We start from the raw sequence: 72,089 nt of genomic DNA on the forward strand, positions 1-72,089 counted from the left end.
TCGTACTGATTCAACAGAACTCCAAATACAGGTGTCTTTGTACTACAATCACTTGAGACACCATTTCATCAGCTGTTTGACTTCCATCACCAGTTAGCTGCACCTGTGTTGAAATAGGTTAGTCACTTTAAAGGGGGTGAATACCTTTGCAATTATTTCTTTTACATATTAGAATTTGGCTTATTTGACATAACTTCATAGAAATCTGTTTTCACTTTGACACGAAAGAGTCTTGTATTATAAATCACTGTCAAAAAAATTACAAATTTATTGATCAGGATTCAATACTGGGGAGGGGGCTGCAAGGTGGAGGAGTAGTTAGCACCGTCGCCTCGCAGCAAGAAGGTCGCTGGTTCGCGTCCCGGTGAGGACACCCGGGATCTTTGTGTAGAGTTTGCATGTTCTCCCCGTGCGGTGTGGGTTCTCTCTGGGTTCTCCGGCTTCCTCCCACAAGGTCCAAAAACATGTTGGTGAGCTGGGATAGGCTCCAGCGCCCCTACGACCCTTGTGAGGATTAAGCAGTGTATAGATAATGGATGGATTCAATACTGAATACTGAAAAAAAAGAGAGAGAGACAACTTCCAAAGGTGATGAATACCTTTCATAGACACTGTATGCAGTTCCATTGATAAGGGACTTTTTATGTAGGATTTTTACTTGTAGTAAAGTATTTTCATATTGTTGGTACTTTTACTGAAATAATAGACCTGAATATTTCATATGAAGAGTTCATTTGCAAAAACAGATACCTCAACTTTTGTAGATTTTCAGAAAACTTTTTTTTTCGTTGTTTGCTTGAGATAATATCAAACTGAAACTGAGTGGATTCGACTCAGTAGAAATGACATGACAAAAATAGAGATAGCTTAACTTTGATTGATATCTCATATATTCATCTCAGGTAGATGGAAAAATGTGTTTTCTGACGGTTTGTGAACATGGAGTTATCTGTTTTTGCAAGTGAACTCCTCGTATATTTAGTATTTTATTCTATTTTTTTCACTTGCCATTCAGTTTCGGTGAGGTTACGCCTCCTCCGGGCCTCCAGAGGCCGCTGCTAACAGTCGTCCTCGGCCGATCACTGATAGCGGCTCAGCTGGTACGGAACCGGAGGCAGCGTGCTGTTGCTCGGCTCAGCGAGAGATCAGTCAGCCCGTAAAAATGTTGAGAATTACGATCCGGGCAGACGTAGGATCCGTTTGGTTTTTATTCTGTATCATATATTCCCAGTTCCTGGCCGTGTCCTCTGATGACATAGTGGTGGCATGCGGTGGATTTGTGAAATCCGACGTTGAAATCAACTACTCCCTGATCGAGGTGAGAGTGCAAACGTCCCGGCTAGCTAGTTAGCAGCTAGCTAGCAGCTAGCTGGTTTATCTGAGTAAGCGAAAGGTTAGGTGGAGGTAGTTGGTTCAGTGACAGTTTGAATGAAACGACCACGACTACTGTCTGTTTTAGCTCACCATTGCCCCTCGGTTGCTAATAAACACGAATTAGTACATTATGCCTAGATTGACGGTAAATTAGCCATCTGCTAGTTTGGATATTTTCTTTACTCGGTGAACTGAAAGCTGTTGTATTATTGTACATTAATGCATCACACATGGCATTCACTCCTAATCCTAAAACCTGTCACCGTTGATGAGGAAGACGCTAAGTGCTCTCCACCAGTCCTAATCCCTTCTCATTCACAGACTCCATGGGATTAGCCAGTTGGTTCATTAAGCTAGTGAAATTAAGTAAATCCCAGGTAGACTGGTCTGTTTACTGATGACAGTTAAGACCAGTTGCTCATCTAGTTTACCATTTAATTTAATCAGGTCAAGTCATTGTTATTTTTTTTTTACAGGACATGTAAACATCAGCCACTGACCCAAAGTGGTTGCCAGTAAAGAAATATGATTCACATTGTGAATATAACAAGGTCAGATAATAAAGTTAAGACCCTACAGTGTGATCCATTATCTCATTTTACCTGAGTAATTTATAAAATGCGACTTTACCTGACTAATTAAAAAATTTACCTAGGATCCTTCAAAATTCTACATGGAAAAATGAACAAAATCCAAAGATTACGTATGAGCAACTGTATTAGTGACAGTGGAGAGAAAAAACTCCCTTTTAATAGCAGGAGACCTCCAGCATAACCAGGCTCAAAGAGGGCGGCCATCTGCCTCGACCAGTAGGGGTGAGGATAAAAGAAGAGAGAGAAACAAACAAGAGAACAGAAGCACTGGACAGATTGGTGGAACCAGTAGAAGCAGATCAGACAAATGCAGCTCCAGAGACAGAAACACCTGCAGAGACGACAAAGCACAGACTGGTGTTGTCAGAGAAGACAAAGTTAAAAACATGGAATATTGCAAATCAGTTCATGGAGGAAGTGTTAATTATATACACAAGAAAATGGCCATATGACAGAGATAGCTAAGTCATACTGGCTTAAAAAGAGCTGGAAACATGAATACAAAAGAGAAAACTGAGTGAAATCAGACAAACAACAGAAACCTCTGCTGGCCATACAACAAATATTCTAAAATAAAATATGAATATCAAGTTTAGTCATTACAACATAATGATCAGTGTATGTCCACTTCCATTCACAGATTAAACTATACACCAAGCAAGGTTCCTTGAAGTACCAGACGGATTGTGCACCCATCAATGGATACTTCATGATCCCTCTCTATGACAAGGTAAGACCGGAGTGTCCAATCCTGGTCCTGGAGAACCACAATCCTGCATGTTTTAGATGTTTACCTCTTCCAACACACCTGATTCATCATCAAGCTCTGCAGAAGCCTGATAATGATCCTGATAATTTGAATCAGATGTGTTGGAAGAGGGAAGCATCTAAAACATGCAGGATTGGGGCCCTCGAGGACCAGGATTGGACACCCCTGAGGTAAGAGAACTACTTATTTGAGAATTTCTAACTAAATATTTTCCTGATGGTGATTTTAATCTATAGACTTGTCTCTTTTACACAGGGAGACTTTGTTTTGAAGATCGAGCCTCCTCTTGGGTGGAGCTTTGGTAAGACCATCACAGATGCTTCTTCATAACTCACAAAGATTTGCTGTTAAAGTCCAAAGGTTTATTTCTAAATGTTATGTCTTTTGGACTTTAACTGTCACCAGAGCCTACTAGTGTTGACCTGCACATCGATGGAGTCAGTGACATCTGTACCAAAGAGGAAGACATCAATTTTGTTTTTACAGGTTTCTCGGTCTCAGGAACGGTGAGAATTGTTTAAAGTGTTTTTTTGGTTAGATTTTAAAAGCATGAGATATGAGTAATCTGAAAGTTGAACATGGCTAAGGTATGCAAAACATTTTGCATTTTGTCTCAGTAAGATTTAAGTCCAAGCCACAGTTAATGCCACAAACTATCACTCTGTACACAAAGCAGCGCCTGGCTGTTTTTTACTCCTGTCACAGTTTCATTCACTGTGGGCTTCTTTTTCACTGCAGCATACAGTGCTGCACCAAGATAGAAATGGCATAATTGTTGCTAAAGATAGAGAGAGATCATTGGTGCAGTACAACAACGTTAAAATGCCATCATTCATAAAATAAATGTTTTATTTTACAAAAATTTAAAAAACCTGGAATCGGCATGTAGAACATTTTCCCATGCATCCACAGATGTTAACAATACTGAAAAAATGGATTCTACATACTACAGCTGTTGTACTATTTACATTTTTAATTTGTTTCCACAAACTTAATGGTTTATCTTTGGCAAATTTAAAGAATAGATAAAAATGTTGGAAACACCAATTCTGATTAAATATCACATATTAAAGATGAGATTATGGTAATTTTTCTGATGGTACGGAAAGTCACAGGAAAGTAGTCTTGGGGAATGTTAAAGGTTGAAAATCCAACGACCCTTTGTGTTTTTTCAGTTTTTGGCTCTGATAAATGCTGTAAATATAAATGTACTGTGTATTGTTCAGGTCCTGAGTAAGGGCCATCTCCTGGGCCCAGCAGGAGTAGAAGTCAAACTGAGCCGAGCAGGAACAGAGGAGAAACTCCAGAGTGTCGTGACACAGCCTGGAGGAAAGTAAGTTTCTCACACTGTTGTATTCAGCAGAGTGTCACACAATTGTTTCGACAATATGTGTCTCAAATAGTTGGTGTTTCAACACTTCCTTTCCTTTTCTTTTTTGTTTCTGCTAACACAGGTATACCTTCTTCAAAGTACTGCCTGGAAATTATGACATCACAGCTTTTCATCCTTCTTGGACTCTGGAGCAGGTTGGTTTACGCTGTCATTAGGTAATAGTTATCGACTGCACAGATTGGATATTGTTGGAAGACAAAGTGGAAATCAAATTACAAACTACAGATGGAGGAAAATTAAAGGGAAAATCTGAACCCTTGACCGCTACAATTAATAGCTCTGGTGACTCTGTTGTGCTGTCAGGGCCATTTTGCTGCCATGGTTTAGATCCTCTCATCCTCTCAAAGGGAAGCATAACCGCAAATCAGTACAAAGCGGTTCTGAGTGATCAACTTCATCATTCAATTCAGTTCAATTCAATTTTATTTGTATAGCGCAGTTTATAACACATTATCACACAGCACTTAACAAAGTAAGGTATAGACCTTACAAATTTATACAGAGAAACCAACAATCCAAAGTTGCCTCGGGACTTCCTTTGAGCAAGCAGTTGTCAACGGTGGGAAGCAACAAAACCCCCGCCCGCCCCCGAAATCTGAATCTGAATCACTTTATGTTGGTTTTTGCTTTAATTTTTCACCTGACTGTGTATATAAGCTAAACCACACACAAACAGTGTTAAAGTGGTTAAAAAAAAAAATCATGTAAAAAAAACAACAAAAAAAACAACAACAACTGTAAAATACAGTGCAAAGTAGTAGATACCCATTTAGGTCAGAGTATAGATTGAGTGGATGATTTTAAGAGCCGGATTGAAACTCTGTACAACAATACGTTGCTAAATGGAGGTGGGGCAGATCAGCAGATTTATAATTAATGGTTTCAAGCATCAATCAGATTACAGCTGTGTGACATCATTTTCACCCCCTGACCAAGTATTAAGATGCTGAGTACCATGTTGTCACAGTTCCCCATTGAGGTAATGTTGTTAATACCACGGAGTGTGTCTGATCTCACAGGTCTTTTTAAGTCTGTGTCACTTGAGGGGAGAAAGCTTCATTATTCACCGACTTGCTCAGCTAAAAAGGTTCCCTGTCAAGTTAGCGGGCTTCTAACAAATGATCTCCAGCGGTAATCAGACAGCTCCTGACTGGGCCATTTTGCCGTCGCTTACTTGCAACTTACACAGCGACCTTTGTCGTCTTCCCGTAGAGTACCACTTCGGTGCACGTCTCCAATGCCAATGCCCCGGCCGCCAACCATCTGGTGGTTGGAGGCTACGACGTCTCAGGGGAGGTCCGCAGTGATGGAGAGCCCATGAAGGAGGTCACCTTCTTACTGTACTCCGCTGCAGTCAAGAGAGAGGTAAATCAACATTATTTTACATTTTTAGAAGCAGTAAGGAGATGAACTAGATCAAGTGTTCTTGGTCCGTGTCTCACTTATCCTACATTACTTGAAAGGGGTCAGTGTATTGCTTTAACCACAGATTTCTAACTTGGGATTTCTGGAATATTGTGGAATTTTGTGTGTTTTAAGACAGTCAAAGTCAGGATTTTTTTCATTTAGGGAATGTCTGAATGTATTATTTTTAATGGCTTCAATTTTGGTATAGCTTTGCAGTAGTTTTTTAATTGAACAGGCCCTTTATTTTACTTTGTAGTTACTAGAAGTGATAAATATGGTAATAGTGCACATGTGTAAAATAAAATAAATAAATAAAAAATCAGGTCCCGAATGAGAAAATTCACTTTAATTCCCTGTCAAGTTGTGAATTCAGCAATTTTGGTTGCTGAGTTTCTGATGTCATATGAACAGAAACATTCTGGACTAAATTTAAAAGAAACTGTCGACTAATGGAGCAAAATCACATATTTCATGTCAATTTGTAGTGTGGTATTAGATTGTAACTGTTATTTGCCATCCACATACCTGAATTAGATTTAAAAAGCTATTTAGTAGCAGTTATACCCTGATCCATTTCCTTTTCACTTTGTTGTTACACAAATATTTGAAACAGTTTTCAGTGACCTGTATAAGCAGCACTAAGCAATAAAATACAACATGGCCTTATTGTACCATCCATTTTGTTTACACACACCATCTTAAAAGCACAGGGGTTGGAGGAACTACTTCCCAAAAGTTGGACTGTCAGAGCTGCACATGAATGCACTATTTTACTACTTATTGTGATCAAAAAACTAAGTTCCATTATTTGATCGCTCTTGTTTGTGTTCGTTGTGATTTCCAGGATATCAGTGGCTGTAACACATCCCCAGTCGAGGGTGCAGATTCTGGGGACAGCTCTCTGGTCTACCTGTGCAGTGCTCTGTCCAGGGAGGACGGCACCTTCATCTTTCCCTCACTGGCCAGCGGCGAGTACACTGTGGTAAGCAAAACACAAAAAGGTGGTCATTTTGCTCTGGAGGTGCTGACATCTGCAGCTTTGCATTTAACAATTCGCTGCAGCTCTTTCTTATTCTGTTAGTCCTTTAAAAATGAACCACAGTAGAAAAAAGAAAAGAAAAGAAAGAGAAGCCAGAAATCTTGTTTTGTAGACTCATTTTAATGAACAGTAGTGGATGGCACAAATGTTTGTGGCTTTCACAGTAAAAGCCAACCCATATCTTGTCAGCTGGACCTGTTTATTCTTGGCCAGGCCACCTCCAATACTGTTATGTTACTGAATGAAAACACTGATTGGCTATTGCAAAAAAGAATCAGATCAAAATGATTATTAAGAAAGAGGTTTTATATATAATATTATAATATTGCAGCTTTAATCTGCACACTGCATTAAAAGTCTTTTATGTAAATATTATATGTGCATCTAATTGTGCTTCTGTGAACTCCTTCGTTTCAGGTGCCTTTCTACAGAGGAGAAAGGATCACTTTTGATGTTGCTCCTTCTAGGATGAATTTCGAAGTGGAACACAACAGCTTGAAACTAGAGGTGAAGACTTCTATTCTCTCTCCAGTTTACAGTGTGTTTTGTGAAATGTGTTATTATCTCTCACATATGAATATATTCTTCATTTGTAGCCCATCTTCCGTGTGATGGGCTTCTCTGTGACTGGCCGAGTTCTCAACAGTGCCGGTGGGGAGGGAGTACATGATGCTACGGTCGCCCTCAACAACCAGATCAAAGGTAACCGACCAGAAGACTCCCATGTTTTCTGTGGAAATTCTAATTTGTGAATTCAGCGATTCTCTGGAAAGTAAGTACAATTTCACACTTTGTCTTGCTCTGCCAATCTTTCCTTGCAGTTGTCAGCAAGGAGGATGGTTCTTTCCGGCTGGAGAACATGACAGCTGGTACCTACACCATCCGTGTTAACAAGGACCTCATGTTCTTTGAGCCAATCACAGTGAAGATTGCGCCCAACACGCCTCAACTTCCTGACATCATCACAGCAGGGTACAGTGAATCATTTGGGATTAATTACAGAACTTTTGCTTCAGTGCTGTAAGTTTGGTCTTGCATGGGTCACATTGCTGACAGATCCTATCAATGTCTTATGTTGGTTCAACACAGGTTCAGTGTCTGCGGCCAAATCTCCATCAGTCGCCTGCCTGAGGGCATGAAGCAGCAGGGACGCTACAAGGTCACGCTGACACAGCAGGGCCAGGACAAGGCTTTGAGTCGGACCATCGACTCTGACCCTCAGGGGGCCTTCTGCTTTCAGGCCAAACCTGGAGACTATAGCGTCCATGTAAGACCCCAGCAGCATTTAGTTTAGTGGGACATAAAGGAATTTTTTACAGTTTTAATTTATGAATTTGAGCCAGACTTTCTGTTAGATGAATAGTTGATGGGATGTCTACTCCACTGACAGTGGTCTTTTGTTCAATTGCAGCTGGAAGTTCTAAAATTCTATAATTTAAATTGAAAATATGTCAAAACCAACATTTTGTTAGCCCACAGATTCAGTGTGTAATTGGATAGACAAAAATCTTACTTGCAACTCTTGATTTTTGGTATTTGTCTGTAAACTACAATGAATAGCACAAAAGAAAACTCTTTGAGTTTTCAGAAATGGTCCAGAATACTTCAGTATTATTAAAAGTTGGGTAGGCAATATTTTTCTTCCATACTAACCTTTCAGCATATTGCAATTCAAATGGTCTGAGAAGAAACTAGACCTCTGCACCTCCTCTTGATTGCGTTTTCAGGTTGTAGTAAATGTAGTCCTTGATGCGACACCAATTGCAGGTCTTTCCAGAAAGAATTCATTTTTGCTATTGGCTGTTCTACAAACTCGGATGCACGTGAACATCTTTGCAGATGACAGAAATCCTGATTCAGCTGCAGAAAATTTGCCATTCCAGCCTTTTTATCAACTTACACTGCAAAACAACCCAAAAAAGAAGACAAGGAAAGAGAGTCCCACAATAAATAAATTTTAAGTACTGTCATAATCCGACACTAAATGTAAAACCTTCTTTTATGTCAGATAGCAAGGCTGGCGGATTATCAAGATGGAGGTCAAGATACAAGGAGGGCTTGATGTTTGAGGAGTAATTTGTTGTTAATTATTGTTCATAGTTGTTATAATAGCTAGTAGGTATGGTCCGAATAGCACTTTCTGGTCTCTGGATATTTAGGCCCAATTAATGATGAATATCCAAGTATTCTACGCGGTCGGGGGGACTGCCTCCGCATTCCGGCCACTTCCACCTCGTCGGAGCGCTCCCCCAGGGTGGAAGTGGCCAGAATGCGGAGGCAGTACTTGGCTGCTGATGCTAGTTTAGGATAGCGGTCCCAGTTCTGTTTCCACCTTCGGCAGTGGTGGCGCCACCCCCATCTGTGTTTACTTCCGCGAACACTGAGCACGCTCGCGGCATATGATGTCGTTGTGTCCTCTTCTGCACATGTGAGACACTTTTGGGTCCTATGAAGTTCACACAGGAGATCACATACAAGTCGCATTTACTTGGAAATGTGAACCAACTTGTGAACCAAAAATCGTATTTCACAAAAAATCCGAATTGAGCATTAAGTTCTGCAGTCTGAACATAGCCAATCTGTCGGATTGTTAAGTCAGATAATACATCGTTATCCATATTTGTGACACAAAATGTCATATCGGAGTTGGAATCCAAGGCTGTTGGTATGTTAAGGCTATTTTTCATGGGTTTCGTTTGTTTTTCCTAAAAACATGTTGGATACCAAGGTTTTCGGATTGTTAAGGATCAGATCATCGAGTCACGACAGTCATACATATCGGTATTAGCGATGCGTGTGTTGTAGTGCTTGGTTAGATTGTGTAGGTTCAGGTTTACCATGCAAGATGGCGATGAATGGCAATAAATGCTGCTTGTAGTTCAGCCTTCTGCTACAAGCAGCCAGTGGCTCGCGGCTGCAGCTGTGGCTTTTTCCATTTTAGTGCTGATAACGAGATCAAGATTCTGTTGCATGTGAAGCTTGTACATAAGCCCATGTTCGCCTGGTGGGAGGGACTTTGGACAGACAAGGGAGAGCTGCAGGAGAAGGGCTGGATTTTCAAATGTTAGTGTTTTCTTTTTTGTTTTTGTCTTTTTCCAGATTCCTGTCTTCCCCTAGGCAGAAAAAGTGTGAGACAAACTTTCCTTTCTACAAGATAACTTTGGTTTTACCTCCATATGTTTAGGTATCTCTCCCTGAAGCAGAGGTGAAAGCTGGTCTGGCTCTGCAGCCTCAGGCCCTGGAGGTCTCCCTCGTTGACCGGCCCCTGACAAACCTACTTTTTACCCAATTCATGGCCTCTGTTTCTGGAAAAGTCTACTGTCTAGGTGAAGACTTAGTGATTTAGACAATAGAACCTTTTTCGATTACATGCTTCTTGTCTGAAATACAGCCTCAGCCCATAAATCTATTATTTATTCGTGTAGTTCTTTTCTTTTTTTTTTTCTTTCACTTAAGCTAACATTATGTTCTCTGGCTGACCTCTAGCTTCCTGCGATGACCTCTCCGTAACCCTGCAACCAGTGAGCCGGCAGGGAGAGAGGAGGGCAGTGGCTCTGTCTGGCACCAGCGACATCCTCAGCTTCTCTTTTGACAACGTTTTACCGGGGAAATACAAAGGTTATTTATTATTTAACATACGTTTACTTTTTAATCTGTTGTGACAGTATCATTAGTTGTGTAAATCAACATCTCAGAGGAGCATAAATGTACAGTCAGCATTCAAGTTTTACCTGAAAGAACTCAGCAAAGAACTGTCTAAACTAATTCCTTCAGTCTGTTTACTCTTCTGTTCAAAGTTACACTAATTATTCTCTAATGATTGTAGGGAAATCAATGAGTAATTACCAGCTTTCGATCATAACTGGCATATAGTACCAGCTTTCAGGAGGCACACCATTATTCAGTCATTGTTCCTGCACCCTCTGGTCCTGCATCCATCTCACTCCCTGTTCAATACACGCAATCTGTTAGCGTGCCTGCAAGCTATCTGCACACACAGCATCTTTGAGGCGTGTTTACTCAGCTTATAGTGTTGCCAGACCAAAGTAGTGCAAGAAGTTTACTTTCTTAAGTATATGTTTAAAGATTAGATGATTGAAACATCCCTCTTTGGAGAGCCTCGACCCTTTCTGGTCACAGCTTTTGAGGGCTTTCCACTTCGACTAGTGTGACAAATTGAATCTTTTTCAGCAAACATTCACCTGTATGTTTTTCTGTTGCTTTTATTTTAAATCCGTTTATTAATTATATGTTACGTTCTTTTGTCCTTGCCCCTGACAGTGAGTATTTCTCATGAGGAGTGGTGCTGGAAACACAAGTCCATGGAAGTTGAGGTTCTGGACTCAGATGTTTTGGGGGTGGAGTTCAGACAGATTGGCTACATCCTGCGCTGCTCCCTTTCCCATGCCATCACTTTGGTTAGTAATCTGTAGCTCACACCCCTAGCAGTGCGTGTCACTGTGGTTATTAGGCACATGCGATGACAGATTTCTCATTGAATGTGTGATGCTATGCAGGAATTCTTCCAAGATGGCAGCAAACCTGAGAACGTCGGCGTGTACAACCTCTCCAAGGGAGTCAACCGCTTCTGCCTCTCCAAGCCTGGTGAGCTTCCTTCTCCTGACCTCTCATTTGCTAAACATAGTATCAATTAGCATATTGAGAAAATATCAGTGTACCAACTGTTCCCTCGTGTAAAGTTAGAGTGCAGTCGTATGAGCCAAGAGGTCTGTGTCAGACTTACCTAAATATGAAACTGGAACAAAGTAATTAATCAACTGAAAATGACTTGTCCAGGTGTTTACAAAGTCACCCCTCGCTCCTGCCACCAGTTCGAGCAGGATTTCTACACCTACGATACGTAAGTCATGAGAAGCTGTGTCTATTTTCTGGGTGAACACTACTTTTCTATGTATAAAATGTATTCTAATGACTGCTGTTGTGTACTACAGCTCAGCCCCCAGCATCCTGACCCTCACTGCGGTGCGGCATCACATGACAGGACTCATCACCACTGACAAGATTCTCGATGTCACAGTCACGATAAAGTAATTAAGACTCACCACGACTGAGCTCATTTCAAAGACACTGGGTGCTAATTTTAGCTGCGGCACATCTGTCTGTTCATGTCCAGCTTTTATGTTTTATAAACGATGTTTTCCCTCGGTCAGGTCGTCCATTGAGAGTGAGCCAGCGCTGGTTCTCGGTCCGCTGCGCAGCCTGGAGGAACAGAGGCAGGAGCAGCAACTGCAAGAGATTCAACTGCGCCGGCAGGAGCGAGAACGTCGTGCAGCTGAAGAGGATGGAGGTGCCAAAGACGACAGTCCTCCAATCCAAGAGAAGGCTGATGAACTGACAGGCCCCTTCCACTATGAGTTCTCCTACTGGGCCAGGTCAGGTCACTGCATTTTAATTCATGCTCTTTGCTCTTTACAGTATTGCTCAGTGGTCACATTTATACTGCACTGCAAAGCTGGGTGAGGCGCCAGTTTCAGGAGCATGTTTCCTCACCAAATTTATTTTTAAAGTTATTTTTTAAATGATATCCACAGTGTTTTTAAACAGAAACTCTACTGGGGTTTCTAATGAGCCTTAACTTGAACTTTCACACATGTAACAGAATAGCGTGCTTCCTGATCAGATATTTGGGTGCACACAACTTTGTGAACTTCTCTAATAATGTTTTTGTGTACACAGGATTGTAGATAGTTTTTGTAAAAATGACCAGGTATTTTGTAATTTTGTCATTTATTTAACTGTGACTTAACATTTGGAGGTGCTCAAAATGTCATTCACTTTTTACTGTATATGTATAATATTAGTCTGACTCAATGGATGTAGACTGCGGGTATAAGCTAGCCTTTTCTGTCACACATTTTACTTTGTCCTCTCCATCCACAATCTGTGTGTTTCTATTTGCAAAATCCCCTTCACTTCCTAAACCAAAACAACATTCGAACAGCAACCTACACACTGAAACTAAGGTTTTGCAATTCAACAGGCCTTCTTGGTTCTTTGGGTAAAATAGCTATTTATTGACAGTTCGCGCTCCTGCCTTTAATACATACTGGTCCCAAGACGACTGTGATTGTTTTAAGGAAATACAAATGAGAAAGCTTTTTTCCCCTTTTTACGATAAGCGGTGTATCGATAATGGATGGATGGATGTAACAAAACTGTTTTCCAGTGCTGACACAGCCCTGTGAAGATAGGTCTGACTATGTGAGACTAGTGGGAAATAAATGTGACTTTTAATGTTGCAAGACTGGCATCCTGGTACTGAGTGTTGAACTAATGTAATCATTCACTGAATTAATATTTACTGTGTGGCTGTGTAGGGCTGGTGAGAAGATCACAGTGACTCCCTCCTCCAAAGAACTGTTGTTCTACCCTCCTGAAGTGGAAGCAACCATCACTGGAGGTAAGATACTTCTGACACAATTGACAAACTTGTATTTGTGCACCCTTATTTTTGCCATACTTTCTTTCTATACCTTTTATTCTTTGCTCAAGTGTAAAAAAAATCAACCTGAAGCTATAAAATAATCACATACTGTGCACTCAGGCTGATCTAACATGAGCAACTCCCTCCCTGTTGACAGAGTCGTGTCCAGGTCGACTGGTGGACATCATGGGGCGTGCAGGTCTCTTCTTAGAGGGCAAGGTGTCACCAGAGCTGCAAGGTGTGGAGATATCCATCACAGAGAGAGGAGCTGCTTCACCGCTCATTACTGTGGCCACTAATGAGATGGGAGCATACAGGTATGAGAACCCTGAGGTAAAATCAGGATGCACAAAAATAATATAGTGCTGCCTTTAGGTTCTTGCTGTAAATGCTATCGTCTTAGCAGGTCATTATACTAACAGGCTAGCCCATGCATACATTTAAAAGGCCAAAAGAAGTGTAGGACCAGAAGTGATATGTGGATTCTCGTTAAAGCTCTGGCAGAGTTATAATTTGCTATTTAACACCAGTGAGTAAAGAAAGCCTAGCTACATGGCTCACGGCATGACCATTGTGGCTGGTCAGCAGCTGCAGCCAGACTTTTTCCCAACTGAAATAACTCAACTACTGTTTGATGGATTGCCATGAAATTTGGCAAAGATGTTCATTAAGCCCAGAGGATGACTCTTAATGACTTTGTTGCTTCCATGACTCTATCTCTTGTCCTTTTTTTTTTTTTTTTTTTGGGATGGATTAGCATAAAATTTGGTGTTGCACATTTATGATTTACGACACATTCCATTAAGTTTTCACCTAACGCCTTCCACAGGTCAGATTTTCAATTTGTGTCACTTTAATGTCCACCCCATGCAGGGACAATAACTAACTAAAGTGTTTCATGTTCTTTTTAGTGTTCCTTTTTTTTTTTTTTTTTGGGATGGATTAGCATAAAATTTGGTGTTGCACATTTATGATTTACGACACATTCCATTAAGTTTTCACCTAACGCCTTCCACAGGTCAGATTTTCAATTTGTGTCTTTTGTGTTCAATGCTCATTAGAAAATATGAGCATGTTAATGTACTAACATGGTAAACAGCATATTCTCTAAACATTAGCAGGCTAGCATTGTCTGAGACCCCTTTTTTCGCCACAGAAATGATGACTTATCACAGCAGGGAACGCGCAGGGGGAATTAACGATGGCTCAGTTCCATTAAATGTCCCAGTAAGCCACGACAGCGAACCAGCATGCACAAAAGCAGGACATCCATTAAGCAGAATACACCCTTCATAATACACCTCTGCTTTCCCACTGTGACCACTCAGAATGTCCGTTGTGGAAAAAAAAGTCTGTTTTAGCGTGTTGTCCAAGCATTAAGCTCAAATTGCTGTTGTGCGGAAGTGCAGCTTCACAGAGCCACTAGTCCAGCTTTAGACTCTTAATCTTACTCACATTTAGATAAAATGAAACCTGTTAAAAAGTAAGAAGAAGAAGCATTAGAGCCGTATGGTTAAGTATAGAAGTGGTGATGGTAAAGCTGGGTTTATAAAAAATAAACTGTCAATCCTGATGTTTTTTTTTTATTGTGTCTGTTACTAACACAACAGTTTGATTTTTCATTTTGATACATTCATGACAGTTATTATCATTGTTAATGTCATAGCAATGGTTAAGAACTAAAGTTAGTTTAGTAAATCCTTCCCAACAATTCTATATCTAAACCTCTACAGACATGCACTCCTTTCTGTTCGTCTGACGGCATCTGTATGTGTCTGAATGAGCACCTTGCTTACTTTCAGTCACCCAGGTGTTGACGACAGTCTTACTAGGGCAGACCTTGTCACTCTCACCACAACACAAGTCCGAACTGCAAGCTATCTCAGATAGTTATGCATAAGAAACGTACTTGCAGCTGTTTGTAGGAGTTTTTCCTCTGAGTTTATTAAATACCTGCAGCATCAGACAGCAGCAGGATTCACATGAGTCTCCAAAATGTCTCCAAAATGAGAAAGTTGCACGCATTTACACATGTCAAACCACAAAAGGAACGTCATTAAATGATCGGACAGCAAGTCATACTGTGTTGTTTTCTACACTTCAGACAGATAACCTGTCACACTCAGTCACAGCTTAGAAGCGGATTTAGTCTTTTGTTTATTTGTACATTGTTATGCATCCTGTTGCCTGATGTACTGTCCAGTCTCACATGTATAAAAAATAGAGCAGAACTACAATGATGCTCTCTGTCTCTTTCATTGTTATGTCTGAATGAAGCCGTGAGGAACATTAACATAAAAACAACCTATGACTGGAAGACACATAGCTGTCACTTTCACGTTTTATAAAGCAAAAACACTACGTATCCTGTGCTTGAAAAGGGCTTTACATTATAAATTCTGTGGGTGCGATATTAAAGTAATGAAGTTCTGCATTGTGTGCATCTGTTTTGTGTATTGTTTTCTAACCACAAGACACATATTGTTGAATATATATCCAGAAGAAATTCAGTCCTCCACCTCATTTCTCCTCTCTCTTCACTCAGTGTGGGTCCGCTCCACAGCGACCGGCAGTACGACATCAGTGCCAGCAAAGAAGGTTTCGTCCTGAGTCCTGTGGAGGGAACCCAGGGAGATTTCAAGGCGTTCGCTCTGGCTGGTGTCACCTTCAAGGTACATGTGACCATCCTCCTCACTTGCATAGATATTACAACCCGGTAATCACCAGCTCCCTTTTGTATTTGCACTGTTTAGTTAACGCTTTTACCCCAAGTACCTCACAATTATAGCACATCTCTCACTAATTATGGTGATTTCAAGTGAACGTGAAATAACTCGATGAAAAGCCCCCGTTAGAGATGACTGTATGTTTATGGAAAATGAAATTAAAAGAAAAGATCACTCATGCACAGTTTTGTGCTTTGCTGCATGCTGTCAGTGCGTTGCCTTTGTACTACCTTTGTTTAAAGGGTCTGCAATTACCTACAGCGACCATGAGATCCAGGCACAGTATTAGTTTCCCTTTCAGACTGTGATAAATTGCTTTGAAATCTTCTGCACAGCATTTATAGAGTTTTGTGCCCTTGTTTATCCTTCACTTGTACATCCTATCAGAAATACCGAGCATTAGAGACACTGAACTCAGCTGTCAGCATGATTATACCTGCAATTTCACAATTTAGCGCTCACAGTTTTAGCCATGACTAAGCTATTTCACTGTTATACTAGCTGTCCTTAATCAGATCAGACATTTAGTGCATGTGTGTCTTTTATTCTGAAAAATGCACATATTCTGTCTGTGCTGTAGATCAAATCGGAGGATGGTCAGGCCCTTTCTGGCGTCCTTCTTTCTCTGAGTGGAGGACAGTTTCGTTCCAACCTTCTGACTCAGGACACTGGCCTCCTCACCTTCAATAACCTGGTAAGAAACCAGCAAACCCTTTATTTATCTCCATTCCTGAATGATCTGGTATTGTATGATGTTGTTGTGTGAATGCTTTTACATCTATTTTGCTTTAGCTAATGTCAGTTATTTCTGCTTTTCTTTTGATATAATCGCTGCTCTGCTCTCCTCAGAGTCCCGGTCAGTACTACTTCAAGCCCATGATGAAGGAATTCCGCTTCGAGCCGGCATCTCAGATGATCACGGTGGAGGAGGGTCAAAACCTCAACATTGATATAACTGGCATTAAGACTGCATACAGGTATTTGAGTGTACCTTGTACTGTAGCGCTCTGTTTAGCTTAAAAACTTTAGAATATCTGTTTTAGAGCACAAGTTACTAAACATACACCTGACTGATACTGCTGTTAGAAAAGAGTACCTCTATAATTTTCCGTTGTACATTGTTTTGGTCTTGTACTTTTGTCCTCAGCTGCTACGGAGCGGTGCAGTCTCTGAGTGGCGATGCAGAGCGGGACGTGGCTGTGGAGGCGGTGGGTCAGGGAGACTGTAGCCTCTACAGCGAGGACACCGTCACTGATGAGGAGGGCCGGTTTAGACTCAGGGGTCTGCTGGTAAGGACACTACGAGCTGTTAATATTAGGCTTTTAAGCTGATCACGTTCTCCAGGTCGTGTTTTTTAGATCAGTAGGAAATCTGGTGACACGACCTTGCAAAACATGATGTGTAAGCAGCATTTGAGCAGGAATAATGGATTGAAAATGATATTACACAGCAAACATATTGAATCTTTCAAATGCTATACTTGAACTATATTTAAAGGCTGATTCGTGGTTTCTGTATCCCTGTGCACTGAACAACTAGACTTTAAATGCAGACAGTGGTTTCGTTATTGCTATAACATCAAACACAGAAATCACATGGGGCTTCTGTGACTTTCTGCTCTTTACAGGATGCAGGAACTGGTTACAGATTAGACGAGCATTAGACAAGCATCCTGGCAAATTATAGGCCCATTTCCAACCTGCCTCTTCTTTCAAAGGTGTTGGAAAAGGTTGTGGCTTGCCAGCTTGAGTACCATCTTCAGACTTTTGGCCTGTATGAGAAATTTCAGTCTGGTTTTCGTGCAGCCCATAGCACTGAGACAGACCCTGGTCAGAGTCACTAATGATCTGTTGGTGGCCTCTGACCAGGGCTTCCCATCCCTTCTCGTGCTATTAGATCTTACAGCTGCTTTTGACAATGTGGACCACCACATACTTCTTCACCGCCTGAAGTATGCTGCCGGTCTGACTGGAACTGTCCTTCAGTGGTTCCAGTCTTTCCTCGCAGGTAGGGCTGAGTATGTGGCCCTGGGGGATGCAAGGTCAAGGCCCCACACAGTCACCTGTGGGGGTTCCTCAGGGGTCTGTTCTAGGCCCCACCTTATTCACCATCTACATGCTCCCCCTGGGTCACATCATCAGCAAGCATGGTATTTCCTTCCATTGCTATGCCGATGATACTCAGCTCTTCCTGCGGACTGATTCCACCTCCTCGATGGTCACCGTATCAAATCTCACCGCCTGGAGGAGACAAGGGCATGGATGACACAAAACTTTCTTCAGCTTAACAGCACTAAAACCGAAGCCATCCTTGTTGGCACCCCGCACCAACTCTGGTCCTCCTCCATTGCAACTCTTTCCTTCTCAGGCCACTGCATCCCTCTCTCCACCTCTGTGAAAAACCTAGGGGTCATTTTTGACCTCAACCTTGCATTTGATCACCATATCCACCACCTCTGTAAAGTTTCATTTTTCCACCTTAGAAACATTTCCAAGCTACGCCACTTCCTCTCCCTCAGTGATGCTGAGGGCAGTAGCACAGGATATCTGGAGAATTAAGAACTTTCACTGTGTTTGGACACCGTTGTGGGGAATTAAACCACCACCAAAGTCCGAGAGCGACTGCTTCAGTTACAATTCTCTTAATTTTGAAAATAATAAAATAATGCGCATGACTGCAGATCCCCTCACACAGCCTTTCTTCAAAACAAATCAATATAGAAAGCATGAATTGGCCTTTAGCTGTTTTACTGTACACCTAATATCACTTAATTCATGAAATGTTTCCTTTCAGCCGAGTTGCAAGTATCTGATTCAGCTGAGAGCCGAAGGCAACGACCACATAGAGAGGGCTCTGCCACAACACAGAGCTATAGAGGTAAGACGCAGCTTGTTACAACTTGTCGCAGGGTTGCCAGGTCGTCTAGAGTTGTTAGCCAATCAGCAGCTGTGATGTTGGAGAAGTATTCACATACATCAGTAGGCAAAAACTTTTCAGATCATCATAGCTGAGTGAGTTTTACATGATGCCACACTCTCTGTTTGGTCACATGAGTAGAACGTTTGCTGCTAGCTAACTAGACACTTCTTAGCTATTATGCAAACAGAGCAACAGCAGTTTGACTTCAGTACCCTGCCTAGAAGTTAAAATGTGATGGAAATCTAACATCAAATCTGTGTCAATTGAGTTTGCGTTACAGATTTGCATTGTTTTTTTTTACTGTAACACTTCAGACACTTCAGCATGTTTCATCCATGTTGCCTTTAAAGCTGACTGACAGAGTTCATTGTTGACTTTGCCTGCTGTGTTCTAGTCAAAAGCTGCAGAGTAGCTATGAAATGATCCTCGCTGTGAGTGTTTTGCGTGACTAAGTTTCCAAGGTTGAGAGTGTTTGAACACATTTTCAATGTCATACTTTGTTCATTTATGCATTTGCACTGCAATAACATAGTTCTGAAAGCTCGAAAGGAGGGTATGGAAAACTTTTGTAATTGAATTGTTAAAATAACTGTGGGAACTCTGTGATTATGACTTATCAGCAGCCTCATCACATGGCTCCTTTCTATACGCGGAACAAAAGCAACGGTAATCCCATTGCTGAAGTTTAAACCCTCTCAGTTCATAATTTTAGCTTGTCTGAAAAGTGCAGCCCTGCTAATCTCTCTTGCAAGGCTGGAAATGCCTTAATTCCACTTAATACTCTCTTAATATCGCACCGTGTGACTCGTACAAAAGCTTTATCCCCAGTTCACATTTTACTTTATGAGTGCCGAGGTTGTATCTGTACATAAAGCTCTGCGTTCCTTCTCAGGTCGGCAGCAGTGACATTGAAGGGGTCAACATCATTGCATTCAGGCAGATTAATCAGTTTGACCTCAGTGGAAACATCATCACATCTCCTGAACACCTCCCAACACTATCGGTATGATGTGTTATCCCTGCGGTTTGATCTTTTTTTTCATTAAACTTTTCTTTGCAAAGTTACCACAGGATGCTTCAAAAGTTAGACTAATTCCTAGTTTTCCCCCTTTATCTGTTCAGGTAAAACTATATAAGAGTGACAACCTGGACAACCCAATCAACAGTGTGTCTCTGGGACAGTCGCTTTTCTTCCACTTCCCTCCTCTGGACAGAGATGGCGAGGTAATGCTTGCTATTCAAGTCTGAGCTGATGTTTTGAAGACTAAAATACAAACATTTACTTAGTCCTTGCATGTACATTTCTCTAAATTTAAAGCCAGCTCCAGGATAAATGTGAACTAGAACTCACTGCTATTGAGTCTACAGTGAAATTTCTCTTCCTCTTCCTCCTCCAGAGCTATGTGCTGATGCTGTACTCCACGCTGTCCCGCTCCCAGTACGATTTCACTCTGCCCCAGGTCTCCTTCACCTCCAACGGATACCACAAGCACGTCACGCTCACCTTCAACCCCACAGTAAGATACATTTTTAATTCCCTTTATTTAAAACCTTCCTTTTCTAACAGGTCCTGTATGTTTAACCTTTTAAAATGGTCTTGTCTCAGGTTGTATAATGTGCTTTTCCCACAGCGTAAAGTGCCTGACCAGGACGTTGCGCAAGGCTCCTACATAGCTCTGCCCCTCACTCTGCTGCTCCTGTTAGCAGCGTACAACCACGAGAAGGTACAGAACACGCCGCACCTGATCCAAACAATACATTCAAACAGCCTTTCTTGCTCAACTATTGCATTTCTGAGTCTGTTCCGTTGGAATTAACCTCGCCGGAATGTGGCCTCGTCAAAGCCAAGCCTGAAGTTTGGAGTGACATTGAGAAAGAACACCACACTTCTTGGAGTTTTCGCATTTTCTCACTCATGTATTCATTCCTGTTAATCCCATTATTTTTTGCATGGATGGTTTTAATATTTCAAGTTTTTGATGCAGAGAGCATCGCTTTAATACCTTTTCGCTGTTCTGTTTCGTAGGTGATTCCCCTCCTGTTACAGTTGGCAAACCGCATCCAGGGAGTGAGGAGCATGGCCCAGGCCAGCGGCGACAGCGCTGCTCTGGATGAAGCCAAACGTCAGGCCAAGAGACAGAAAGTCAGGCGCACATGAGCTGCACCTCAGATCACATCTTGGTACGCTAAATCGAGCCTTAGCACACGTGATCCCAGCCTCGGAGAGCACTGGGTTGCACTTCTTTAACATCATGTGTGCTAATGAGCTATTTAGTTTACTAAGGTGGGATTTGGGCTCAGATGAAGCTAGACACGAACCACTTGACTTGCATTACCGCCACCTCATTAGCCAATCAGAGCCGATCAGATTCACCGGGCTGATGGCTGACGTTTTACAGATTCTCTCACAACAGTCTAAGAAAATTGTTAATATTTTAGTAGAGTATGAGCCATTTTTATACCTTTATAATTTATCAAGGTCAACTAAATTTTTTTTGTGTGTGTGTGTGTTTTTGAAAATACTTACAAGCTCGTGATCTCGGTCCTAATATTATTTTGGGCTATCAGACATTGCAGACAACCATGTGTCTCTCCTATCAGCGCTGTGGTCAATTCAGACAACACAAAGTGGAATTTCATCAGAATGTGGCTGGAATTTGATAAGATCTGAGCAGAAATACAAGTATTGGCATAAGGATGTTTAAAATTTTTTGAAGTGTGGGCTCCCCATGCATTTGACAAATGGGATTCTGTAACTGCTAACTATGACTAAAAGACAGCCAAAGATGCTGACAAGCTAATAACTACTTTATATTGTTGTCAGTCTGCCACTTAAATGGAAGTCACCAACGAGTTACTATAATGCACTCCACTCCTGATGGTGTTTTATAAGCTGTTAAGTGTGATGTAAGATTGACTTTATGTCAGTTCCTCCATTAGCTCAGGAAAGTGATGGTGAATGCGATGCTGGAAATTTGTGTTGAAACACTGTGTGAGGAGAAAATTTTTTTGATTTTTTTTTTTTTTCTTTTTAAGGGAAGGACCAGGGCAGAAAACTACAGAACAAACTAATAGTTGATTAATTTATTAACATACGTTGAATCAGATGTGAATTATGATCTAGGTTGTAAGCTGGGAGATGTCTTTCAGAAGTGTATTTGATTTCTTTACGTTTTTTTTTTGTTTGTTTTTTTAAATTATGTCAGAATGTGTGTGATGAGCTATTTTGAACAGCAACATGGAATTTAAGAAGACCGTCTTTCACTGAAGTAAAGGAAAAAATTAATAAGAATATCTACAAAGGGTGTGTCACAACCTTGAGTTAAACTTTGAAAGATAAGGCAGGATTGTAATTTCAGAAGCTCATTGTCTTACCACGGAGCTGCGTAGTGCACTGTGAAAATTGTGGACCCAAATGATTTTTTTCTGTATTTAATTCATCTGCTCTCGGTTGTGGCTGACTTTCACAGAAAGATCAAAAGGCCACTGACTATTTACTGAGTTGAAAGATATTCCAATTAGTCCACATTTAGGGGGAGTTGATTAGTTTGGTTGGGGGTGGGAGAGGGAGGACGAGGGAGGTGGGGTGTAACTGTCATTTGGTCAGAATCTGTTAATTTTTGAGATAATGAATAAAGTTTGACTGGAAGGAAATTAACTTGGTGTCTTTTGTGGCATTGCCTGTAGGGGGCAGTGTAATTCTAGACATGAATACGATCAGAAAGATAGCAAGAAGTGTGTATTTGCACATCCTTCAAGTTTCAAAGTACAAAACACATACTTTATTAGTTCTGGATTACAAAAAAAAAAGTCATTTGCTCTCAAAAAAAAAAAAGAATCAATAAGTCTGAGCCTGACTTATCTCATTCCTGCTTGTCCTCACCCAAGCTGTTATAAAATGCATATTACATTAGAGTACATCCAGAACAAGCTGATGTCGTAAGAGAGGCTCGTCTATAAGAGCTCGTGCTGCTGACTCTCAGCCTGAATCGTGTTGTTTTAATGCTAAAAAGGGAAGCATACAAGTGAAAAGCAAATTCCCTTTGCCCTGTCTTGAGAGCTTTGCCCCACCTTCTCTGTCTGCTGGCCACAGAATAATGTAATGTGTCTTGTAAAGATCTTCCTCCTGCTTAGTTAGGTCAAGGATGTACAGCATCTAAATGAAACCGGAGCTCTGGATGAAAACAATTTAATGACTGAACAGAGCAGTTTTAATTTGCAGTTGGCAGCTAATAATTGACCACAACATCGATAGTCGGTACGACCTCACAGCTGACATTTTGACCTGCAGCAGCAGAAAAATCACAAGATTGCATTAACAGTTTACTCAGATTTGCAATTTAAAGGCTAGATGTGGTCCTGCATGGTGGCCTACTGTTATGGATTCCTTTTAGAAAATAGGTGCTTTTTTTGTTGTTTTTTTTTACAAGTTAAAAGATCCTCTTCCTATTTCTGACCAGTAGGAGCAGAATTACTCCAAAACACATGAGAAAAAAAAAGTACAAGAAGCAAAAAAAAAAAAAAACATCCCTGAACCCATTAGCCTTGAAGTCATTGTGGTGTTATCGAACCAATTAGTTTTTATCAGGCTAAATTAATTACATAAATCAGGAAGGCTATTGCTAATGTGCAATACAGTGTTCCCTCAACAAATTCACATTTAGCTTAACTGTATGAGGCATCTTTTATTTGGAACATCCTGGCATCAGCTTTCTATAGAACTGACGTGCGGCATATGTGAGCGTGAACACAAATGAGAGATAAATGAGACAAATGATAAATGTCATGTATTGTGCCAAAATTAGGAGTCAGAGGAGCAGCAACAAGGGGAAGAAGTCAAAAATATAACATACACATGGTGTTCATGGCTAAAGAATGAGATACCAATGCTGATTTATATTTTCTGCTAAAACTCTACAATCCTACAATTTCATTTAGCAAACGCTTTTATCCAAAGCGACGTACATCTGAGAGCAGATACAACACAAGCAAGGATCTAGTCAGGAGAAAACAATCTCGATAAGTGCCATAGAACAAAATAACTTCTGTTTAGAGGAAACCACACTAGGATTTATTTGCCTGCTCCTCTCCTGTTCGTTATTCTTTTGTCTCTTTAAATACAGAACTTTTTTTTTTTTTGCCCATCATTATTTCTCATCTCTGTCAGTGTCGTTAGTCTGTCCTCTCTTCTTCCTACACAGACACTTTTGACATATCGGAATGCTGCACAGGAAGAGCTTCCTCCTTCCACTCGTTTGAAGAAGAGGGCTGGTGTCTCGTCACCAGCAGTCAAAAGTATCTAAGTACATTTACTCAAGTACTGTGCATAAGTGGAATTTTGAGGTATCCTGCTGCATTGCACTTTCAATTTACTGCACTTCAGGGGGAAATATTATACCTTTTACTCCTCTACATTTATCTGGCAGCTTCCCCTACCAAAATAAAGATTTTACACGATAGATAACATAAGCTTTTAAAATGCAACTCACTGTTAAATATCCAAACAATGGTTTCCTACCTTTTTGGCCTCTAACAGAAGGCGATGTGCCGTGGGGTTACATTTCAGATGCCTATAGCAGCTCCTCTCTTTTCAATAACTGTTCAAATGATTCAATATCTCAACCAAAAATCAGAGATCAGAGAAAAAGTTGAAAACCTGATTGACTGACAACCCCTTAGAATTATTATGCAACTACATATAAAATAATTTCAACCAGCTCCACCTGCAGCAGCTACAGGTTCATCTCTTATAACTGGAATATGGTGAAAAAGGTTTCATCAAACAGTATTTGATTAACATTTGTGATTGATTTTGGGGGAGCTGTAAGCCGTTATCATCACAGTTAAAACAAATAAAGGCTTGACATATTTCCGTTTATGTGTAATGAGCGTAGAATATATATAATCTTCACTTTGAGCAATGTCTGATGACAAATATTCAACATTTTTCCACCGTTTTCTGATTATATGAGATGTATAACAGTAACATGCTGCTGACACACTGATACTTTACTATTAATAATCTAATGATGCCACATATAATAATGTAGAAATCACAAGGACCAAAAGAGGACTTTTTTTGTTCTTCGCTAATCTACATTTAGCTGATAATACTTTTGTTTCATTTTTTTTTTTTCCCCATGCAGAACTTTTACTTTGCAACATAGTATGATTACATTGATGCATCTGTACTTCTGCTTAAGTGAAGGATGTGAATAATTGTTCCACCCCTGCCTGAACTCGATGCACAGCCCTTTTTGGCTGGATATAACTGAGACTCCATGTTGGGCTCCTCTGTTGGCATTTTGGCTTGATGAGATTGAGATGCAGCCAATTAGTGTGAGCCACTCAGCTCAGCGTCTGTCTGGAGCAACCTGGGGAACAAAAGCCACAGCGACAACAACAACAACAACACACACTAGCGTCAGCAGTTTGATCAGATAACCTCTTGCAGACACAATCACAGTTAGCCCTTTTTCTTAACTTTTTTTTCTTATTTTTGTAGAGAAAATTGCTTCTCTTGCAGGTACTTTCTGTCAGAAGGGATAATTATCACGCAATGTGCTTACATTCCATGTGCTGTTTTTATTGCATGTATCACTCACTGTCATTACCTGCGCTTCTGGATCTCTGCATGTCTGTTTTAAAACGTCTCGTAGCAGCTCCCTACTTGTATTCTATTGTTCCTCAGAGACCCATGAGGTCTCAGAAAATGTCCTCAGCAAACTGTGACAAGTGGAAGGTTTTTAAACTACATGTTTGTTATCTCATGAAAAGTATCCACACTTAGAATATAATAGTTAAATTACTGTAATGGTATATGATATACTCAGAGGAAGTTACTATAAATATATACATGTAGTCACACTTCACGTTTCTGCATATCCAGCATATGACTTTGATTTTGAAGAGAATCCATTTGATTTAACAGTTTTCACTCACATAAGGACATCAGGTTACCATTAAATATATGTCAAGGCATGAACAGTTCACTTTTCAAAAACGTCCACTATTCCAACAGATTTGTGTATTTTGTCATGGTTCTAATAAGCTGATATCATCCTAATAAAGTCTCCAAACCGAGATTTATGCCTAAAAGTGTGACCAAAAATGAATAATATCCATCCATCCATTATCTATACACCGCTTAATCCACACTAGGGTCTCAGGGGGCTGGAGTCTATCCCAGCTGAATCAGGGTGAAGGCAGAGGACACCCTGGACAGATCACCAGTCTATCACAGGGCTACACTTAGAGACAGACAACCAAGCACACTCACATTCACAACTACAGACAATTTAGAATCAACAATTAACCTCAACATGTTTTTGGACTTTGTGGGAGGAAGCCGGAGAACCCGGAGAGAACTCACGCTGCACGGGGAGAACATGCACACTCCATGCAGGAAGCGCCCAGGTGTCCTCACTGGGACGCGAACCGGTGACCTTCTTGCTGCGAGGCAACAGTGCTGACAACCGAGACACCTTGCAGCCCTAAATGAATAATATGACCTTTATTTTTGTTTTAATTCTATTTCAAACTCTCAAAGTCATTCCTGTCTGCAAAAAAGTGCTTAAAGTGGGTCGATGGGCAATTTAAAAAAAAAAGGTTGATTTTTTTTTTTATATATCTAAAATCTAAAATGCAAAAGATACCCTTTTTATTTATTTATCTTTAATGTAGTAGCTGCTAAATAATGTACCTTCAAGCATCTCTTCCAATTAGTATATGTTTTCAAGAAGTATAAATAATGTAACAGTTCACTCTATTCCTACAGCCTATAAAGTGGGAAGAAAAGCAAAACATGCTCATATTTTTTCATTGATATCATGAGAATGCTTTGGGAAGTCTAGGACTCTGCTCTACATGTATCAGGCTGTACAGCAATGTTATTGTTTTTGTGATACTGGTTGTTATATCCCCGTGCAGCATGGGTTCTCTCCGGGTTCTCCGGCTTCCTCCCACATCGTCCAAAAACATGTTGAGGTTAAATGGTGATTCTAAATTGTCCATAGGTGTAAATGTGAGTGTGCTTGGTTGTCTGTCTCTAAGTGTAGCCCTGTGATAGACTGGCGACCTGTCCAGGGTCTATCTATACACCGCTTAATCCTCACTCCTCACTAGGGTCGCAGGGGGGCTGGAGCCTATCCCAGCCGACTTAAGGCAGGGGACACCCTGGACAGGTGAGACTTTTCATGATGACTTCAATTTTTTTAGGTTTCAACTGACCCATAATCAAGCATTATTTGATCTATTTGTCCAATATTGCAGATTCAGAATCAATGGATTAGATGATTAGAAACAACAGTGACATTTCCAAGCTTTTATTTTGAACAGCTCTTGAAATATTTAATTAAAACACAGCCTTAAATTTCAAAACACAAAAAAAAGAATTTGCTAAAAATGGGTCGACTGGCAATTTAGAATGAAAAATCTCAGAAAGTATTTAATATATAGAGCTAAAATATATATAATTATATATCTTCATTAATATTGATATTTTATGCTACAAAACTTTCAGGCAATTCAGAGATGCTCAAACAAAAGAAATGTGATGACTTGAGTTGGAATGAATACAAAACCTCTCAAATGAATGTTGGTGGTCTTACTGTAACTGATTTTATTTAGTGTAAACAGAAGTCAAATCCACAACCCTCACAGACTCATGGCCAGTCCTTCCGTCTGCTGCATCAGCATCGATGTGTGTCACCCGACATGACCCTCCCCACTCATGTCACCCCACACTCCAGTGGCTCGCTGCCCAGCCTGAGTCACCCCTACCAGTCATAACGCATCGGCCAGGAACACGAGCGTTTATGGAGAGCGTGGAGAGGCGGTGGAGGGGCGCAGCAACACCGTCTGCAGCAGAATAACACCAGACGTTTGATGGGAAAGGCCAGAGAGAAAAGGGGGCATGGGTGGGGTGGGATTAAATATTCATAGGAGGATCATGACAAGATGGGCAGCGGTGAGGATGGTGTGTAATAGTATCTACTGGCTGCTTTTTTTTGTAGAAGTTGAGCTCTGTCTATCTGTGTGTGTGTGTGTGTGGGGACACAAACCAGACCAGCTCTAAGTGCCAGTTTCTATCAGTACAAGAAGTGTGTCATGTCACCCTTTTATGAAACCTAATGCCTACTTACTGCACGCCAGATGCGATGACAGCTGAGGTGGCTGTGTCCCCACTAATGTAATCAGAGAGAGCAAGAGTGCACAGAAGGCATTAAAAGTCTCGCATCATTCATAACTGCTGTAACTCAGAATAGGGAAATCATTCTCAGGGTTTAGAATCACCAGCCTTTATATCTGCTAAATTTAAAAATCAGAGTATTGCAGTTAGATTGCCACAATCATGTTTGCGCTTATTGAGCAGAAGCTAAGTAGTTTTTGCAGTGATTAGAACCACTGAAAGTCCACCACAGGGTTCATCAAATGCAAAATAGTCTTTTTTTCTGTTAGAAATGAATCCCCAAGAACAATACAGAGCTTTTTAGAGTCTTTCATCTCTTTATTTTTTATTTTTTGAACAGCAACTTTAATATTTTGGTTCAGTTTCGGCAGCATTGTTTGCAAACACATTTTGAAGCTACTGTAACTGCACAGCTTCCAGCAACAGATAGACAAAGTCAGCAATGAGCTGTTGAAGATACAAAAGCATTTAGCAGGAAACAAGTCCATTATTTTCCAAAGTAGGTGGTGAAGACTTGCATTCAAGTGACCTGAAATGAGGTTTTAAATCAACGCTAATGCTTTTCTTACTGTATCTAGGCTTGCATATCCAGGCTTATCCCCACAGTACTGTGTCTCCTGTTAGTGCTGGAGAATTGTCTGTATCTACAGGATGTGTAAATAGTAAACTGTTTCCTAATTCATGTGCCATGTGCCTGTGGATCAGTGGAATAGTGTGAAACCATCAGCAAAAATGTGATGTATGTCGGGAACATGCACAAGATTAGGTTAGAGTTGCCTGAGCAACAGCCAAGTTGCCTTTATTTGGCTGAACTGCACCTCTGGAGGGAAATTATAATTTAAAAAAACAAACAAACAATATTTTTTTCATTTTTGCTGTTGTGGCTTCAGCAGAGAGAGAAAAAGGTGAGTCAGGCAGCTAATTTCACAGAGCTCCATTCAAACAAGCAGCAGACCAGCAGGTGAAGCATGAGGACGGAAATGCAAGGCAACCATTTCTCAGACAAATAATTTAATGTCAAGTCAGCCTGTTCTCTCAGATGCCTTATTTTAATGTTGGAATTAGGCTAATAGTGATTAAAAATCCACTGAGTGTCATATCTGTGCATCGTATTGTGGATGAGTTTCATCTCTGACTTGACGTTAATGGTAGAAACTGCAGGTTTATTTCCTCTCTTCTCCACAAGGAGGCAACATGTAGTGTCTCAGGTGTAGCCCATCCCACCTATAAACAGAGGCCCAGGTAGGAACTTCCTCTTCCTTGTCTCCTTGAGTGAGTGGTTAGTGGTGTTTGCCATGTGTTTTTTCAATACCTTCAGAGTAAGTTTTGCTGTATTCCATTTCGATTTACTTTGGTAAATAATATTATGACAAGGTTTGTGTTTGACTTAAACTAATTTGACATGTTTATGGGACTTTAATTTGCAAATGCTTACCATGACTTGAAGGCTGATTTGTTTGGACAAGATATTCAAGACACATCATCATCACAGTAACATCATTTTGGATTTAAAAAATGGACAACTGATCGCTAACCTCCATTTGCTGTTGTTTCCTGGTGGTTTGTGGCTCCAGTTAGAACATTAAATCCATGACAGTTGTTGCTTTTCTGTACATTCTAACCCAGAAAAATCCAGTTTAGAAAGTGTTGGAGGGCCTGGTGATACTTCTAAAAGTTGCTGTGAAATATGAAGCAGTATGGCCAGAGAAACATGTTCATGAAATCCTATATGACAATTTGTAATTGTTCTGTATTCTAGTACGTAGTTCTACAAACATCTCCAGAAACGTCCTGCTCCAGTCTAATTCCTGGGCTTCACCAGGAATCACTAAGTCGAGCCACTGACAGAATAAAATCCAGCTGGATTCTCTATAGTGTTCAAGTGTCTTAATGCAGATTTTACATTGAGAGATGAAAGTTGACAATTCAGTTCAGAATTTAAATGACTGGAGCTGTTGAACCAGCAAAGCATATATAAGATACTTGCTATTTTAACTAGTACAGCCACCACACCCAAGCATTTTATAGTGGAAAATACTGTGTACATTATTCTGATTCTAACAATTCAGTTTAAGATGAGGTGCAACCACAAGGCTTGAGGTGTCTGGAACAGTGTTATAAAGAAACAAGTAGATGAGTCGAAGGACACTACTTTTCCAATGACTCAAATTTTCTAAATCTTTGACATTTTTACTGTACGTTATGTATATAATATTAAATCATAATCATCTTGGCTCCAAGATTTTTTGTTTGAAGAGTGCACATTGTGGTTTTCACACCACACAGGCAGGTTGCTGCTTATGAGAAGCCTATTTTAACAGTGTGCATTTTTAAAATTCCATTAAAATGTCACCTAATTTATATATACAAAATTGATGGTAAATTAGGTGACATGGTTTTTCCTGTAGAGAAATATTTGGCAAAGAGGAGTTTCATAAAGGAAAGTTATTATTATTATTATTATTATTATTATTATTAATAATAATAATAATAATAATAATAATAATAATAATGTACTTTTTAACCAGTTTTACTTTATAGGATTTCATTTACTCAAGCATGGGACCTTTTTGTTCATCAAATAGTCTGAAATTACAGGAAAACGGAGACCCACTGCCTTTCCTTTTCGCAGATTGATCATACTTACCGTGACCTCTAGAACTATTGCATTTTTCACCATTCAGATGGGGTGCCGTTTTATCAAGTTACAACCCTTTAGCCCACCAAAACATCGCTGATGCACCTGGACCCAAAAACATTCTCCATTTTGCATTTTTAGGTAGTGATACATTTATCTCAGCAGTAGCTTCTTTATGTTGCTCATAAGAGGCCAGTGTTTGGAATTAATGTCCAGTTGGCACCTCAGAGGGCAAGAAGTCCAAGTGCCATCCATGTTTCATGAATGAATATCACCTCCTTGTGTGCATCGACACTTAATAGTGCTACAGCAGCTCCACCAAATCAATGATAAAATCAAAAATTCAATGTGCTTCACACTCTCATGTTTGGGAGTTTTTAGCACTCCTCAAGGAGATGAAACATGTCCAGTTGCACATCCTGAAGCATTTTAATGCATTTAGTAGTAGTGACAGTAGAAAGATGACAAATGGTGAAGGTCCTGGGCTCGAACTGAAGATGTTGTGGTTGATTGTTGGCACCTTGAAGGATTGCATGTGTTTGATTGCGTGTACACAATATATATTATGGGAATGCACACCACAGCACTCCATAAAGACAGACTCTTTACTCAATTGTGTTCAACTATGAAGATTAAGGAGCAAATTTAAGAAAATATTTATTTTTGTTTAAGTTTGACTCATCCACATTTTTTGTTTTTTCTTTTTCCTCTCTAGTCTGAAGACCCAGTCATCCCATTTTTTTATTGCACACATCATGGGCCTCCTTCCCAGCAGTCCATGGCACAAAGGTGAGTCATGTCTCTTAATCCTGTGCCTGTCCACAAATCTCTTCTTGAACACGTGTGCGACACTGACCACCGCCACCGGCTGTGCTCAACATGTTGCCCATTTCCCTCCCCTCCGTCCTGCACCCGCTAAAAAAGCTCAAATGCCTCACGGATCAAATGAGTGTTCAGGCCCAGTCGCCATTCAACAAGGTCTCCGCATAGCTGTCGCCCCATTGGCTTTAAGAGATTTTTGTTGGCGGGTTGGATGATAAAAGGACAGACATCATGGTAATAAAAAGGCTGACAGGCTCTGGGAGGGACTGCCTCTCTTCCTCTCTATCCGTCCCGTTTTGTCTCATATCTCCTCCTCCTTCCCCCTCGTTGCTCTCCTCGGCTCTCGTTTCCGATACACTGCTGCTGTAGTCTATTCTGTCATGTGAATGGTCTCTGGAGCCTGACGAAAAGGGGGGAGGAGGAGCAGCGAGACAGAAGGATGGCTGCTGTGTGTCTGTATACACAGGAGGGAAGTTGATCAGACGGGAGTTGTAGAAGTCCTTGAGCAAAGTCACGTACTGGAGGAGGACAAAAGAAGCAGGCATAGCTGCTGACACCCTGGAGGAAGCCTCGGCCAAAAGGCTTCCATATACTAAGACCTTTCTTTCGTGCATCAGCGGGATGAGCTGTGAATGTTAAATATGTAACATTGGCTCGCAGCGCTACCAAGATCGATTAGTGTCCAACTAGTCATTAAAGTTGCCCTTCCAGGACAGGTGCGATCCTTACTTAATTCAAGCACACCGCAGTGATGAGAGAATTAACATATTTTTCTTTTAAATCAAAGGTTTGCTTAATTTATGAGAGAAATTATTCATTATATTCAACTGGATTGCATATCTTGCTCGCCCCCCCTAAAAAAAAGTCCAGAGACATGTGTGTTCTACCTCGATTATCTATGTTACACACAGCCAGTGAATATGAAACCACTATTCTAATGAGGCTCTTATTAATTATCTTCAAGACACAGCTATGCCTTCCCATCAAACAAACAAACAAAACATCATTTCTGGACTCAAAGTCAGTAATTCGTGCATCTGTCAGCTCTGTCTGATCACAACAAGCTATAGAAGCTGTAGTCTCCGCCTGTGGAAAATGTCATGTTTCAAGATGATTGAAGATAATGAAACAAGGAGGAAAACCAGAATTAAAGTTTCATTGTCTCTTCTCACCCTTCACACGTTGCTGAGCAGTAGTGGCAGGATACTGATGATACTGCCAGATATGGCACACATGTTTTGATTAGGCAGATATACCTTTTCTGATTAATTAGATTAATTAATGGGATGAATAGTCAGCCAAGTGATAGCATAAGAGGGCTTTGTGTGCAAATTTAATGTGATAGGTGGTGTTGCATACAATTAGACGATCTGTGTGGATGTGGGTGTGCAGCAGAAAGAGACTGTTAGGAGCTGAGTGTGAAAAAGGAGGTAGATAGGGTATGTGTGCGAGAGAGAGAGAGACAGAGGGAAATCCTCACTGACCTCCACTGTTGGCTAGCCTGAGGATGAAGAGATGACACAGTGGGAATAGGTAAGCTAGTGTAGGCGGTCTTTAGTGCAACAGGGAAGACACATGGAAGGAACACTATCAGAATTCAAATGCACTGTGTGCCGCTTTTACCACTTAAAAATCATTAGCACATTAATTTGGATGAATTAATATAGCTACAGTGCAAAGATAAAGCAGCACTAATTGCTTGTATAGGCAGTATGACCCACCACGTTGCATCTGAAATAACGCTCCACTGTGCAGGCATTCTAAGAAAACGTATTGAAAATCTCTAGCAACACAGAAAGAGATTGCATTCCTGCACAAAAAGCAGACATTGTGCATCCAGTGGGAATAGAGGTAAAACCTCTAGAGTTGCTTACAACAGCTGAGGGGGAAACAATAGAAAAAGCCTGTCAACAGTTCAATAAGGAGAGAAATGTATTTATTAAGACAGCAACAAAGACTTTGGCAATTACACTCCGTTAGCACATGAATAGGAGGGGATTTCCCCTGGTGAGTGGATGAGTGCTGCAATACAAACCCGTGTCACTCTAATTGTTCCACTTTAGTATCAAAAGAATAGTTTCACAAGTTAAATGCTCATTTATTTCACGATACATGTGATGACTGATATCACCCTTGTGTATGTTAAAACTGAAGCTCTTGTCATTAGACAGCTTCCAGCAGCAGCATCACTGTGAGGTTGCCAGGCAACCATCGGGCCTCCAGACAATCCCTGCATCCAGCCAAAAAAAGTGCTCCAGTATTTAAGGCAAGATAAACTAAACATTGTGTTAATAAGGAACATTTATGGGAGATGAAAGACAGATTTTTTTCAACCTTTGTTCACATCCAGTCTAACTGTTTCACCTCCCAGTTTTGATGCTATTTGAACTCTAACAGTATATTTAACAACTGATGTAAGAGTTGTATGAAAGCAAATGAATAGCATATTTCATTAAATGACTAATTATGGCTATTAGACGGTTAGTGGTGCCATCTTAACCCTGCAACAGTTGATTTTGAACAAGTTTACCCTGATAACAAAACTTTTAGTTAACACGCGGTTCTTTACAAAAAGCAGTTCAATATTCAGTCTCATTTTTCTTTCTGAATTTGCTTTTAGTATCCTGAAGAAACCATCTGGCTGTTTAGCTGCTAAATGCTCCATTTTGTTAACCAGGTGGTTGCTAGCAGTGCAGTAAAGGTGTAGGCCGAAAAACCATAGTGAAGCTGCTGTAAAACAAGACTCCTGTAGCAATACTTTGAGTTTATTTGCCATGTTTATTGTGGAATAAAACTTTGAAATCCTAACTTGTTAGCTTATGCCACCTAAATTGTACTTGATACCACTTAAAACTTTAAATACTTAGATTGAAAGTAATACTTTTGGGGGGAATTACCCTTTAAATCATAACTTGCGAGTTAGAAAGTACTAATTGGATAGAATAAATCTTTGAAATCTTAAGTACTAGAACAGATGGTGGAACATGGAATGGAAAACTATAACTTGTACTATTTTGGATGGAATAAACCTTTAAAACTTTATGTACTTGGACAGAAATGTGTATTTTGGGTGGAAATACACTTTACTAGAAAAAAATAAACCTTTACAACCGTAGCTGGTCCTGTTTGGATGGAATTGCCCTTTAAAACTGTGGAACTTTGGGTGGAATAAACCTTTAAAAGCATAACTTGTGAGTTAAAAAGTACTATTTGGATGGAGTAAAAAAGTACTTGGACAGAAAATAGTATTTTGGGTGGAAGAAACCTTTAAAACCATGCAAACCAGCAAACCTTAAAAACTATAGCTGGTGTTTTTGTTGGAATAAACCTTTAAAACTTCAGGTGATGCATTTTAGCAATCATCCACTTCAGTAGGTGGCACTGTTGCAAAAAAACAAGCCTCCTAAGAATGCAGTTGCACACATCCTACTACTGATAATGCAACATCCTGTCCTCCAGACTCATAATACTGAATTTTAACATAAAAACATTGATCTCAGCTGCTTCAAAAGTGCATCGTCGCACTTGCGTATAAGACCACACATGTGCATGCTTCTTTATGCAGCTTTCTTCATGACAACTGTTGCCAAAAAAGCTTCCACACAATCAAAAAAATAACAGACTCTAGCTGTTCATACAGAAGTGCATAGGGTGTCTAATTTTTTTTTTACCCAGTGAATGCAATGTGCTTCTGTATGTTCAGTCTCTGACTCTGTGCTACTGAAAACCATGTTTACGCAGGATTGTGTCTGAGCAACACACACATCAGCAGGTGATTTCACTGATTAGTTCCTCCCCTCTCGCTGAAGGAGTGCTAATCAGCGATATCACACGCTCAAGTGTTTGCTATAGAGCGCAAAGCTTTATATACTACCAGCTTCATCTCATTTTTCCGATGCGGTGACTAAATTTCTATCTGCTCCTCCATCGGTTTATCTCTTCAGCACGTGTTTGTGTCCCCCAAGTGCTGTTATCCTCACATCCCCGCCCTCCCTTCGTCTTTTTTTTTTGCCTCGTTCTCCTCATGCCAAGGTGCATCCCTTGTCCTTCTGTGTGAACAATACAGGCTTTGGATGCGGAGGGAGAATAGGGTCTCTTTTCTGGGTTGCTGTTTTGTTTTTTTTCCCCCCCTGTCTTCTCACCTCCAGGGACCCTCACACTCGCGTTGTCTGGCCAGCCGTCGAGAGGAATACTGAGCGACCTCCTGCAACACGCACCAAGTCCCTCCGTTATTGGCAGGTCACGAACAGAAAAACACGACTGGTCAAAACCTTCATGTGTGCATTAAATGGAATTACGCAGCTTTATCTCTCTCCCAGATAATGGGCCATCATCACTTGTAGTCTTGTCTGGGTAATTTATTGTGCAAATCCTGAAAACCTCCTCTGCATTGGAAACATCTGCTCACAATAAAACAACCCCGGTAATGGAACACCAGCTTCTGGGTCCCTTTTAATGAAGTGACAATTACAAATTCGCACCTAGACTCCCTTCCCCCAGAAGCCCTTTTTGACAACACGGCATCATAACAGGGACAAATGCGAGCAAGTCTCCCTCTAATTGATAACCTCATTACCTATGTCTTCCAAGCTATTAACATCCCCCCCCCCCCAGCCGTCGCCGCCCTTCCTCCTCCTTCGCTCTGCAGCAGCCGGGTCACTGGGTCACCACTGGGACTCGCATACGAGAGCAGCCAGCATTAAATTGGTACAAGCTGGCCGGGCCACTGTGTGCTCCGCTGGCTGTCTGCTGTCTGCAAATGGCTCGGCCTGGATGGACACACACATCTCAACGGGACACTGCCTGCCACCAGCTGCTCTTTGATGATACAAACAGAGAAAGAGACACACAGGGGACGCTGGATGGAGCGATCTGGCGCCGGAGGTGTCAGGTGTCTGAGACCGTTATCACCAAAGCTGACAACGTCTCTGTACTTCCACTTTAGGAGAAGCGTTTGAAGAAAAAGGACTCAATAATTCATACAACTTCGTGTCTTGTGTGTCTCTAGGTATTTCTACTGACGCTAGATGATGATGTCGGGCTCTTGTGTGAGCTTTTTTTTTTTTTTTTTTTTTAAGTATTTAGCGAAGGTGAAATTTGCATAAAGACTTAAAGGGCTCTGTGGAAGGCTGCCAGTAAACAATGTAGTATGGGATCGTTAGGCATTAGTGCAGGTACACAGCTTAGACTGCATATAAAGATGGACAGCATGACAGCTCCCCAGAACTGAGGTCATAAGTGTTGCCATCTTGCACTGGCAACCAGAATCTGTGCAGGGAAACATCGAGGTCCAACCTGCTGCCCTCGATACCAAACTAAGAGTACAACCAGTCTGTGGGGAAATAGTTGGTGATATGTAGGTAGACAACTAGCATTTACTAATGAATTTTATCTCATGAAAGGACTATCCTTGATGCTTCAGGACAAGCAAGATCACAAAGTTGGACTCTGTGAAGTTCAAGAAAACCCATCTTCCACACGATGGTGGTTGCATGCACTGATCTAGACAGAGGGATGTACTGTATTTAAACTGCTTAAATACTAACAAATTCAAACTCAAAATGAAATAAGATCATTTTTATGAGCTATGAGCCATAATCATGAATATTAAAAACAAAAAAAGCTTGAAATAATTCCCTTTATGTCCAATAAATATGCAATATATGGAAGTATGGAAGAAAACAATAACTATTTCATCTCCACTTCCTTGTCAATTCAGCTCAGATTCTGCAAATTAATTAAATATTTTAGCTCAATTTTTTTGTAAAATGTAAGTAAAAAGGTGATGGGTCATCCATCTTCGCGTACGGTCGACTGCGTACACATTGTTGCTCCTAAGAATATTTCATGCGTCATTTACTTTTCAGTCAAATTTGATCACTTAAGTCAGTCATATGTGCAATTTATCACAAATGTACAGAGGGTGGAAGAGTTGTAGCTGAAAAACCTATTAAAAGTGGCATAAAAATCCAGGTCCAGGCAATGAAGGTGGGTGTGAAAAGGAAAAAACCTTGATTTCAACAATAAATAGTATTTTTGTTCAATGATATTTTACATCAGACAAGTGAATTCACAATTTATTTTTGTATTTGTCAAAGCACAAGTACCTTGTGTTGGTCTCAAATTGTAATTTTATTGAATTTTTTGTGTATTTCAAAATTACAGGGAAAAAAAATCTAAATACTGCTGAGTTGTTAGCATTTACTTAATCTGGTCGATGTCATGGCACCGATGATTTCACAAGCGTATCTCTCTCCTGCCTGAGTTACACAGGCACTGAACCTCGTTTCACAAAGCAAACTGACTTTATTAATCCTCACTGGAGGAGTCACTAGTCAGTTTAGTGAAATTGATCTGAGCTGGAGTACAAAGTCACACCTAATGAAGCATGACTTTAATCAATAGGTCTCGGTTTTCTTTGCACACAACCAGTGGCAGCCTTAAAGCAAGAACTGAACATCCATTGAACCGAGCAGTTTCTTATTTGGCCTAAAATAGACACAGTGTCATTCCAGAAGTAGTGCAGTTCTACTTAAACCAGTGGCAAATCACACAAAGGTGTTGAAACCAGCTCCGTTTTCGAGATGTTAGGTGCGATTCTTCCCGACGTCGAGGACTACACATTCCACAAAAGCTGTCTAAAAACCTAAAAACTTTACAGATTTTCTCTTTTTGCATCTCTTTGTGATTGGAATATATTCAACAAGACGTTTCTGTCCATACCTGGGTTCACCAGAACAGTGCTGTAAGCACTATTTGCCTCCTGCAGTCTTACCTCCAACTCTGCAGAACATCTGTATGCAGCTCCGCCGGTCACATGTTCACTGTCCAATCGAGCTTGATCATCACTTGCGCTGACAGCTTATTGGTTCTCCTCAAAGACCTTAAAATAACAAATCTCACATGGGAATTCATCAAAGTCAGGGCTGTCATTAGCAATGAGCTGCTGAATGAATCTCCAATCTGCACCAAAACTTTTAGTCATCTCAGGATTTTAGTGTTACTTTAACACTTACGCTGACGGACAGTTTGACGTTGCAGATTAAATTAATCGCTGTTGAAAGAAATCCGATCATGAAACACTTTTGACAGGAGCTGCTGATCCCTGTTTTGAATTTGCATGAAAAGATAAGAATGCAAACCATATAAAACATTAACAAAGTACCAAAATAGGTATTTCTGCAGATGTTTTGCTCCCAAAGAGTCTTTCATAAACTTTGTTTGTCCAGACTTCACCCGAGAAGCACCACCATTACCATTAGTGGGTGAATGTAGTGGTGCATTTAACAGCTAGCCAAAGGGACATTGTTGGTGTTGGAGAAAAATACAAGGCTAAAAGAGGACTTTACATTAATCCCCTGGATAGTAATTTGACTCTAAATCAATGCTGTTGCTCCATGTCTCCTGAGCATGGAAACCATATTAACTTTGGCAGACTGGATGTCACCAGTTATTTGCTTTTTCAGTTCTCACCTGCTCTTTGTCAAACATTAAATGCCTGAGATGATCAGATAATGAATCAAAGTTTCAATTTTTCCTTTCACTTCAACTTGGAAAAGATATTTTGTTTTGTTTTGCCCTAATCAATTGTGAGAGAATATATCCATCTGCTTCGTTTTCAGTCAATAGACAGAAGCTGCGGTAATATTAGCTCTTGCCAGGAGCTGTTTTTCCACAATTATCAAAAAGTTTGCCTTTTGAAGAGTTTTTACTTGTGCAAGTTGACTTAACAACAAACTGTGCTGCTGCATCCATCTCACGCATGTCTTTAATTTCTGCTCTGTACAACACTGGAATGGAACAAATTGGAGGTGTGACTGATCCAGAGGTCTAGAACCAGAACATAGGAGTACATATTAAGATAAGAGAAGATAAAAACTTTATTAATCCAGAAGTGAAATTCTTGTGCCAGATATTGCTCAGAAAAAACAAATAACATAAGAAATGCAGTGCCTAAAAAGTAAAAAACAAACAAACAAAAAAAAAAAAAAAAAAACAAAAAAAACAGACAACTCAAATTACTGAAATAAGTGAGCTAAATGAAAGCTGAAATATAATAGTAAAACATAATGCTGGCAATTATACAGAGAAAAAGAGTAATATCACACATGATAATGAAAAAAAAGTAATGAAATATATTACACCTGAAAAATGAAATGAAAATGAAATATTGCACAAAGTGACAATGCTTTACATGAAACATTAGATATTACCTATTATAGTGTAAAAATAGCCTTATTACTATTGTTTTATTGTGTATACTACACTGCGTGCACTACATTTTGTGCTATCCCATTTGCTGCTGCTACGCCGCTAATTTCCCCATTGTGGGATTAATAAAGGATTATCTTATCTTGGTAGAACATATCCTTGTTGTGCACATGCTGACATGGAGAGAAAGAGAAAGAGCGCTAGAACTTGCTAACGGAGCCAAACCCCCGGTCATACGCTCGACAGGCAGCCAGGCTTGAACTTACGAGGTGATGGTGGATATATACAAATAAGCTGATCAACAGGATGCTTTGCGAGTGTTTCCTGATGGACGGCCACAGGAAGGTGGACTTGAGTGGCAGCTTGGCAGCCAGTGGTGGAGAGATCCATCATGTCATGACAGGAAGGAGAAGGCTCTGACGTCTTGGCCTGCCCTGACAGGCCAGCGGCTGTCAGCTTAATGAGGCTCCCAGTGACAGGTGATGTGGTTGTTAGATTGTGTGTGTGGTAACGTCTGTGTGTGGGTGTGGATTTTCACAGAGTTTGAACAAATGCCTCGTTAGCATTACTCCCACAGCTGAAATGCATGTTATTCTATCCAGCACGGCTCCAACAGCCGTACGTTTCCCTTTGATTTGTTGCTCGGGGGAAAAAAAAAAATCACAGATGCCTCCATGTCTCCATTTATATCTCTTAGACTTGGGAGATAACTAGAGTTTTTTTTTTTTCCTTTTTGCAGTTCAGCACAGTTCACAGGTGATATTTGTGCAGCCACTGTCCCACCTGCATCTAAATCTAGCAAACTCTCTCAACCTCCCTAAAGCTGCTCAGTTACTCCAACCTGTGTCGGGCACACCAAAAAAAAAGAAAAGAAAAGAAAAAAAATCCTATATATGTATTAGTAATTCTTTGACCTCTCCATCTCAAACTTCTTTCCCCCCCTCTAGTGCATCTCCCTGCTTCTGAAAATCCCTCACCTATTCCCCTCAAACCACCCACTCATCTTCCCTTCCCCATGTGAGGGTATTGCATTCACACGGTAGAATATAGATGAATCCAGCGTGGACACCTCTATTGATTTCTCCCACACCGCAGACACAGGGGATAATGAAAGGGTTTTCTTTGCTTCCCCCGCCCCCCATCCCGCCCCACCCTCCAAGTAGCCTTGCGTCATATTTCTTCAGGAAGTCTGGAAGTGAAAGACAAATTGAAAGAACTGGACTCTTTCCCACTGCGGTGGACTGTGCAGGTCGGATGTGTTCACTATAATCAGTGTACAGGGTGTGAGGCTTGTACTGTAAACAACAATACAGGAGCAGATGATGAAAACTGACCTTTTTGCTAAACCATCCAGAGACACTGTTGCTGTACAGTCTTCACAGTGGTTCAGAGTGACGACCTTGGTGATTTACTTTGCAAAATCACACGGATGTAAACAGAAACAGTCTTATTCAATGTACTTTTGTTTCGTCACTCGTAGATTTTGTCAACTCTTAACAGGCTTGCTCTATAAGTTGGTTCAAAACGCTCTTCCCTACGGACTTTTCAGTGTTTTCAGGTGGACTATATATATATATACATATATATTAGGGATGGACTGATACCTCTTTTTGATTTCCGATACCGATACTTCAACTTTGAATATCTGCCGATACCGATACTAATACCGATACCATCTCTCCCCCTAAACTTCTTTGGAAATACCTTATTTGCATGGATACATCTGTTTAAGATGGCTTTATCAAAAGCCTCATACTATTAAAGCATAGACTTTGCTTTTCTAAGAAAGGAAAAAATAGCCAAAAGCATGTCTCACAGTGAAACTGTAGCTGCTTTATTTGAGCTCCAATAAGACTACAGTGTGCACTCAGCGCCATTCAGATATTTAGAATAGATCAAAATGACACAGCAACATTAAAAGCTGCAATTTAAAGGTTAAATTACCAAAACTTGGTATTAAATAATAGTACCACTAATAGCCGCTCTCGGCTCTGCGCATGAGCAGTAGTAAATGAGGCCGGAAACGCTGTGAACTGCTGCGGGACCGGATCCAATAGGAACGATATGTCTGCAGAGCCGGAGACCGCACGTACAGGCTGCTGGTAGAGGGCTGCACGGAGAGGCTGGACTCGTCTTCTACGGCAGTATAAGTGCATGGCTTCTAGCTCGGGTGCGCAACGTAGTTTTAAAAGGTGATTTCACTCAAAATATACTTCCAATTTAAAAAAAATAAATACATTTTCAACCCTAGTGAGGATTAAGCAGTGTATAGATAATGGAAGGATGGATAAGAAAAAGATGACATTGGGCGCCCTATAGCTCACCTAGTTGAGCGGGCAACCCATGAACAGGCTATAGTTCCCCAATGCAGTGGTCGTGGGTTCGACTCCTGCTCATGACCCTTTGCTGCAGGTCTCTCCCCATTCTTCTTCCCCCTTTCCTGTCTATCTTTATTGCTCTAAAATAAATGCAAAAAAAAAAAGAAGAAGAAGAAGAAGAAGATGCCATCACCTGGTTAAAATCCACCAACCTGCTGTCTGCCAATAAACCTTTCTAACTTCTGGGCTACCTACAGCTTGAGTTGCTGACTAATTATTTCTACTAGTTGGACATGACATAGCAGTATTGAAATGGCACTGTGATGCATCACAGAGTCTTCTTTCTATTGTTTGTATTGTTCACCCGTGATGAATCATGAGTATTTTAGTATGATTGTTTTGGCCAAGGACAATAGCACTGGGCTACAGAGAGAGCTACGTAATTATATTCAGTTCATCACATGTTGGGGTTGAATATGCCACAAAATATTGGTTACAGTAGCTGTGTGGGCAGTCGATTCCTCATATATAACCTTGTCATGGTTTTTATTGTCAAAGGTGATTGAGAACACAGCTCTTATGCAGTTGAGGACGTCATCACAGCACTTCTTTTGGTACTGTTTTGATTGAGAGAACCGTAGCAGTAACCATGCTGTGTTGAATTTTAGTAAAGGCCCCTGCACAGGTCTGTAAATGTACGCATGGCATGGATTTTGTCATCAACCCAAGTCAGTGAGGCTCTGTGCCGAGCCCCCTCCGGAGGTCTGCCTGCAACCCAAAATGTGTGACTTGGGGACTATCCACACTTGCAAGCATGCCAACTGTGCATGCACCAGGAAAACAAATGGTGCTTAAAACAAATGTTTGTTATGAGGAGAGACTGTGCGTGGAGATTCTTCACCATCCAAACTTTAACAATACATCAACAGAAGAATTGTGTGATAGTTGTTGAAGGACTTCAGTGGTAGTTTGATTTGTACATGCTTTTTATTGACAGGGATTCAAAATTCTCCAGAAACCCTGTGCTGTGTCCGCCCACTGTGCTCTATACAGCTCAGGATTAAGCTTCTATATACTGTAAAAATACTGTCGGCCTTTAAGAAACATCTAAGGAAGCTTTGTATTTCTTTTTTGTTCTAAATTAGAGGCACTGTAGCATGAACCACATATGCATTGGCTGTCCATTTATAAAGTCCACATCAGTCATGCTAAAAACAATGGGTTGGCTTTAAAAAAGCACTGATGCCACACAATAAAAACACAGTAAGTCACAGTCCTGCATTAAAAACATTATTTAAATAATGCCTCTTGTGAATAATATATTATTTATTATACAGTTTCACTGAATTTGCTGATGCATTCATTTATGAGCAGCATTTTACTTTTGTAGTGAGTCAAGATGGATGTAATATTTAAATTATTTTGTACAGGACTGATGTTTATTTTCATAATGGATCATTTTGGTGATTATTTTTGTCTATTGATCCATTTATAGATTAGTAGTTGGCTCCAAAGTGACACCGGCGCAGTGCTTGTTCTGTTAAACCAGTAGTTCACCCGTCAACATGATTAAAATCAAGGGTATTTTATTTAATTTTCTGTCAGTTTTTTCAATTAATCAGTGTATCATTTAATCATTTCAGCTCTGCTCACCATGTAGTTTCATTTATAATATTAAGTTTTATAATTGTTTCATGTTTTTATGCAAAAAATCTGCTTCCTGTAATATTGTAAAGCAAGTAAACTTGTCAAATAAACATAATACAGTTTAAAAAAAAAAAAAAAAAAAGTGTAATATTTCCCTCTAAAAAACAGGAGCACAAATTGGCATGAAAATACAATTTTGAGTGATGATTTTCCTCATGTGTATTCGAGTCAGCATTGTCTGAACTAAGCATCTGTTCCTCTGCTGTTGCCAAGAAAGGAATAGTACCTAAAAGAAAGTTATTGTTACAGTTTTTTTTTTACGAGCAATTTATCATCCCACAACATATACCCAAAAGACGAGAACACACATTTCCTGAAAAGCTTTGAGACAATATTTTTTGGGAGCAGCTCTGTGTAAATACAGTTATATTAGCTCTGTTAAGCAGCCAGCTGGGAACTTTATGTCACTTTCATAGCGGTTGGAGGGCGGTTCGGGTCGTACATTGTAGACTGATGGACTGCCCAAAGCAATGGCGACCATTTGGGAGCAGCGAGGAGCAGATTCTCTTCTTTTAATCTGGTCGCACTGGGCTGGGTGTGTCCTCATTTAGCTGCTCGGAGTCTAATGGCTGCAACACTCTGGAGGACTTAATTACTACCCAGGCAGTGCTCAGAGATACGCTCAGAATTTGTTAAAGCCACTTGCCTTTTAATTGTTGCCATTTCTTGCCCTCGAAGAAAAGAAGCTTCTCTTTTGTGCCCAGAGCAAAGACGAAAAATCCACCCATTCAGAGATAAACAATCTCACAATGAAGCTAAGATCTGTGGGCACATTTTAATTTAGATTTTTGTCCCAGATTTTGTTTAAGAGTCCATTAAAGTGCCGTATTGAATGAGAGGCATCACTTGGAATTTTCCTGTGTTGTGAATAGCATTTGTACTTCAATATGTTGTGTCTTTATTGATTTCCTCATAAGATTCAGCTCAGATGGAGTATTGAGCCGCTCAGCTTCCTCTTTCTCTTGCACCCAGAGGGGCGCCCGATTTCCACGGCACTGGAGAAGGAGATGCTTATCATGCGAACATGACTAGCAGGTGTCCAGCGCTTCGTGACTGATTGCTGTTGATGCCTGTGGGGCTTGAACTCTTGGCCTTCTCCCCCCACCCCGCCATCCTACCATGACTCTGCATCAAACATTCAGAGGCGGAGCCGATCAGACCTGACAAGCAATCTCAGGTTAACACAGACAAGCTTCGATCAAGTTGCGAGATACACATTGACGCATTAAATCACGTGCTTAAACGGCTGCTACAACACAAGTTTAAGGGTCACAGGAGCGAAAAACTGCTGCTACTATTTCCAACTTCTACTCACCAGACTTCACTGTATTTCAAGGGTGTATAAATCTCATCCTGTATGTTTAAAAATAGCATAAACCGTCCATGTAGCCTCATTTTAAGCGCTCCTCTAGGGGCTCTGAAATCGTGAAATGATTTATCAGAGTTGACACGTCGCTTTCTTTGCGCTCATAAATTTTACTGTTTATGCTCTTGGTCATGAGATGATTTTCTTATGAACGCTGTCACAGATGTAAATTTTGACAACTTAACTACAATAATGTTGTCACTTTCAATCAAACCAGCACATTTATCAGTTTTGAGCTTTGAATATAAAAACCCAGCCCCATCTATTATTGAACACTGTACATAATTTTCCATCTGTAAATTAATATTCAGCAGAGCACAGTGAATCTATCACTGAGTCCACCCCCTCTCCATTTAAAGTACAGCACTATTCAGATTGCCACTAATGCAATTATTCCATCTTAATTTCATGATGACTGCATGATGTCAGGATTTCGGACATATCCAGTATGTGACAAGTCCAATAAAAATCTGAGGACAGTTGTACTGTTATGTTACATAAAGTGGTACATATGCTTGAGAGACGCCTAATGTTTTATGCCTATATGGGAGCTCTGTGCTAATATCTTCGCTGCTCTCTCCAGTCAGTCACCTCTCAGGTACATATTTAACTCATTTGGAAAAAGTGGGGGATGGCTGCAGGGGTTTAATTTCTCTATGGCTTTTGGTCAGCTAACTGCCCTCATTGGAAACCAGATTTCACTGCCACAGATTTTGCAAATCCCCATCCATAATGTCAGGACTGCTGTCCAAGGAATGTGGGCTTTTGCTGGAAGGTTCCACTGGCATTTTCTCAAAAGGTCACCTGCTGTTCACTGCTCAGTTATACTGTATGACTTTTAGAATATGCTTTTTCACCAATATGTTCGATATTATTGGCACCTTATAGGTGGGCTGAGCCCTTAAGTGTTACAGTTATTGATTGCAGAGAGGCTGCAGGTGATCCATACAGTATGTGGCATTTAAAAACTGCTGAGCTGGAACTGGATACACAGAAACCAGTTGAATTTTCTTAGAAAAGGGAACGCAATGAGATGGAAAACCAGTCTTACAGTCATATACTGTCATATTTATACTTTGCGGAGATTGAATTCACCTGTTTTGTTTCTTTTTTTGTTTACGTTGGAAGGGTGCTTTGTGGAGGAGACTGCTGCTGTCTGGGAGTGTTAAGTCTGCAACAAAGTTCAGGTGGGTGTTCAAAGAAACATCCATCTAAATGCAAAGTCTCAAGGTTTCCCAGCAAATCATTACATTGTAACAGATGATCAGTGTTATTCCTTCTCTTTTCAGTAGTTTTGATGTTGTGGCTGGTGTATTTAAACATAAAATTTAAAAGAACTCGTAATACAAAAAAAAAGATGGCTTTAATGTCAGGATTCAGCTGGGGAGGTTTCATGATGATACCTACTGGTTAAGATATTTACCTGCAAATAGGGTCCATTAAAAATATCTGGAAATTCTATGATGCATATCTTTATAGAGCATTTTTTCTTTTTCTTTTTTTTCTTAGCCAGTAATCTCCACTCCTGTAGCTTGTAGATCCACCAAACTTTCTAGTTTCATTCCCATCTAAATTCTGAAGGTTTTACCAAGGAGTTTGTTCATATATCATTCATAGCCTGATATATAAAACATTTCATTCCGAAAACAGTGGCAATTTTTTCTTCTTTTCTTTCTGGCTGTTAAGTGTATTTTCAGATTTTTGGAGTGACAGGATATTCAAAACCCCATCTTTAAAAACCTTTGAGTTTAATATGTTAACAAAGAAAAACAAGAATTTTGAACCTGGCTTTGTCCACAGTGTTTATATTTTCTGTTCTGGAAGTTGATGCTGAACAGTGCATATTTAAATAGATAATACCTCATTTGCATACTTGATTAAAAAAAGAAAAAAAATGTCAGAAAGTGTGATGCAAAAAGTAACTGATTTAATTTGAGTAATCATTTTGTGTAATGGTTTTGGAAAGCACTGAGAAACGACAGGATCACATCAGAAAAAAATGTCTGTGTTTTAGACAACGTGGATGAACGATGACAGATTGTTCCAGTATGTCAAATACAGTATATATTCTCAACTCTTCAAGAGTTGAAAAAATGGGATTCACAATGTGTTTCTACATACACTGCATAGAAAAAATGGACATGGCCTTTGAGCCTGAAAAGTGAAGTTAACACAGAAGTACCTTAAACCTGCATTCTATCTGATGGCCAGCAGGGAGTGGTTCTTCTGGTTGTAAAAACAAGACGGATTGTATGGGAGTCTGTTAGAAAATGATTCAACTTCTCACTGGATTTGTTATTTCAGGAATAATTTTCGCTGGTATCAAGACTTTTGGAATGCAGCATAATGTTGATCTAGTAAGTTTCCCATTTGGAGTAAAATAGACAATAAAGCACAGTGTGGTTTGGCGCAGGGCTACCATGTTTAAACCAAATAGGTTTCTGGAAATGAGCCAAACAAGTGATAAAAGACGATAAGATATTGTGTTAAAGATGTTGGTAATACAACAAAATACAATGATACAAATAAATTATTTCTATTTTTTTGTTTTAATAGTTTTACTAAAATTGAAATTATGGCAGATTTTTTTTTTTTTAGAAAATGCAAGCTTCTCCACCATCACCCTTGGTCCTAGTCACTTCTGTCATGTTCTAGACCATCCTAATACTGTATCAACTAAGAACTGCTGATGCAGTAGTTCTCCATACAGTTACTAATTGATTGCAAGCCATGACTGAAACCAAAGAGTTCAGTGAGATTAATACTAAGGCCCCTAACTGTGATAAAGCTGCAAATTGCATCTGCATACAAAAGAAAGCAAGACCATAAAGCCACATCCATGCGTGAACTGCATAATGAAAAAACGTAACACTGAAAAAGCACAAAGGAAAGGTAAAAAGCAAAAGTGGGTCCTGGATTGGCAAAAATGACAGAGGCCAAGAAGAATCCCAAGATGACCACAAGACCATCCTGATGAATCCGAGCAATTTTGGTACCAATGTGTCAATCAGACACTCCGGGGGACGTTGCACGAGGCTGGTCTCCATGGACACCGACCAAACTGAAGTCCACCTCTCCATGGTGGGAGCACAAAAGCTCAAACAGCCTTTTCAAAGCTCACATGGACAAAGAAGAAAGCTTTTGGTCATCAACTCTGTGATTAGGTGAGAAAATGGAGTTGTTAGAATAAATTGAAGCATTCGACCTGGAGAACACCATCCACACGGTCAAGCATGGTCGTGGGAGTGTAATGCTTTAGGGGTGTTTTTTTTTGGGCAGGACAACTTGTCAAAGTGAACTGCATCATGAGAAAAGAGGACTGTAGTAGGATTCAGGAGGAAGAGATTAGATATCCATTATCTATACACCGCTTAATCCTCACTAGAGTCGCGGGGGTGGGGGGGGCTGGATTCATATCCCAGCTGATTTAGGGCGAAGGCAGGGGACACCCTGGACAGGTCGCCAGCCTATCACAGGGCCACACTTAGAGACAGACAAGCAAGCACACTCACATTCACACCTACGGACAATTTAGAATCACCAATTAACCTCAACATGTTTTTGGACTGTGTGGGAGGAAGCCGGAGAACCTGGAGAGAACCCACGCTGCACGGGGAGAACATGCAAACTCCACGCAGAAAGATTCCGGACGCGAACCAGCAACCTTCTTGCTGCGAGGCAACAGTGCTACCAACTGCGCCACCCTGCAGCCCCAGAGATTAGACAGTCTGTAGAAAAAAAAACAAAAAAAACTTGGACTTGGGCAACACTGGACCTTCTAATAAGACATTGATCTGAAACATACAACCAAAGTGGTTGAGAAATGGAAAACAAAATATTCTATTGAGAATCCGCAAACCACAGTGATCGCAAAAAAGCATTCCAACCTCAAACACCTGGAGATTGTTGAAAAGGAGGAGTGGAATAAAATCCCAGTGGAGACATGCAGAAAGATAGTATACAATATTTTACACATAGCAATTTTAGTAAAACCTTAAACAACAACAACAACAAAAACACACTGAATTGATTACAATGTGTCAATAATATTTCTAACTCTATTTTTTTTCTGTCTTTTGTCACCTAATGTCATTTCCAGCCATAATAATAATTTTAAAAAAGCTACTGGTCAAATACAAATAACTACACATCCAAATTCGGCAAGAGTTTGATTAATTGTGGCCTTAACTGTCCAGTCTTTTTTGTGGCCGGCCACACTGTATGAGAACATAATGCAGCAGAGACATTTTTTTTTTTTCTCCAAAGCAACAATGAAATTTCTCAGGCTGACAATGCATAGATGGATGTGGACTATGAGAACAGTTTCTTACTGCATTTCTACAAGCTTATTCATGAGAACCTATTTGAACAGTATAGTAACAACAACAAGCTTTTCATAATTCTTCTCTCGCCATATGAGCATAAAAATTGAAGAGGCAGAGTGGGTTTGCATTTATATATTCTGCAGGGAATTGTGTAATTTTTTCCCCACCATACAAACGCTGAGACACTGAGCTGTCTGTGCTGCATCTTTAGCCCTCACAAAAAGTCAACAAGGAGTTATTTCAATTGGACTCCAATAGATATTATGTCTGGTAAACTCTTTAGATAATGACACTGTCTGGATCTGACTGTTTTCTTAAATACCAGGGCTTTTACCCTTCCACAGACTTCTAGTAATTGGCAGGCCAAACAGCGAGCTCTGAGTACGTGCACTGAGATGTTTTGTGTGTTTGTCTGTGGGTGTGTTTGAGCCCACACCACGTCTGCCTATTTATATGCAAGCGCGCAGTATTTCTCTCTCTTTCTCGATTGCGAACATACATGTGCGATGAGCCCCCTGCGGATGTGGACGCGTACGCACGTGAATGGATGCGCTCAGAAGTAATTGGTTTGGTCTACAGAATCACCAGTGGAACAGCAGAGGACAGGAGGAGAGAGAAGGAAGAGGGGATGCTTTGCCTCAGCTCATTAACCAACGCCTGTTAGCTTGGAAATAAATTGGGTGAGATTCCACCACTGGAGAGGCTGATTAGTTCATTTTTCTCCTCCCCCCGACTGATCCGTCGTAGGTGTAGCGAGGCACAGCCGCTCCTCTCACTCTCTCCCTTTCACTCTGTCTCACTTTACACACATGCCGCATGAGTCCAGGCGTGCATACACTAAAAACCAGCGGCCCGTGGGTCCTGCAGCAGATGTGAATGAGGCAGGTGCCAGATGACTTGCAGCCCTGCCACAGCTCAAAGGTCACCTAGACCTACAGTATCTCTGTCTGGCTGGGCTGGCAGCCAGTGGTTGAGGCTCCATCCGGTGGGACTGATGGCTAACAGGATACTTGAAGGAAGAAGCGGGGCAGAGTGATGGGGTTTTGCTGCTGGTTCTTTGGTCTACTGATTGCTCCTAACGTGTGATTCTGAGGCATCATCTCGCCTTTCCTGTCATTATGATGGCAGTGGAAAATGCCATCTTCGGCAGTTGTCGCAGGAAAACAGCATAAAAGCCAAGATTTGAGGCATAGTGTAGTTTGTCATTTGCGACAACCTTCCCATGTGGTTAATATTGTTAGCGTGCTGTTCAGAACGCAAGCTGAACACTTAACCGGGCTGAAAGAGCCATTGTCATCCTGAATAAAAGCGCTTCCATTTGGCGAGAAAGTCCAATTTCAGATTGAGGGCGATTTTTCAAAATAAGCATTTGCTGCAGCAATTCACTAGAATGTGTGTTTATCTGAGAAATTACCCCACAATTGCAGGAAAACCTCCAAAGCTGCTGGATTACATCACGATGCAGCTGATGAGTTTGTCAATACGTACTGTACATCCATGTACGTTCGCTCCCTCGCAGCCGCTCACACAAAGCTCACCATCGGAGACAACAATAGACGGCAACAGGCAAACCGCATGCGTGAATGCACCATTGAACATAAAGACACGATCAGGTGCACCATAAAATGCTAATTTTGTGTGCGACACAAATGGCAGAATGGACATCTTCTGAACTTCATGCACAAACGCGCAGGCACTCACATTAACGGTCAATGTTTTTGGCAAAATGGCTTGTCATCCCCACACCCCTGCTGCTCCTCCCCCCTTAATAACATCATTAATCAGACAGTGTCAGCACTGAGATATGGGTCGATAAACAATTTGGAGCAACATGCCTAATGGAAACCGGAGTCATTTAATATATTCACCTGCTTATAAATCCAACACATTAAGCTTTCTGGACCCTCCCACCAAACATACTATGCAACACTGTACAATCGTAGAGACGTTGTAAGAAACCTTTAACAGGTGCTCATTATTTAGTCTATACAGCCAGAACATTTAGTAGATGTTGCCTCAACACCTGTTACACAGCTGGAAGTCCTAGAAGGAGGATGGAGGATGTGGCGTCTCTCCATTAAATTTTGATTTGAATAGATAAATCAACTATACCATTTACTTCATTGGTTTGGCAATACATGAGATCTTTCAGTTCAAATGCGAATAAAAATAACATAAAGAATCAAGTTCACCGACAAATGTCTAAACCAGTAATGGCACTGCAATACTCAGTCTCATGTCCACATTTATTATTACGATAGAATTACAATAGCAATAATCTTTACTTCTAGAACGTTTTTTTTCTTATAATATAAATAAACAAAAACCGGAAATTAAAACTTGATTAAAATCAGGGGAGTCTCTCCGATGAAAGTATGTTTTTAATAAGAGACTAAAAAGAGGTCACTGATTCTGGCGACCTGATTTTTTTGGGCAGACTCTTCTTTCTGTCCCTGGTAGTTTTCAGCCAAGCCCCCGAAACTGACAAAAGACCCCTGCTGAGGATCTCAAAGTGCGTACTGGTGCATACGAAGTCAGAGATGTAGCTGAAGGAAAGAGGCCATGAAAGGCCGTAAAATTAACAAGTAAAATCTTAAACTCAATCCTGAGACATACTGGGAGCCAGTGAGAAGATGTCAAAAGAGGAATGATGGGAGCATGTCTCTTGGTTCTGGTTGCAATTTCTGGTTATTGTGCAAATATTAAAAATGTAACAGGCAAAATCCTTCGACATACTGTCACTATACATGTTTTGAAAATAGCTAAAAACACAAAACTGGACAACAGCCGCGTTTCCATATGATTGCAAATTAAATTTAAAGCAAACGTTTGAAATATTGCAAAAAAAACTTCAAAAAGAAAATTTAAATTAGGTTAGTTGCCATTGAATTGCTTTTGAGCGAATAAACTAGTGTGCAAAGTGTCAGCAGAAGGTGGCAGAATACATTATGTTACGCATATTTGTAATAAATAGAGTAGAAGAAGGTGGAAACAAAACCAACTGCTTTCTATCTCTCAAAAAAGAAAATAATAAAAAAAGAAGAAATAAAAAAAAAATGAAGAAAATGAAGAAATTCAAAATTAACATAAGAATTATTTTTCGTCTGGAATAATATAATAATTCTTTCATTTCAGCTGGTATACGTTAGAGCTTTTTTGAAACTGCCTTCAATTATGTGTTTTTTTCTTTTTCAAGGTTAGTATTTAAATTGTAGCAGATCTGTAGCAGATCCTGCTCAAGCAAGTAAACCAGCAGACATTTTCACCTGCTGAAAATATGTCTGTGCTCAAGTTACCAGCAGACAACTGCTCACTAAGTAACATTGTGCTATTGGGAAACGTCCCCTCAGAACTAAGTGAAAGTGTCAGAAATCAGATTGTTATTCTGAGTAAAGAGGGATTTTCTCGGTGTGAAATCATGACGAGACTGAAGGTTTCTAAGGGGGCAGCGTGTGGAGCTCTAGAACACTCTGTGGAAAATGGATCAGTCGTATGCAAAGCACTATCAGGAAGAACCAAGGTGACCACACTATGAGAAGATCAATACATTAAGTTTTGTTCACTGAGAGATAGCAAAGCTGCTTCATCACATATACAGAATTTACTAAATAAAGAAGAGAAGACTGCAATCAGCAAAAGTTCTGTCAGAAGGAGGCTGTCTAGTGGTGGTCTCAGAGGATGAGTCGTGTCTGAACCCTTTCTCAGAACACAAGGATGCATGTAAGGAGACTAACAAGTGAGAGAATGGTAATACAGAGTATCAGTTAAAAAATAGTGGAGTGAGTGTTCCTATTTCAGGTGTTTTGCACCTCTGGTTTTGGACACCTGCAGCAAATCGACTCCACCCAGACCAAAGAGAAGCATTCCTTCATTCCTCAGAGACTGCTGTTTGCATCTTGATGCAGAAAGATTCATGCTACAACAGAAAAAATGAACCCAAACGCACCTCAGAGCTTTGACTTAAAAAACAAAGAGCTGACTGTCAAGGATTTTCCTCCACAGTTGCATGACCTCAACCCCACTGAACATTTATGAGGCTGTGAGGGTTCCTTCCTCAAGTGAAAATTTTTGGAATATTGTCAGATCAGGCTGGGATAAGGTGGGTTATCGGGTCCATGCAGCTAATAGCATCAATGCTGTCATTAGTGCAAAGGAAGGGCAAACAAACACCAATTTTACTAATTTTTTCTTAAAAGTTTAAGCTAAATTTGCTCAGTTTTGAATTAATGCAAAATATAAGTATTTTCATTACTGGCCTCATACTTTTTGACCATAATGCATATAAAGTTTCAAAATTAATGATCTATTTGATCATTTCTGATCTGTTTATGATGATGACTGATTAGTATCTGCCCACAACATGTCCTTCAAATATTGATGTACACGTTTGGGGACATGAACCACTGTGGATTGACAGAGGCCAAACTGGAGGCAGTCTTCTTTTGTAAATGGCCAAGATCACGCACGCACCCACGCACAAGCAGAGCATCCAGCTTAGTGGGCTACTGAGCGACACGTTCATGCCAGGGTGCTGGAGGAGACCGTTAACTGTTGGATTACTAATGCTTGCACCATTTCATCTCTCTGTTTGTGTGCATATGGTCTCATGTCCATACATACACATCCACGGTTGCTGCCTGAAGCATCACTTGCTGTCACTCCATCATCGGATCGCTGCAAGGCTGCCATACCTTCACGTTTAATAAAAGCTGTAAAATACCTCACTCCTCATATGTTCACTGTATTATCTTGTTGCCTTGTTAACTCCATCCACGTATCAACAGCTTTTTTTTTTTTTACATCTGTTTTGTTAGAATCTATTATAACCCACACTACACAAACAAGAAGGGGCTGTATTCCTGACCGGCTTGATCCTGAACTGGCCGCCTCTCTTGTCTTTCTGTGTCAGCTCCCCTGAGTGACATGCAGCCTGAGTGGACATGGCACCGTCATCTGACTGGGACCAAATGAGCCATGAGTAACGACAGAGGACACCCAGGCCATTGGCTAATTGTCCTGAATAATGAGCCCGGTTCTCCTCTCTGATTGGTGTTGGAGGTGGGAGGTTGGCAGTTGGCAGATCCATCCTCAGCGTACAGCACGGTGTCACTAAAATGTATTTGTCAGATGACTGCTGGGGTGGCAGGAGTCAAGCCTCCATTTTCCATCCACACGCTGCGACATGCAGTCTATGTGAGGAATAAGCCCTTGTGCAAGAACATCCTGAAAAGGCAGCTTTTGTTTCAGGTTTTATGTTAGAAAAAAAAAAAGAGACAAACTCATTTAAAGCCTATCTGGGCTGGAAGTGATGTTTTTTCCCCCGACTGCCCATAAAAGGAATTCCATGTACTTGTCCCTGAACCACATGATTATTTTCAGACCAAATTTTTAGAAAACTAGTCACCATTTGTTCAGCATTTGCAGATAAAACACTGTTATTTTTCAGTTTCTGCAGTCCAGTAATGCGCCAGAGCACAAAAACACATGGGGGAAAATGGTTTTACTAGTGCAGGAATAGCAGAGGTAGTTTATCTATGTTGCAGTGGCTGTGATTGTAGGTTTACTGCTAACTGGACAGTAATCCCATTTTCAGTGTGGCTAGGTGCTATTGGTTTCCTGCTGGTGCTCTTGATTGGGTTGTCAGAATGTAGCCAACTGCTGTGTGACATGCAGAACACAGACCTGATTGCAGTGGAAACCGACTTTGGCAAAATCAAGGGGGGTGGGTTGGATTGGAGAGAGAAAACAACATGCGATCGAGGTTTAGGGCTTTTTGACTTCAAAGATCTCACTCCAGGTTCATTCGTATTCCATGTGTTTGGATATGAAATGAAAATCTGAGACGTTTCTAATCCATTGAGGTATATATTAGGGAACAAAGCAATAACTGGATGAACACTGAAATGAAAGGTTGAAGTTTAGCCCATAGAAATAAACATCAAATGAAATATCAAAAACAAATATATAATGAGACTATCTTTGATCGAGCTTTAGAGCCAAGTGTGATAGTTATTAAGGTACCCATCCATATTTTAATATTAACAATCGATCGAATGATCAAAGTGTAATGTGAATGGGACTGCTTGTACTGACCAAATAACTACCTCAGAATTATCATTGAAACGGCTGCCTCAGAGCTTTTTACTATTATTCAACTCAATGTTTTGGCTTGAGAACTGGTAAGGTCGCTGTTTTTGTTCAGTGTTTACAGCAAAACAGTGCAGATGATTATGTTGTGCACTCCCTTCTCCAAAGAAAAGGCAAAGATAAGGTCAATTCATGCTTTCCAAAACAAACATTTATTTTTATAGAAAATCTACATGTGTGGATTTACCTACATCTTTATAGTTCATCATTAAAAAAATAAAAAATAAAAAAAGCTAGAAATAAATCAGACACTGCAGGACTATGGAGGTGCTTTGATTTTACATGCTGTCTATCGACGATGGCCAAACACAGCGGGGAGCTGCAAATTCTCCAGAAATCTTGTGCTATTGTGCCACCCACTTGTGCTCGGGACAAAAAGGCAACACAGGGATGTGAAAACCATTGGTGACTAACATTGTACATTGCATTTCATACATGATGCTAATATTTTTTTCTCCATGTGAAAGCAGGGAACTGTTTGTTGACCCACGACTTCAGTGTTTTGTTCACAGCTTGTTCTGCTGCACTTAGTGGTCAAAAAAACACTGTTGCTGACTGTAGATAGTAGAAAACATGCAACAATTAGCGGCAATATCAAAATCACTGACACACAAAGAGAGTACTACTGAAAGAACCCAAAAGTAGACATTACAGACGGATAAAAGTAGCAAAAGAAACTTCAGCTAATACTTAAAACAAATGTGATGACCAGGCTGGCAGGGGAGCAAACAAGGCTAGCTGGTGGGGGGGAAAAAAAAAAAAAGAAACGGACTAAAAATCTAAGTGATTAATAAGGAAATCCATAAACAGAATACTAAAAAAATAACAATCTAAAAGCACAAACCTAAGAGCACAAAAGGAACATGAAGCACAAGCATAGAACACAGGCATGGAGACAGTAGGAGAGCAGGAATGAGCTGCCACATGAGGGAAGGACACGACTATTTATACTTTGAGAAGTGATTTGGGAGACAAGACACAGGTGACACACAAAACAAAGGTGCAGTCATTAGGGCTTATAAAAAGAAGGGAAACTGACAAAGAGAGGAAGAAAAAACACATAAGGAAATGAGATTTAAACAAAAAAAAAAGAAGAAGCAAAAAACAGGTAATAAAGCAAACCAAGACCATGACAACTATATTGATTGTCTTGTTACAATGCAGTGTTCTCATTAGGGGAATCAAAAAAAGAAGGGAAACAGACAAAGAGAAAAAGTTTTTTTTTTTTTTTTTAATGTCAAAAAGGAGATTTCAAAACAAAAACAGGTAATAAATAAACCAAACCAAAGACCATGACAACTACATTATTATTATTGTCATCATGCAATGTTCTGCTGGGAAACCTAAAGTCCCAGCATTCATGTGGATGTTACTTTGACTTGTACCACCTACCTCAACGTCGTTGCACACAACCCAATTGCAATTGCCCAGTCAACAACAAAAAATGTTCAGGAATAACTTGAGGAACACCACATCCTTCAAACTCCACAGATCCTAATCTGACTGAGCATCTGTGGGATGTACCGGAAGAAGCCTGATCCACCGAGGCCCCACCCTACATCCCACAGGACCCAAAGGACCTGCTGCAAAGTCCTAGTGCCAAACACCACAAGACACCCACAGAGCTCTGGTGCTCATGGCCTGATAGGTTGGAGTTGTTTTCACAGCACAAGGAAGACTTCCACGATATTACATGGTTTTAACATTCTGACTTTTCGACGTATAGCCTGATTATAGTTTATTTGTAGGCACAAATAAGTAGGGTTGGTTATTACCAGAACTGTCATCACACAGGAAAATGGACAAACCAAGTACACCACTGATTATGTTCAATTACAACGTTGTTTTAACATTTACCTCCGATGTTTTTTTAATAACTCTGATGAAGCTATGATTAGGGTTAGGCAAATAAATGACACAGTAAAACCGAGAGACATATCACGGTTAAAAAAGCACATGTTAATTGGAGACTTGTTACAGTGCATGAACCCTGGTCTCCCACATCCAAGTTATATTATACAGAAGGCATCCATAACCCTGATGTCCACACCCTCCACCTTGATAAATAGGGGACACACAGCTTCCTGTGTTGGCAGCAAACGTTTCTCCAGGGACGTGAATTGCGAATGCAGGAATCGTCAAGTGATCAGAATTCTGGATAGTGCTGCTGTTACAGCCATTTAAACTGGCTGGTCAAGGGGAAAATGACACGAAATATTCCAAACCAAATATACAAAACAGGCTCCCTTCATCTAGCTGTAAAACTTGGCATTATATCTAAGTACCTTTAAAGTATACCTTTTTTCCCTTCCATCTGCTCCCAGCTCAAGCTAAGCCCCTGACAACAGATTTATATGACAGATTTTGGTAAACAGATGCAGAAATGGATTACTCTCTGTTTTGCATTTCCTGCTTGGTAACGGTTATGCGCCTTTCATGGTAAATCAAAGTCTCGGTGCCGTATATGCTTGGCAAAATGTGTTAACATAAATATACATTCTCTCAGTTACTAAAATATCACGTCATGTCATGTGGCAAATGTATTAGTGAGCCGCTGTCATACTAAACTGCCGCCCCTGCTGTTGCTGGAACTTCACACGGCCCACTCACAGTCTGCTCATCAAGTCCACTACATACAGACACATAAACAGTCGCACATATCCATGCATGCACCTTCGCCATTCTGGCACCTTGCAGCCCAGCAGGTTGCCTTTGCCTGTCTGTCAGCGCCTCCCCCATAAACATACCCAGAGCAGCAGTAATGTGACTCTATCAGCAGCTGGGCTGAGTCTGCTCTCGCCCCGCTGAGCCGACCCACCGGAGCGTGACTCCGCCAGGTGGGAGACAGCCACATAGTGCCAACTCTGAAAGGAAGCGGTTGGGCTCATTTGTAAGTCTACAATTATGGATTATTGCCTTAAAGTATCTGAATATTGTTACAAGTTGCATTTCCTCTTTCAGATATAAATCAAGTGATAACTGTATGTTAACCTTGTCAGAACTGAGGTACGCTGAGACGTAACGTGAATGGTACCCATCTTTATCTGGTCCAAAGCAACTGGTAGAGTTCTGATATTAATTTACATAAGAATGGGAATCAGATCTTAACTTCAGGATTGACATAGACCAAAACAGCAACCAAAATGATCTATCTAGCAAGAATAATAACCAAGATAACCCAACCAAAAGTAAACCATCCATCTATTCATCCATCCATCCATTTTCTTCCGCTTATCCGGGGTCGGGTCGCGTTCCCAGGCCAGCCGAGAGATATCCCTCCAGTGGGTTCTGGGTCTGCCGCGGGGTCTCCTCCTAGGTGGACATGTTTGGAAGACCTCCAGAGGAAGCCTCTCCGGAGGCATCCAAATTAGATGTCCATACCACCTCAACTGGCTCCTTTCCATGGGAAGGAGCAGTGGCTCTACTCCAAGCTCTCTCCGGATGTCCGAGGTCCTCGCCCTATCTCTAAGGCTGAGCCCAGCCACTCTGCAGAGGAAGCTCATTTTGGCCGTTTGTATCAGCGATCTCGTTCTTTTGGTCATGACCCAAAGCTTGTGACCATAGGTGAGGGTTGGGACATAGATGGACTGGTAAATCGAGAGCTTTGCCTTGCAGCTCAGCTCTCTCTTCACTACGACAGTCCGGTACAGCGCCAATAAGCGTAGTAAACCAAAATACAATTAACTACTAAAACTGGGAGAAACTGTAAAATTAAAATGACCGTCCATTGCTCCAGTCTCTTGTAAGTAACCAAAATTATCCACCATGTGACAGAAGTACATTCACAAAGTCAAGATGCTAATCGGACACTGTAATGTTGACATTTTACAATATGTGAAAACAACATTCTTGCATTTGATTTCTGAAACATTCAGAAATGTGTAACTGAGGTACCCAAAAAACTAAACTAATCAACCTTCAGTTTTTAGCCAGTTTAGCATGGATTATGTATGGTTTAAACCATTGGTTCCCCAACGTTTTTGCCCTAAATCCCCAAAATAACAGTTCCAGAGACCCAAGACCTTCACTAACAAAGTTACCAACACTCACCAATAGGCCAATCCAGACACAGGCATAATGACAACACAAAATACCACTGAGTCTAAACAACCATAATGTTATTTCATAGTAATTTAATATACACTAGTAGCAGAAAACATCAGTCAGCATATAGTCTCCTGTAATAATAAGAAAACATATGATATGTAGAACTCACTCTCTCTCTATATATATATATTCATTGAATCATTTACAACATTAATGGTTTAAATATGCCATTTCTAAATATTTTTACATTTTATTTAATTAAAAAAAAACAACATCTAGCAACCACCCAGCGTCCCAGACACAACTTTGGGAACCAGTTCTTTTCATCACAGCTACCCATTTTGCAAATCTATTAATATTGCAATTATTGATTAAAAAAAAAAATAAATGTAGTGGGGTAATGGATTTCCTTTTGAATGTGTGCGTAGTATAATGTATATTGTATTTATTAAAAGTATAATGCAGGAATTAAAATTCACATTGTTTGGTGGCTCAAGACATTAAAAAAAAAGAAAGAACAGAACAAATCAAAGCAGCAGAGGCTAGGATTTTATGACTTTTCTTCACTAGCTGTATCTTTTGAGAATCCATAGCTTCTTTGTTTTTTTGTTTGTTTTTTTTTTGATTTTGAAAAACTTCTTCTAAAGTCACAGAAGACATTATGGAATGTGTTTTCATGGACTGAGCACCCTGAACCAACATGTTCTTTCAACTCTCTGGAGCAGTGCAATCCATCACATTGACCACAGGGCTGGGTCTGCATGCATTTTAGTCCGAGCTACAGTATCATTATGCAATGCAGATGTTTCGAGTCTATCTGCATATGATGCACTGATCATGGAGCTGAAAGAAATATTGCAAACTTGAGGTTCACTGTGATGGATTATATCACTTAAGCAAGTTTCAAACTGTCGGATTTCTAGTGGAAACTAATGAAAGCAGTAAAAATGCATCCAACAATGTAGCCGACATTTGAATATCATCTTTGACATTCTAACCATGTAAAGTACAAACGGCGTGTTAGCAAACAGTTGCTCATTTACGCTTCCAAGCAGACAGCAGGAGCAGCATTAGCATTCATTTGGAGCCTTGTTTTTTTTTTTTTTGGCCACTTGATTAATATAAGTCCTCTACGCTCCTTTTTGCTCTGCCAGGCTCCCTTCCAACTCCCGAGGGAAATATTGGGCTCTTTAGCTGCCGAACACTCCACTATGATCACCAGCTAGTTGCTAATTTGATTGGTAGGTAGAACTTTTTAACTAGGAATGGCTGTCTGCTGCATCTGCAAGCTAGGCTTTGATACCGAAAGAAAAGAAAAACACCAAACAATGAATTAAAATACACTAAACGTGCAGTAGCTCTGAAGGAAACTGCAGAGTTTGGTGATTATCTTCACTGCAAGGGGCCCCTTTTACATTATACATGGTCATTTGATACATTATTAATGCAGGAACACTGATATTGGTGTGATGTGGCGTCCTCACAAGGATGTTTTTTTATTCATCAAAAATGTTGCTGCAACCTGTCAGCGAACATTCATCACCTTTAAAAAGCTGCGTTTCTGTTTGTGATGTCCAGTTCACAAGATGAGCCATGAAGCCTGTCAGCATTCTCAATCATTAGTCTGGAGCTTGTTAGCGCAAACCTGTTAATTAACAAGTGAAGTCTGGAAGGTAACAGAATGCACTGCTTGCGTAGTATATTTATATTATTTGTACCCTTTTTGTTTTAATGTGTGTCTTGTTTGTGTTGGTTGGTTTTTTGTATCTCATTTGTGTACTTTTTGTCAATATTTTTTTTAACGTTTTGTGTCTCGTTTCTCTCATGTTTGTCTCTTTTGTGTCGTTTTGTGCCCTTTTTGTTTCAAATTGTTTCTCCTTTATGTTGATTTGTCTCTCATTTGTGCCGTTTCGTGGCGTTTTTGTCGGTTTGTGTCTCTTTTGTGCTGTTTTGTGCCCCTGAGAGGCCTATCTCATGTTCTGTTTCAGTTTGTGTTGGTTTGTGTTTCAGTTGTGCTTTTTCATGTCTCATTTTTTTTTGTCTGTCATTAATGTTGTTTTGTGTCCTTTTTTTTGTATGTTGCTTGTGTGGTTTTTGTCTAATTTCTTTTTTTTATCATTTTGTGTCATTTTGTGTCTCATTTTTGTCAGCTTGTGCCTCTTTTGTGCTGTTTTATGACCTAAATGTTTCAATTTGGTTGTGTCCTTTTGTGTCTCACTTGTGTTGTTTTGTGTCTCATTGGTCATTTAGTTACTCCACTGAAACCCTGTCCAGCCTGTCTCTCTGCTATCTTCTCAGTGTTTGCCAGATTCCAACACGAGGCGGCTCTAATTAGCAACAAGTGGATAAAGCCAGTTGCTTAATTTACCCTCAGTGATGCAGTGAGAGTTTGGACACAACCCCTCGAGTGGAGGGACCCACAATTCTTTGCCATAAGATCGTATTGTGCATCTCTGGGCTTCCCCATCTGTGTGCGTCTGGGTCACCTCCATGCCCGGTTCTTCGTGTCAGGATAATTAGCCGCTTGGCCCTCGCTGCCAGACTGTGCATCCTGCGGATTTATGACGGTGGCGACTGGCCTGGTCTCACAGGGACGGTGTGTGTTTGTGTGCGGGTTTGTGCCAACGAGGCTGAGGGAGACATGGCTGTCCTACTAATGAGGGGACACAAGGTTATTAACGGCGGGCTGGACCGGTGTCATGGATATGGAGATAAGGCGATACCTGGGTAATAAATCATTAAGCACAGTTGCAGGAGCGTGTGTGTGTGTTTGTGTGTGTGTGCAGTCCAAACGCTGAAATCATCACAGATGCTTTCTAACACTCCTGCTGCAAGGACAACAGAGGCTTCATCTTCGTGATGCACCGTCTCTCCTCTCTACTTATTTAATAGGAAGCATTGTCTGTCAAAACGCCGACGTCAGAGGCATTTCTTTACATTATGTATTACAGTTTTTGTTTGCTTTACTGTGAACAAGACTGAAATTCTATCTGCTCTCCTCCAGCACAGTGACTCATCTTTCTCTCTATTTTCAGTGCAGTGTGGTGCAATTCAGAGATGAAAAAACATGTCCACTGACTGCGGGTCAAAGGCAGAGACGGGTGCTGTGATGAATACCTCTTGATTTTTAAAACTGTAGCATTTATGTAAACATTTATACTGCTTGCATCAGAGGAGCCGCTGGTGTCCTTCTGTTCCTTTTTTTTTTTTCCCGTTGCTACAAATGGGAAACATTTCAAGGACGTTAGTGTCGTCCAATGCAAGGGAAGCGTGAATGCTTGAGAGTGTAAAACCAGCAGCAAAGACCACTTTACTCTGATCTATGGGTTATGAAATGTACTCTGAAGGTTTTAAAGCATGCCCCCATACACAACAATTTAATCGACCGTCCACAAAAAAAAAAAAAAAAACGCACTCTGTCTTCGAAGAGCACTTACACTGGAGAAATGAAAAGTTCTCTGTTACAGAACTCCTTAAGTGTCTCCGTCCAGACACGCCTGACCTGTCTGACCTGCTCAGCGTCTGTCAAAAAATTTTCATCTCATCTGGCACTGAGGAGATAAAAAAAATAAAAAATAAATAAATAAAATCCTCTCAGTGCAACGTCTGTCTGCTCTGTTGCTGTGTGGATGTTTTTTTTTTCTTTATTTCTTTCTTTTTTTTTTTAACATAAAAGACAGAATACATTTTAAAATTAAGCTCTAGCAATTATTGTAGCCAGAGATTTGACCTTTGGATGGGCCTTTTTTTTTTTTTTTTTATTAAAGCAAAGTGCACGTCTAGTTCTGGATTGGCTGCTGCCTTCTGGTGACCTTGTTAACCGGAGAGCTGACCTTCATCCTAACCTCACTCTTTTTCCCGCTATAAGCCAAATTTGTTCTCCAGCAAAAATACAGACCTCCTGACCTCCGCACACTCCTGTAATTTCTGTTTTTTTTTCAGTCCGACTGTTATGCAGCGCTGTTTTTGTTTTATGTTACAGAGCTTTTTTTTTTTTTTTCCTCTCCAGTGTCAGAGTCTGGCACCGACAAAGAAAAATCACCTTGTCAGAGCTAACATAATGCAGCAATGCTTCATTTATATATACCTTACTGGCCATCTACCTTTCCTGTTTCTTTTCTACTTGACACTCCACACTGTCAGACCTCATTAATTGTATTATACAGCACTTGAGGTCATTTGCTGGCTCGTGCACAGACCTGTAACCTTCTGCGCTGCACCCATACATTCGCTTTAACGCCCCTTTTATTTCGAGCGCTTTTCCAGCATTTTCTGTTTATCTGTGAAGTAGACATAAAAAGAAAGTGTAGTACCTCTTCAGATACAAAAAGCACTAAGGGAGTGAAAAGTTTGTGGGTCTATTATGTGTCTTTTTTTCCCCGTAGAGGTTGTGCAAAGCTACATCAATATAACCACAATAACAGTGTGTCAGATGTCACTGTGCAGCAGCCACTACAGATCCACATACTGTCGGTACATGCTGGTTTTTAAACTATACAGCTCTACTGTAGCAGCCTTGATGAAAGAGGAGCTGGATAATTAATGAAATGGCGGCTTTTGTTGTGTTTCCTCGCTTTTCAAACGTGTGTTACCATGGCAATAATTTGTACATATAAAGGATGTTTTTTTCTGTTCATACAACAGTATCGCTGCAGTTATTTATGACCTTTTAATGTAACTTCTACAAGCCTGCACTGTAAAAATAAGAAATAAAAAAAGTCAGTAAAAAAATTCTGAAAATCTGGCACCAAGGATGCCAGAAAAAAATATGTAAGAAAAACTGTGGAATACTGTAATATTCAACAACCGTAGAAACAGTGAGAAATTTCAAAAGTACACATGAAGCAATAATATACGGCATTGATATCATGTTGCTGCTGTAATCAACAGTAGTTGTAGCTGTAGTTTTGTTTCATTTTTCTTTTGTGTCTCGTTTTTGCTGTTTTGTGCCTCGTTTGTGCAATTTTGTGTCTCATTTTTGTCTCTTTATGTCTCATTTTGTGCCCATTTTGTCTGTCATTTTTGTTGATTTGTGTTTCGTTTATGTTGTTTTTGTCTCAGTTTTCTTTTGTGTCTCGTTTGTGACAGCTTTGTTCCCTTTTCTGTCATTTTGTGTCTGATTTTTGTCTTGTATTTCCTTTTGTGTCTTTTGCGTCATATTTTTGCTCAGTTATTAACTGTATTTTTCAAAAACAGTACATTACTGTTAAAATTTGATTATATTTTAAAATAACTTATTATAACGTGGCCACCCTTTAGCATAATTTTTCAGTGCAGGGTAACCTAATGCCAAATGTTTTTTCAGGTGACTTGAAGTTTGTCTCGTAACATTTACTTATTGTGTAAAAGGCTGCATTTTCAGCCTGATCTAACTTAAACCATGACCTCTTCCTAAATTTAACCAAATAATTTTGGTGCCTTAAACTTAATCAAACAGTGAAAGAAAACAAAAGTCAACAGCCAGTGAAAACAACACTGAAGTCATTAAATAAAACCTGATTAAGTGATAAAGTAATGATCTCAGGTGAAAGTCTTGTGACGTCCACCACCACGCTTCCTAAGCTACTGTTTAAAATGGGGATACTTTTATACGTGTGTTGGCAGTGAATATTTATGCAGGTGTCACTGACAACAAGGGACAGTTTGTGAGCCTCACACCAGAAGCTTTGACAAAGCGGCAGTTTTGGACGCCCTGAGAATCAGAAGAGGTTCCACTTTCATCTCTATAAATCAGGCTCTGCTTGTGATTGGCTTGTTGAATGACACGTTTTCAGTTGCAGACAACACTAAAGGTGCAGCTGACTGAAAATCACCTTACTTGTCTGTAGCTGTGTAATATTTTCAGGGCAAATGTAACTCTGGCCATGATGTCATTGACCTGATTTATGGGAAAAGTAGGAACCAATGATGATTCTGCGCTTGACCCAAACTAGACACAAACAGTCTGAATATTCTGCTGCTTTAGTTTTTATCAATCTTTATAAAAGATCCCCTCTGTTCAAAATCAGGTTTTTTTACCTTGTGTATATGTCCATATGATTTTTTTTTTTTTTTTTTTTTAAACGCTACAAGGCATATTTTATATGAAATAGGTGGTCAGTGTCATGGCTGAACATTTCCACCTCAAGTGGGATTCAAAACTTTGCAGACATGCAGAGCGAAACTGGAAGAATAATTATTTAACTGGAATTTGAAGTTCCTCTCCAGTCATGGACTAAACCTCTAAAAACTGTCTGTCTGTGTATCCAAGTAGCATAAAGTGGGATCTCAACTTGTTTTATCTTTTTGAGATGTTCCCGAAAAATCTGTCATCCCTGAATATATTTACCTACCGGTTTCTTGATTAGATACTTTACATATGGTATTTTTGGGCATGTGCATGTTTATATGCAGCTGTTCAAACAGACACAAAGCACACACACATTTCAGCAGATTCTGCTAAAAAGAATAAAGCACAAGGGCATGAGAGTTGTGCAGGGATCCAAATTCAAAAACAACGTAGGAGTTGACTTATTAAAAGCCCAAAGGCCGCTCTGGTGAATATCTATAGTCAAATATTCAAGGTAAAATAGTCAGAGGTATCCTCATAGATTATTCGTAGAAACTGGACTTGCTTGAGTTTCTTGAAGACGTTTCACCTCTCATCCAAGAGGCTACATCAGTTCTGACTGACTAGTTGGGAGTTCCAGATACTTATATCCTTAAGGAGTCATTAACACCTGAGTTTCGGTTTGTAGGGGGTCTTTTGTGGCTTCCCAGGAAGATGAAACCACATTCATACCTAGCCACAAAAGAACCCAACGAACCCCACTGTGGCAGGGGGAGCACTAACTCGTTCTGCTCTTCTGTCAACTCCACTGCTGTCAACTATGCATAACGAGGGGGAGGAGCAACAACCTCCCAATTGAAACCGAAACTCAGGTGTTAATGACACCGTAAGGATATAAGTATCTGGAACTCCCAACTAGTCAGTCAGAACTGATGAAGCCTCTTGGATGAGAGGTGAAACGTCTTCAAGGAACTCAAGTTGCTATGATTAATCTACAAGAACAACCATGACCTGGATGACTGAGAATCATTACAGTCAGAAGTATCTGGTGCGGACTCTCAAAACATTATGTTACGGCATTAGAATAGCAATGATTTAATGGGAATGGTTCAGTAAATCTCTTAAATGAACCTGCTTTTTCTTAATTTGGCTGCTTATCTTTTAAAGTTTCTCTCCGATTATTGATTTAGCCCCTAAAAAGGTGCATCCATGTGACAAAATTACATATTTTTAAGCTTTTTTCCCATAAAAAAAACTCCATTCCTGTCCTAATATGGCTTGAATGTAACTCTAGACCGTTGCTTACTCAAAAATATGCAGAAATCTTGTTGTCTTCCTGCAGATTAAGCACACCAGCTCACCTACGACTTTGCTCAAACACTGTAAAACTAGTCCATTCTACACAATGGCAAGATGTAAAACTGGAATAATTCAGGCATTCGTTTTCAAACTGGAACACAATTCTGTAGAAGAATATTGATATAAAAAGTCCCACCCTGCAAGTTCACAAGATTGGGTCCTTTGGTTTGTGACATATAAAACTTTGGAAGACTGAATCTATATTTTTGAGACTGTCCTCTGGACGCTGTAGTTTCAAGGTAAATGCTCATTTATGGAACTGACTGCCTATTTCACTCATTGTGTATAAAAACCACCATAAGAACATGGTAACAAGGTAAGAACATCTTCACTGGACAATAATAACATCTAATGAAGTTGCTAATTAGGGAAGTCGTATGTGCAGCTAATGAAAACACAAGAGGCTGCAGAACTCCATTGAAACATGGAGCTTTGTGGCGACGTAGCCTGGTCTGAGGCCTGAGACAAAGACTTGACAGTTCATTCCAACTTACATCTCAGTGGCCTTTCAAAATGCTTCCTGAAGAATTAAATGTTAATACAATAACCCCATTTGACTGATAATGATCTGAAAAGTTAGACTTTGCTCTTGTGCAAAGGCCCACAGCATAGTAACGTTTGTGCAGAACCTATAAGTAAACATCAGTTGACAGCATCAACAATTCAAACACTTTCCTGCACAGATCACATGAAAAGCTCTTTATCAAACCCACAGATGTTTGCACTATACCATCATTCTTTTCAAAAGTGCCCTTCTAAGCTGCTTCAGGCACACAGTCATGTCAAAAATAACATGAAAAGAAATGCATACTTTTGCTGAAAAACCCTGACAGCTTAGCATGTAACCCCTGAAGTCTGCATCAGGTAACTCCCTCAACATGCTCTGTCAGATTTCTTCAAAGCTCCTTTAGTTAAAAATGATGAGAACAAAAAAAAAAAAAAAGTGATGTAGAGTTGGCAGAAATCAAGACAACCGCTTGAGGTTTCAGTTGAAACAGATACTGTTTTCTCGTCTCCTTAAGAGACCTGTGTTTAAAGAGGAGAGCAGAGACAAAGTTACGCTGGGGCTGATACAAAGAGCCGAACATCAATATGAATGTGACACTGTCAAAGACCGTTGTTTCTGGTCCGCTTAATATTCCTGTCTGGCATCTGTTGGCTCCATTTTATGTAGATAGCATTTTGAATGGCTCAGTAGGAAAATGCATCGTCAATGAATTACATCACATTATCTTAGCCACCTAGCTTTGTCATTCACTTGATGGGGCTGTCGCCTGCGTATGCCTGGATAGCTCTGGCTGGTTGCCAGCATGTCCTGTTGATGTGGCCAACTTTATCCCCTTTGCCAGTGAGCTGTGACTAATATGAAAACACATCTGACATCTGGCTTACTCAGTCTGCCGGTTTTAAATAGACGTTGGCTCGCTAAAGGATTCATTCGCTCTTTTTTGTAAGGGTGGTGACATCTCCCTGAGCGGTGTCGGGAGGAAACCGAGACTTCTCAGATGTTGATATTTGCACCAAACATAAGAGATGCTGTTTCAAATATATGTTACTATGGCGACAATGCGACTGATGTTTTTCGCTTTCCTTACAACAGCATCACTGCAGTTATTTGTGACCTTTTAAATCTAATTTTTACTAGCCTACACTGTAAAAACAAGCAAACAAACAAAAAATCTTAAATCTAGAAGCAAAAGTGCCAGAAAAAAAAAATACAGTAAAAACCGGTGGAATGCAATAATATTTTTTTAAAAACTGAAACAAATGTGAAACCACAGCAAATATCTGTAAAATGTAATTACCTAATTTAAATGCAGGAAAACACTACCATATTACAGTCACACATTTAAAAAAAAAAAAAAAAAGCATCATTTTTTTAGATCCAGCATATAAATTAATACTTTTTTTCTGTGATTTTTTCTAGATATTAACTGTAATTTAACAAACCATGTGTGTATGTGTGTCATTTTATGGTCAGAAATTGCAAAAGAACAAATGACCAAAAATAAAAATAGAGAATTTTGATTTGGATATTGTGTACTATTTTTTTCTGTTTGTTTGTTTTGTTGTTGTTTTTTTTTAGTTTAATTTAATTTATGGACGGCTTGCAAATGAATATTTTTTCTTAATTTTACTGGTTACTATTCTACACATAAATAGAACAGGCAAAATCTTTAAATTAACAGTTTAAAAACTTACGTACTATTTTATAATCCTTCATATACATAATTTCTTTTTCAAACAATGGCAAATATCTATACTTTTTTTTTTAATGATTTGAATCTGTAAAAAAAAATACTGTCAAACTTTGTAAAAGAACAAATTAGCATTCATAAAAATAGTATTTTTTATGTGAATGTTTCTTTTTCTTTTTTTCTTTTTTAAATATTCAGTGTGCAAATTAATGCCTTTTCCCCCTGTAGTTTCATTATGTATTGTCTGTAATTTAGCAAAACAGACAGAATGTGTAAAATAACTGTGAATTCGGTTCAGCCAAGTTAAAAAGTATTACAGTTTATAACTGTTAAATGATTTTCTCTTTTAGTATATAAAAGCCCAGTCTAATGTGGAGAATTCTGTCCCTGATTCAGCTCGAGCTCCTTCTGGCATGTCAGGTCATATTTACATGTTTTTCTCACTGAGGAAGTGAAAATAAAAAAAATCTGGTGACTCCATGTGAATCAGACCAACCACTCTTTGGTCTAATCCAGTGGCTTCGCAACACTGGTTACCCAAGGAAACTAATTCAACTGGAGGCTCTTTGCTGAAGGTCACGTCCTCAGTTTGGACCATGAGTTACAAGCAGATCAACCCAAGACTGATTTGTTTTTTTCTTTTTCAGATTGGTTAAAGGAGTCTCAACAAAGTTAAATGTATTTTTAAACATACTTTAGAAAATTAAAATGAAAACAGCATTTTAACCCATTAAAATGTCTTTCTAAATCTAGAATAATCTGGTGTAATATTGTTATTTTCCACACTCAGAGGAAGCTGTGAAATTTCTGAACTCAAGATTCAACAGTTTTTTTTTGGTCACATGCTCATGCAGTATGTGAAGTAAAATGCAAAGTGACTGTTCGACAAGACTGTACGATAGCATTAAGAACTTATATAAAAACAACCTTTAAGGCAATAGAAAAAAAAATGTCTCAGCATCATATATAATAAGGAAGTAGAGACTGTGAAGCTATAGTGCAGTTGCAGGGTATGTTGTGCAAGACTACAATATCAACAGTAACTACGTATGTCTCTTGTTTATTTTTCCACTGATGTTTCTATAGTTTTTCACGAACCTCCTTGCTGATGTAGCATTGCAAATTTCTTTGCTGTGGGATTAATAAAGGAATAAATAAAGGTATTTAATCTTACCTAATCTTAACCTATTTTGGTTTAGTTTATTGTCATGTATGTTGTCAAATACCATGAAAAAGACCCAAATCAAAAATGTACTGAACTATATACGTATAGTATATTTGTAATAGTTAACACAAGTAGTCCAAGTTTATGAATTTCTATTATAAATCCATGTAAAATGTGCAACAAATACATACTTGGGTTTTTAATAGAGGATGGACAGTTTGGTTCTGGTACTCAGACAGGAGATGGAGTCTGTTTCAACTGCAGGTCTGGTGTGCTATGGCGAGTATTTATAGCAGCAGGACGGTGTATTGTGTCAAAATAAACTGTGTTCACTGTAATGAAGTGACATGTCAGCGAGCGCAGCAGTACAGCTCAATGGCATGTTGGTAATAGCTTTTGGACAACAATCGGAGCTCACAGAGGCGGAGAGGATCAACTCATTGTTGGTTTTGGCCTTTTTCATTGGATTTGTTGACAATAAAGAATATAGCCTACAGAATATTACATGTCCTTTAATCACAGCGTGACCTCTCAATCTCTAGTTTGGGAGCCACTGATCTACACCCACCTCTGACCAACAGAGTCGGTTAGCAGCGCAAAGGAGAAGGCAAAAGAGGGGACTTCATTAAATTTTAATGAACATGAGTCTTTTTTTTTCCTGTCAAAGTGTTTTAATAGCCATCTCAGAAAACATCTTACGCTAAACAGAATGCAGAACAAACGAACTGTATCAGAAGAGAAAGTTTCAAGCTGAATCAAAGCCATAACACACACTAATGAACAGTCTGAGCTGCCATTTTATGAGTCTCAGTTCCCACTCAGCCTTTTGAAACATCAGTTTTACACTCTGCTGAGCTTTAAAGCTGCAATAATTAACATTTTTATATTAGCTATGGATCAAATGATGATTGGCTGCATGTAACAGGGGTCATCAACCAACTCTGCACAGCTTTAGTGACCTTTTTGGCTTCTTTTAGCTCAGTGTTTTGGTTTCTCTGAGTTTACTGCCTTCAGTAGCCTTGTGTTTGGCCACAGCAGGCCTTTGTTTTGAATGAAAAAGCTCTGATATAGCTACCAACTGTACATTTTCTGCTCAGCATCAGTTTCACACAGACAAAATTAGCCACTAGCTAGCTTTACCGCTAAACACAGTGGAGAGAACTAGTTAAAGGAACAGATATTTCCTTGAGGAATTAGTCAGGCCCCAGAGGGCTAAAATAAAGGGACTTGCATTCATCAGATACACAGACACACAACTCCAGATTAATGCTAATTCGCCTCCGTATCTGCTGGATTTGCAGATAAGCAACTGTTAACAATACATCCTCTGCTGCTTTTTAACACTCATGACACTTTGCTATGAGCGTGCATGAAAGTTATTGAATAAAATTTGATATCTTCAAGCTGAGGCATGTCCACTGTGCTGTAAAGGATTATTTGCTTTTAGTTTCTAATTACGCCTCCTATTGTACATGTGCTCTCTACCTCTTCCCCCCAGCCCCCTCCATTTTCTTTTCTTTGACCCCAGGAAAAACAGTGAATCAACTGCTTTGCATGCCTTTTTGTTCCACTTGCTTTTTAAAACATTTTTTTAAAATATATTTTAGAGCAAATTCATCGAATGCATCACATTTAGCCTGCTCCTCGGGCTCCCTGACATTCGGATAACCTTTTGTTTTTGTTCTCCCGGTTATTTACACCGAGCCTACACTCTGCTATTACTCAAAGTAAATTTTAATTACAAGGGGTTTTGGGGATGAAGTGAGCTTAGGGAAACATAAATATGTGCCTTGTTACTATGAATTAGGCAGGAATATTATTAACTATCAACAAGTATTAGACTGAGTACATTACAGTGTTAGCATTAAAATAAAAAATTGAC

The 72,089-nt window shown here is 40.0% G+C and overlaps 1 protein-coding gene across 1 annotated transcript; it reads left to right on the forward strand.

Moving 5' to 3' along the window:
• The first annotated feature begins 1,132 nt into the window (after positions 1–1,132).
• Positions 1,133–22,323, forward strand: nomo (nodal modulator). Its single transcript, XM_008279894.1, has 31 exons — positions 1,133–1,318; positions 2,608–2,697; positions 2,992–3,037; positions 3,142–3,242; positions 3,963–4,069; positions 4,191–4,263; positions 5,342–5,494; positions 6,381–6,518; positions 6,993–7,082; positions 7,172–7,277; positions 7,397–7,547; positions 7,665–7,842; positions 9,760–9,901; positions 10,062–10,193; positions 10,857–10,993; positions 11,093–11,180; positions 11,373–11,436; positions 11,528–11,623; positions 11,747–11,968; positions 12,914–12,996; positions 13,178–13,337; positions 15,566–15,692; positions 16,327–16,440; positions 16,596–16,723; positions 16,894–17,035; positions 18,540–18,623; positions 19,558–19,668; positions 19,788–19,889; positions 20,063–20,182; positions 20,297–20,389; positions 20,692–22,323. Exons 1-31 carry the CDS (start codon positions 1,163–1,165, stop codon positions 20,821–20,823), a joined length of 3,666 nt encoding a protein of 1,221 aa, XP_008278116.1. The 5' UTR covers positions 1,133–1,162; the 3' UTR covers positions 20,824–22,323.
• The last annotated feature ends 49,766 nt before the right edge of the window (positions 22,324–72,089 follow it).

This window comes from Stegastes partitus, unplaced genomic scaffold (genome assembly GCF_000690725.1).
Source record: "Stegastes partitus isolate 25-593 unplaced genomic scaffold, Stegastes_partitus-1.0.2 Scaffold176, whole genome shotgun sequence".
NCBI classification, from domain to species: Eukaryota; Metazoa; Chordata; class Actinopteri; family Pomacentridae; genus Stegastes; species Stegastes partitus.

Excerpts from the sequence above, each read along its gene's own strand:
- nomo (XM_008279894.1), top strand. The coding sequence starts at position 1,163 with ATGTTGAGAATTACGATCCGGGCAGACGTAGGATCCGTTTGGTTTTTA. Across the intron at positions 15,693-16,326 it reads TGGCTGGTGTCACCTTCAAG|ATCAAATCGGAGGATGGTCA; the intron begins GTACATGTGACC and ends TCTGTGCTGTAG. Across the intron at positions 16,724-16,893 it reads GGCATTAAGACTGCATACAG|CTGCTACGGAGCGGTGCAGT; the intron begins GTATTTGAGTGT and ends TTTTGTCCTCAG.